Raw genomic sequence first — 72,089 nt, 5'->3', positions numbered from 1 at the left:
CCTTGGCCATCTTTTGTCGTTTCTGTTTCTTCTGCTGTGCCAACTCCTCATCCACACCCTCATCTATTCTTTTCGTTTTGAGGTTGGGTATAGGAAGAAGAGTGCTTAGAGGAGGAGGAGGGGGTGGGAGATTGGCAGGATGCTGAGATCCTGAAGCACCTTTCGTGGTGGTCTGCTTGCTTCTTTCAGCAAGTAAAGTCCTTAAACTTTTCCCTTTTTGAAGAGACATGTCTTCTTCCTCTTCCTCGGCACTGCTATCTATACGCGCAACTATGAAACCTCCGATGCCAGAGCTCTCGTCGGATTCGTTTTCTTCGTCTGAAAGGTTAACAATGTGGCCCTCTGCGGTTTTCCCTACTTCCTCAAGTCGAAATTGGTCTATTTCCTCCTCGAGGGAAAAACGGGAGGATGTGGACTCTTCTCAGAGGACTGTTGCTTCAGGTTGTATAGGTGGGGGGGACTGCTGTTATTAGGCGGACGAAGAGGATGACAGAAGCGTCATCCGGTAGATCACGTGTAGCAAGGAATCCCGTTTTTGAGACGTCTATCCTTTTACGTCTCCTGTCACTCGCGATGATTGCGTTGCCGATGTCTTGGAAGGTAGTTGATAGAGGTTCGTATCCCAAGATAAGATGGGCTGCCCTCACTTACCCGTCTTCACTCACAAATACCTCGGATCTTAAAACTCTGTTGAGATCATCAATGTTGGATAGGCTTAAACGAGGTGATACGTGATGTTTATATGCAAAGACATCCGAGGAGCCAAGCATGGTTAGACCAACAATAAACGTCAAACAACGAGAAAGTAAAATGCAATGTAAATCTAAATGATAAAATTAGAAGAACTAAACCCCATACCAAGGGACCTAAATTTTATGGAATCACACCTGGTGTTCCCTCTTTGACTGGACAATGAGGACCGTCGTACCACTTCCCGAAGGTGATTAAGTAGTCGTCCTTCATGCTTTTGTTAGATTTGGGAAGACACGATATGAGTCTAACGATGTTAGCCCTAGACTTGTGGTAATACCCCACGTCTTTAAGTGAGTGACACTTATACATATGGACAACGTCGTGCCATGTGAGTCTCAAACCCATTTGCTCGTTGAGAGCGTCAACACAACCTAAGATACTAAACATGTTAGGTGTACATTGGTTTGGGCATAATCTGTGATTATACAAGTAGTCACTGAAGGAAAAATTCTGGTTTTGCATCTCATGCAAAACCCACAGCGGAAGCAACGAACTAGGGTCTATTTCATTCATGATTGATAACGTGCACAATGTAAATTTCAGAATTTAAGAACAAGATAGCGTACCTTGGTGTGGAGAAATTCAAAACAAAGATTAGAAGCACTTGGGAACACTTTTAATCTTCACTCCAATTCCACTTTACGCCCAAAATATGTGGTCTCTCAATCAGTTTTTCAAAAGGGAGAATGAAAGTGTGTCTCACACTTTCTTACACACCGTTTCTTTTTCTTTTCTAATATCTTCTTATAAAAATTATGTATGTTTCTCCCTTTATAACTAACTGATTATCTAATTGGGCTGGCCTATTGGGCATTTCCAATTGAGCTTTAGTGTGTGGCTTGGAGTGGGACCAAAAGGGACCAATAAGACACTAGCTCCAATGGGCCTTGGGCTTTTCCATCAACTCTTGACAAGTCCAAAGTTACCATTAATTATATTTAATACCACTATATAAATATAATTGCACTCTAGGCCTTATTAATAAATTATATCCCAAGACTTTATTATACACGTAATCCCTTCATAAAATATTCGTAGTAACACAAAGTCATAAATGTAGACTGCCACTTTGTAAATTACTACATCTTATCCTTGAGTACCCGGTTTAATTCTTTAAAGTTATTCATTATATATTTATGAAATCCAATTTCATAAATATATACTAAAGTGATTAGGCCTAACTCTCTGAATAACTGAACCCATTAAACTTATCTCAAGGGAATATTTTATATCTCCATCAAGAGACTATGAATTCCATCTTGAGAATATATGTTCCATCAACACTAAATGTGGCTGCCCAACATACTGAGGTTTTGACCATCACTTCAAATCTCACTCCTGATATATCAAAGCAACCTACACTTCATGATCAGGTTCATTATTCTCTCAGGATTAAGAATTCATGCAAATAGAAGTCGTGAGATTTATTATTCATTTGACAGTCGTTAGAAGAATAATAAATCTTACAGCGGTCCTGTTCAATATGTCTTAACTCTTAAAACATATCAACATATCAACTAGAAGTCTTCACTTCCATGATCAAGACAAATCATCTTAGTTGACACGTTATAGTCTTCGCAGATGAAATGCCCAATTTCATCACCGACTATGAACTATAAATTCTGAGTTTACAAAGAACTTGTGATTTACATCTTCTGTGACTTTTCACATAAATCATATACAATGCATCTCATGGACTATATGATAATGTCCCATATTCATGTTACCATTATTTTAGATAATAATAAAATAACTTTATCAATCACAATATTAAGTCATACATCATGTCTTACATAATGTCATACATAATATCATACATAGCATCATACAATAGGATTTAAGGGTACAAATCCTAACAGTCACAAGTTACGTTCTTTATGAGAAGTGTCATTCCTCCCTCTAAAAATGCAATTATGGGATGACAACTTCTCCTTCTTTCCTATTGTCGACTAAGGCATCTGAGGCACAGTACCTCAAACCCACTTCCTGGGGAATGTGGTATTTGGCTCGAAAACTCTCTATACCGGCGTCAATATCTACTAAACATTTGAATCTACCCATTTGGTTGAAATAAAAGTGAAGATTTAGAAAGGAAAAAGGGGTACAATTAATGGCCGAGGACTATAGCCGAGGAGAAAAAGAATTTAGAAGCGTGACAACTTACGAGAGAAGGAGTAGACGACTCTTCAAAAACTTCTTGGGAGTTAAGAAGATGAGGAATTCTTTAGAGCTGGTCGATTTTCGGAGTAATAGAAAAATTGCAACTTCCCAGGCGTTTTATATAAGAGGCGGAACCGAATGGTAGTTATCCCGCTCAAAATTCAAGGAAATATCTAGAATGTTAGATGTACATCTCACCGTTGGATGTGGGAGACAATGAGTTGCTTGGAGCAATTAATAGGGGCGTTGTGGATTTCGAGGTGTCAGAAACAGTTTTAAAGGAGGGAAATGACATTTTTACGTGTAGCAATTTAAGAAGCGTGCGAAAGCTGGGGCATTGGGTCAAAATCTCAATTTTCTCCTCGGATGGAGAAGAAAGATGAAGTTTTGAAGGGCTATTGTGAAGACAAAAGGTCCAGGGCATGTTCTTGGGCCTTGGGCCTGATCCAAGGGTATTTACTTGTCTGAGGAGGGTTTAGTGGTAATAATGATATCAAACTTAAAAGCCCACGAGCAAACTGTTGCGAGAGGCTGGTGGAAATAGTCCGAGGAGGGGTATCTCCTCGACTAAGTGAAGTGAAGGTCAGATGGTACGCCATGGTGATTAGAATGAGATTCTAGAAGGTCTTGTGAATGAAAATATATTTCACAAGGGCACAAAAAGGAAGAACGGATGGGAAATATCTTAGAGAAAGTTGTTACCACCACATTGAATGCTCTATACCTAAATCTCTGACCGCATTAATGAGGAAGTGACATCTGAATAGTGGTGATCAGCCTTACAGCTATTGTCTGAAGACTTCAAGAAGGGGCTGATAGGACAAGTATCTTGATCGTTGATCTGATCCATATGTGGAAGATGGGGAGAAGGAGGAGGATGATATAAAATGAAAAGAAAGGCATTCAGGAAGGGGGATCGAAGAAAAAGAGAGAGAAAATACTGTACACATCACCATCCATAATTGTAATCTATCTTTGGAAGAGGGAAAGATAATAAAAATCATTCTCAGTTTGTGTCCGAGGAGAAATTCAGTTACATAAACAGTTTATTGTATGTGACGTGGTAATCTAGCCCATCATTTTTGTTATCCAACATCACTAGAACCTATATTTCAAGTCCACTCTCTACAAATTTTATTGTATTGGGCTTTTTGGCCTTATCCCCTTCTTACTGTTGGGTGTGAGTGCAAATTGTGACCTTACAGTAAATATGTCAGAAACATGAGTAGTTTAGGATTGATTCCAAGTGGGGTGTCCAAACCAACCCAGAGTTGACCAAAACCGATCGGACCGACTCGACTCGATCAAATATGGGTCAGCTCTAAATAAGTTTCAGTTAGATACGGGTATAAACATTTAAATCCGACGAAATTTGGTGTGGATGTCAAATTTGTATATTTGCAACCTATTGAACTGACCGAGGTCTGTCTTGATTGGGTTTTAAAATTCTAGCTCTTTGCATGGTTGACATGTTATGAAGCCTTATATCTTCCATTCCCTTTTTCTATACAAACTTGTCTCTTACTTTTTTAAACTTATATTTTATCCTTATCAAACATTACCTCTAATCTGAAGCTTTGACTTTTGGGATTTCTCTTTGAAATCAAAAGCTAAAAACGAAATTCTTCTAATCTGCAAGTGTGAGTTCCTTTATCATCATTCTCTTTGAAATAAAACACAACTCATCAGCTTCATCCCTTTCTACTATCACTTATTCTTGCTCTTCACTTATGCAATTTTCTAGCACTATGAGTGCAGTAGTTGGCCATGGGTAATATGAGTATGGTGAGGTGGCTATGGTGGTGGTTGTGGTGCGATTTGATGTTGTGCATTGTACTGTGATTAGGGTTTTTTGTGTGTGGTTGTAGATCTAAAGCCAACCACTAGCCTGACCGAACTTGTTTGTAAACTCAAAGGCAAACAGCAGTCGAAGACCCAATGATTGTCTGTCGACTGCAGGTGACATACACCAACACTCGATGAGATTTGGTCGAGTCATAGGTTGACCCTCAACCTGAGTCTAACCGATCCGTGGACACCCCTAATTTTAGGGCTATCAAAAGATCTTGAAAAATGTAAAACTTGAGGTTAAAATAAGATTACAAAAAGGCCTCATTAAAGTGTTGTTATCACTTTGATCTATGTGAATTTAAGGGAATTTTAACTCGTGGAAGAAATAGATATATTATCACTTTTATTGATGAAAAATAAAAGTAATACATTTGAAAAATTTCAAGATTTTTAAAAGCAGTTGAAAATCAATTCGGTACAAATATAAAAATACTCCCTCTGTCCCAAATTCTTTGGCCTGTATTCCATTTTGGGATGTCCCAAAATAATGTCTTATTTGAAAAGTCAAACACCATTAATATATTAACATTCCCTTTATGCCCTTAATTTATTTGTGGGAGCATTTTTTTTAATAAAAAAAATTATAAACCTAAATTTTAAAATCCACTATACACGCCATCTTAATTCAAATTAAAAAAAAAAAAAAAAACTTCAACAAAGAAAAACAAAAGCTAAACGTCTTAATCCATATACACACCATTCTTATTCATATTTTTTTCCCCTAAAAAAAAAAACCTTCAACAAAGAGCCATCTATAGAGGATACAAGAAATACATAAAAGAAATTGGGAAAAATAGAGTAAAGTAGAAGTTGTTAACAGGTCATTCATTTTTTATTGGAAAGATAAGAATTGAAGAGAGGATAAGTGGATAACAACTAAGAAGATGAGGCAATGCAGGGATCGAATTTTATGTTGGCAAAGAAACCCCAGAAGTAGCAAGATGGTAGAAGTACTAAAGCTATTGTTTTGCCACCAGTAGAGTTTCTAATCTACCATATTAAAATTTGATTTAAAGATAAAGATTGAATCTGGATTAGGCTTGTGGCTACAGAATTTGGATTTGAATATAGGTTTGCAAATTGTAAGAGTAGTACATTAATAGAATTTGAAATATGCAGTAACTTTGAAAATTGCTTGGTAGTTGGCGCCAATAAACTAGAAATGTTTTTTTTTTCCTTAAATAAATTTTTGATAAATTTGTTTAAAGGGTAATTTAGGAATTTTCTAACTTTTTTTTTAAAGAGATAAGGCAGTTAATGACATTCCCTAAATAATTGAGTTTTTCTAACAAGGCCAAACAATTTGGGATGGAAGGAGAAATAAGAAGTGATAGAGGCTGTGAGTATGAATCAAGTGCATTCAACCCATTTGTTCAGTCTTTGGGAATTATCCAGGAAACTATTGCACCATATTCACATGCTTCTAATAGTGCGTGGCTGAAAGAAAAAATAGAACTTTAATTGAGTTAACAAATACCATGTTAATTGAATATGGTGTACTTTTACATTTTTGAGGTGAAGCTATTTTAATTGCATGTCATGTTTTGAATAGGGTGCCACCTAAAAAGTCACATACCATACCTTCTGAGATGTAGAAAGGACATAAGCCAAATTTGAGATATTTGAGAGTATGGAGTTGTCTTGCTTATGTAAGACTTACTGACCCTAAAATACCTAAGTTAGGTATAAGAGTTACTACACATGATTTTCTTGGTTATGCAATTAATAGTACAGCTTATAGATTTTTTGATCTTGAAAACAAATTTTTTTTTTGAATATGGTGATGCAATTTTTCATGAAAAAAAAATCGTTTTAAATTGAAAAATAGTGGGGGTGAAGAAAATATTTTGTCATAACGTAGTTCTTCTACTTCTTATTTACAAATCAAGACAAATTTGAAAAGGAACCTAGAGGAAGTAAAAGAGCTAGAGTTGAAAAGGATTTTGATCATGATTATTATGTTTTTAACATTGAGGAAAAATCCCCAAAATTTAAAAGAAGCTTTAACACTACTTGATGCTATATTTTTGGAAAGAGGTTGTAAATGATAAAATGGAATCTCTAATTTCTAATAGAACTTGAAAATTAGTAGATCTTCCACCGAGTTCTAAGACCATAGGTTGTAAATGGGTCCTTAGTGTGGGCACAAATGCCCGCGATGGGTTTTGGGTTTCTCCAAATCCATGGGAAGTATACCTTGGCCTAAGGTGGATCATGGTGGAGGGTGTAAATAGAGTCGCCACTTAGATTAGGTCTGGAGTTTAGATATGAGAATGAGAAGGTGTTAGGCACCCAACCCCACCTGATCTGTAGGTGGCCTCCACTCATTGTATTCCAAATCTTAATCCCATCAAGGGTCTTCTAATAGGTTATTCTATACTCACACACACTAACATGCATCTAACATCCAAACATGGCATAGTTTCACACTCATCCATAGCATAAAACTCTACCATTCATTTAGCAATACATATCCAAGAGTAGCAAGCACATCACAAATCAGTATCATCAATCAAGGAAATTAATCAAGCATAATAATTGTTTTCATCAATCAAGAAAGTTCACCATGTTCATCAACCAAATCAAATGCATGTTCATGTAATTATGCATGACTAACCTCACCTCACTTACCTTGCTGCACCATAACACCTCAGCACCTATGCATCAATGCATGTTCAAGTTCTCATGAATGTTCATGTGGTTCATCAAAGCATAAACCCTAATTATCAATCTATCAATCCAAGCATGTAAAACAAGTTATTCTACTAACCCTAATGCTAAACATGTGAAAACTAGACTCAACAAGACTTAAATAAGCGAGTAAAACTAATCAAACAAACAAAATAGTAAGAACCTTAAATCTGCATTTCTAGGCATGAGTATGCGTGCACATACATGAAGTATACATACGCATGCCTCGAGTATGCGTACACATGCTTAAAGCATGTGCACGCATGCTTGAAGAATGTGCACGCATACATGCTCAAAAACACAATTTTAAAGCAGCAACAAAACAACAATTTAACAAAACCTAGCATGCTTCTAATATATTAATCCAACTCTTCATTCAAAACATAGCGAGACACAAAAAGGAAAAACCAAAGAAATCAAATCATATTTCTAAGCATGTATAACATATAAATCAAATAAGAACAACAAGAATACAAATGTCGAATACCACAACAAGTTAATAAGAACAACCAAACCATAATCAAAGAAATTTCGAATACCACAACAAGTTAATAACTTAAAAAACAAAAAGAAATTTCAAAATGTGAAATTCCCAGCAAACGCCAAAACCAAATCTCCAGCAAACCCTAAACCCCAAATGTCTAGAAACGATCACCGATCAGACTAACAACAACAACAAAAAACCCTGCAATCCTAACCAACAAACCCAGTCGAACCCAGCACCCACCAACATCTCTTTCTTTAAACCCAGTTAAACCCACCAATGATCACCGGTCAAAGCCGAAGAGAAAGGCTAGATCCCAGCAAATCCAATCAAACCCAGCACCTACCATCTCTTTCTCTAAACCTAGATCCGATCAAACCCAGTCAACCCCACCAATGATCACCGATCAAAGCCGAAGAGAAATCCCAAATCCCAGCAAACCCGGTCGAACCCAGCACCCACCATCTCTTTCTCTAAACCCAGATCCAAAGAGAAAGCCAAAAGAGAGATAGAAATAGAGATTTTGATCTGAGAGAGAGAGAGAGAGAGAGAGAGAGAGAGAGAGCTTTAGATGAAAGAGAGCTTCATTTTAGACGAGAGAGAGCTTTAGTAAGTTGAATCTAGTGGATGAGCAATGACCAAAATGTTTTTTATTTGGATTGCAAATAAAGGAAAATGCCATTGCTAGGTTTGCTCTTTGATTTTGGGTTTGATGTCGTTGCAGGCTTTGATGTCTGTAATATCAATCTGGGTTTGCTCTTTGATTCTGGGTTTGATGTTGTTGCTGGGTTTATTTCTTGATTTAAGAAAAACATTGAAGAACAAGTTCTTATGTTCTTAGATCTCAATTCATGTAATTTTTTGTTTTTAATTTTTTTATTTAATTAAAATTAATTTAGATGCAGATGTGGCATTTTTAATGCCAAAATAGATTTTTTAATAATTATTTTAATGTATCGTAGCCACGTTAGTTTTTTCTGTTAGTTGGGTGACGGTAAGGACTTAAATGTCACACATTAATTGGTTTAGGGACTAAAAGTGGTAAAATAAAAATGTAGGGACCAAAATGAAAAAAAGTCAAAATATAGGGACTAAAAGTGCATTTACGCCTTAAAATAATATAAATTTAAATATATTTAGACTGATTTTTTTAAGAAAGCTTTAAAACAATGTAATTCATTAGGAAAAAAAATTTTAACGCGACATTTTCACTTTCAAGGCAACAACCTCAATTTAACAAAATTACATGTAACGAAATTTGCACCACTATTACGAAAGTATTTAGGCAATTAGATGTGAGAATACCGCCACAATAAGTAATAAGTAAAAATTGTTACACATGCTTTGTTACGCCTCTATCTTTTGAACAAAATTAGGAATTCAAGCTAGATACAATTTTATTGTATAATAGTATGCATAACAAACACTACCCAAATAATAATGCCTATAAGCCGAGTGTTTTTATCTCATTTTTGGATTTACAATTTCTTTTTCTTTTCTTGGTACGAAGGTACACAATTTATGTCGTAAAAATCTTGCAATTAAGCATTAGTGACTACTCTACATAAAAATATTTCAAATGATTAATGGCACTAATCATCCAAACTTATTAGGTCACTCGTAATATTCACGTCCAACTATTCACATATGTGAACAACAATTGGTTTCTTTTTTCATCTCCTCATTAGAAAAGAGGGCAACCATCAACCACAACACCCTTGGCAGTTGGGTAAGTAGCCAAGGGACACCCGTCAAGATTATTTCCCCACCAATTGAGGCTAATTTCCTCCATACCCAAGCAAAAGTATATAAGCACTGCCATAAAGGCAAGACCAGCATCAAGTGCCCCTGAAAGAACATAATTGTGACGCCGCCACCAATCTAGCTTATACCTATAAACAACATGATAGGCCAAAAATGTATTGACTCCTTGTGATAGATTAAATTGATTAATTAGCCAAGTTTATTAATTAATCAAATTAACATGCAAACGCGTGGTAGCATAAACAAATCACCAATAAACTAAAGTGCAGCGAAAAATAAATTGACACGGTGATTTGTTTACGAATGGGGAAAACCTCTAAGGCAAAAACCCCACCGGATGATTTTAAGGTCACCACTCCCGAGAATCCACTATTATTACAACAAGCGGTTACAAGTAAAGGAATCCCAGTACCTTATACCAACTTACAGTTGAACCCTTACCCCAATACCCAATTGGACTTATTCTGTAGTGACAATCTCTCATTTTCAATGCACGGCTCTCAATACGTGACTAACCAATTGTACGGATCCCAGTACGCGACTTCAATCACCAACTTGAGAAAGATGTTGGCTGCAAAATTCTTCAATTCATCCTCACAATGAAGAACAAGAAGATGCTTGGTTACAAAATCCTATGGTGCAAAGACACAGCAGCTTCTTCACAAAGAGATGAATTAGGGCAAATTTTGTCTCCGGTCACAAATTGCTTGTACAGACTTTCCTCAATGCTTGTGCAACTTGTGTCTACTTTGACGGCCCCTTTAAAATAATCATTTTATACGTCTAGGGTTATGAGAAAAGAAAGCTCAACGACATATCCACGGATTGGAATCAAAACAGATTTGAAAAACTATTTTTCTTAAACGTCGACAGCTAGAGCTGTCGAGATGCTGTCGAGCAGCTGTCGAGTCTCGAGGCTGAAACAGCTTCTTAAACCTTGATAGATGTAGCTGTCGAGCTTTACTGACAGACACTTCTTCAACTTGTTCTTGGACAGACTTGCATAGCTTTAACACTTGATCTTGAAACTTTGTTTCTTGAAATATTAAAACATCCTAAATTTACCCAAATATAAGTAAAGTGCGTTTTATCAAAGGATTAGCTAATTACATAAAAGAACTACATATATTCTTAACAAGTGAACCACATATGTCCTAACACAACAAATCCAGAGAGAAAACCCAAAAGAATCCAACTAATGTAGTTGACTGCAGTAGCTGGTGGCATACTTCCTGTGGCACCTATCAAGACTGGCATGTTGATGAGTCTAATCCACTTTTGTTTAGGGAAGGCCTTAGTTGCCAACCAGACAAGAATAGGAGCAATTGCTCCACCTAGGAAGAGCCAATTGACTGCTTCGTATGTCCCTAAGTTTCCAAAGATTCTTCGAGGACTGACCAAACCCCATATAACAGATGCAGCATAAAACGTTCTATTACTTGGGCAACTCCACACGGAGGTTTCGTCCATACATATGTTAGGGATGTTTTCTATTAGCCACCATGCTGTGCTTAGGTACACCAACCCAGAAATAAGGGTTCCCACAACCTAAGAAAAGGTCAAAAACTATTAATAATAATGCCATGCAATAGAGGAAGCAACAAGTTTGAAGGGATATAAAAACAACTGACTTGTGCCATGAACATTGTTCTAGGAGAGATTTTCATGTAGCGGCCAAGTTTGAAGTCTTGCAAAATGGTTACAGCTTGTGCCATACTTATGTACCCATACGTCTTGAAGAGCACATTAGCAACTGGATATCCGGGGTACATATATCCAATTACATACTCAGTAATGATGTTTATTCCTGGTGTCTGTCATTAAAGTTTTTGTTATAAAATTAGAAATGTAAATAGATAGATTCAAAGTAATTTGATAATGACTATTATTATACCTTGCATGTAATAAATTATTGTGATTATTTTGGACCTAAGGCTTTGTTTTGTTGTATAGAAATGAAGTCCTCCTAGCTAAAGGCACAATAAGATAACATAATTTGAAAAAAAAATTAAAAAGAGAAAAAAGCATTAAGAGAGAACAAGCTGAAGTGCTTCAAGTTAGTTGTTATAGCTAAATAATTAGATGGCAACATTTTTGTCATCTCATGAACTATCTAGGTGAAATTTTGGATCCAAGAGGACTTCAGAAGATTAATGATCTATGAAAAGAAACTACCTGATTTGTAATAGCAGCGATGATTCCAATTGGAAGAGTGAAGAAAAAGGCGATGCCACATGCAAGTAAAACACCCCACCACGGCAATTGAAGCTGGTCTTTGTAATATTCACAGGCAAATAAGGACAAGCCCATGGTTGCTATTAGAATTATCAGAAACCACAACTCAGGGACTTGCTTGTACTTCCTCATGAGTTTGGTGTGTATATCCATTGTTTTCTCTTGAAAACTTGATTTGCTTTGCTCCCATATATCTCTGCATTCAACAGCCAATAATCAACTTCAACGCACTACCTCAGTTGGGATTTAAAAGAAGATTCACATGATAATATAATGTCCAAAATTCAACGTCCAATGTGCACGTCATTATGTACCTTCCATGGAACAGTGCAACATGTACAACTATAGCGGCAAGAGATGCGAAACCAACACCATAAGTCACTGAAAAAAATGTGCTGATGTATAGAGAGGCCCTTCACGGCAATAGGCGTCGGTGTCAAGGTGAAAATTATTATTAAATGATTAATGAAATATTGTACTCTTGGCCAGTCGAGCTGAAGAGATCCTGAGAAAATATTGGGAAGGTTTTGGCATTGAAGACATTGAGCCAATAACAAATGGGAGTCAAAATGTACACAACGAAAACATATCCTACAGCAACATTTGCTGTGGCAAACCATGGACTTGCAGGTGGGCTTCCAAGGTAAGAAGAAATGGTGGCCCAATCAAGCCCAAAAGCAAAAAGTCCAAGCCCTCTAAGACCAGTTGTTGGGCCAAAACAGATTTGGGGGATGTCCAGCATATCCAAGAAAGGGAAGTCAACATTTGAAAGAGATGGCCTGGGAAGATATAGTAAGCAAAGCTGCAGATGACTGCAATCAAAAAGAATTGGGTTCGCGTTACTGCACCTTTCTTACGTTTTTCTTTCTCGTGCAGAGCCCTGAAGCAGCAGGATTGCTTGATTAGTTTCAAAGCCAACTTAATAAGCTCAAAAATAACAGTAGTAAAGGAACCCAACTTTGCTTCACAGCTCGTTGAGGCGGTAACTCTGTGTTTTTTGTTTTTGTTTTTGTTTTTTTGTTTTGAACAAATTGAGGTTATAGCTTGTGAACCGTAGACAATCAGTTTTATTTTATATGAACTCATCACTAACATTATTTTTATTTTTCACTATTCATCAAATTTTGAAACAAGCTGTGTCCGTAAATTTATTCAAAGAATCCACAACAAAAATGGTATTCTATCTGAACTTGTAAAGCTAAAAAACTGAAAAGTGGTATGTCCACAACTTTTTTACAATAAATCATAATTGACAAAATGTTACTAACGGCAACTAGTGTTAAAAAAGTAATTTTAAAAGGGAAATTAGATTAAAATTGGTAATAACTTACTACCTAAAATTTTTTGTAAAAATGTTTAGACATAGCATTGCTGCAAAAAATATCGACGCTAAATTTTTTTTTTAGAAAAGGAAAGACATTTGTTTCTCTAGTCTTTTTTTTTTTTTGTAGAATTTTGGCTATTTTTCAAAAACTTTTGGATTCAGTCTATATTTATATATTATTCATCCCAAATCTATTATCGAATTTGGCAATTTCATCTATAAGAGCATTCACATCAGTCTCAAGGTAATTTTAGTCAAATTTGACCTCAAAATCACACTTTTACTATAGCTAAGGTACTATTTACAGACAATTACATCGACCTCAATCATAGTTGTCAAAATCCTAATCTAGATACTACGATCTTACGATTTTACGATTCCACCAGCCCAAAACTGTAAGGTTGAATTTATTCAACTATGTGTTAGCTTTATTCCATGCCAAATTTGCTTGTAAATCAGCAATTAGATACCTTGTATTTAGGTGGTAATCATGTAAGAGTTGTGTGTGAGAAAGTGTGAAGAATTCAAGCGTGTGTGTGCAATCAAGAGCATTCACGCGATTGGAACTCACGAGTGACTCGCGACTGATGACTCGCTAAAAGTGCCACACGTGTGAAGCATGCAGGAAGTTGAAGGGTTATGACAACTGGAGCACTACAGGATGAAAAGTACAGTCTAACCAGTCTGTTATTTGGTGACTGGAACTCGCGACTTGTCCCAGTCGCAAGTGAGTCGCCAAAGCCCCCTGTTTTGCAAAAAAATAACTTTGCACATTCCCTACTATAAATACCCTTATACCCACAAAATGTAGAGAGCTTCTAGAGAGAACTTTGAGAGATAAACCCTAGAGAACAACAAGATTGATTCATCCACAATATTATACCTTTGATTCTCAAATTTCTCGACTCTCACCCTCTCCATTGACATACCCTTGAAAGGATCTTTAGTCAAATCCTTATCTCACCATACCCATATCAGTGAGAATGTTATGTGGTGCTTAGAAAACAATTCAGAGAGGACCAATTCATTTGGTTGATGCAATAGGCTTATTGCAAGATTCAGAAAGCTAGAGAAAACATGGTTAGGCTTAACCTTGTTGGAGCAAGAAGCTTAGAGGGCTTAGGTGCATCAGGTAAATTAGGCTTGGAGGGTCTATTGCTATTCATATATCCCAACTGATTTTCTAGTGGATCATTTTACCGCTGGGAGGGAGGCGGAGAGGTTTTTCGCCGAGTTCTTTGGTTTCTTCTTTGATAATACATGCCGGTGTTATCTTGTATTTGCTTCTCTCTAACCCTTACTCTTTGCCTTTAATTACTACTGTGCTGTGTTTTAATTATGGCTTAGAGTAGTTTGTTTGGTTGGATATAGCTTGTACTTATCATTCCACACATATATTGTTTAAGTATAAGTTTGTGTTAGTTATTTTGAAATTGAGGGTCTAAACATTTACTAGTGTTTTACACACTAAGTACACTTTCAATTGGTATCAGAGCGGGTACACTTTGTCGGATTTCTATATCCTTAGTGTGATCCTAGACCCCTTGTAGCTATGGATAAAGCTATTGGAAAGGCTATGTTTAATTGTGGTTCAAATGTTTGTGATAACTCCTAGAGTTATTAAAAACAAAGAAACATGCTAGAATGTTTGTTCACATGCTAAAGTACCTTGAACACAAGAACCATGTCTTACACAATAGTCTATGTGAGTCAAATTCATTGATTGAGAAGTATAAAAGAAGAAATAGAATATTGTGTGACAAGGTTGATCACCTTAAAAAAAGAATTCAATCTAGTAAAAGAATAGAAAATGAAGATGATTTTCTTTTTAAAGGTCAAGAGTGTTTATCCCATGCTTGCTTGTTTGTGCACACCTTTTTGAAGGTATTCAACTCTTGTTTATGGTATCTTGATAGTGGATGTTCTTGACATATGATAGGAGATAAATCACTGTTTAATTCTCTCAAAGAGAAGGTTGGTGACAATGTGACATTTGGGGATGGAAGCCATGCTCAAGTTCTTGGCAAAGGGACTATTGAGATACCAAGGCTACCTCTATTGAAAAATGTTCTATATATCAAAGGGCTTAAGGAAAATCTCTTGAGCATCACTAAAATATGTGATGAGGACTTTCTTGTTCAATTCTCAAAAAAGGGGTGTATGATCATCAATGAAGTAGGAATTCAAATCTTGGAGGGATATAGTACTACCGACAATTGCTATGGAATAGTTCCTACACTAAATATCTCTTGTAGGAGTGCCCAAGTCGACGTGTTGGAACTTTGGCATCAAAGATTTGGTCATGCAAACTTCAAACAAGTGGCGAAAGCGTCCAAACTTGAAGCCGTTGTGGGGCTCCCAAAATTTGGAAAGGTGGAGAAGACCATTTGTGGCGCTTGTCAAATGGGGAAACAAACAAAGTCGAATCATCAAAAGGTGAATGTGATCTCTACATCACGTTGCTTAGAGCTTCTCCATGTTGATTTAATGGGGCCCACAAGAACCGAAAGCCTAGGAGGAAAACGGTATATTATGGTCATTGTCGATGATTTTTCAAGATACACTTGGGTGGAATTTCTTAGAGAAAAATCAGAAGCATGTGAGAAGATGGAGAATCTTTGCAAGAGGCTTCAAAACAAGAAAGGTTACCAATTGTCAAGATAAGAAGTGACCGTGGCAAGGAGTTTGAGAATGCTAGATTTGAGTCTTCTTGCAAGAAGAATGGGATCAAGAAAGAATTTTCAACTCCAAAAACTCCTTAACAAAATGGGGCGGTGAAAAGGAAGAACTGGGTGATTCAAGAAATGACGAGTTATGTTACAAAACAAGCAAATTCCTCAAAAATTTTAGGGAGAAGCCGTGAACACCTCGTGTCACATTGGCAATAGAATATTCTTCCGAGCGGGAACAAAGAAGACTGCATATGAAATTTGGAATGGGAAGAAGCCAAAGGTGAAATACTTCCAAGTCTTTGGGAGTAAGTGTTACATTCTAAATGATCAGGAGAACTTTGAAAAAATTGATGCAAAAAGTGATGAAGGTATCTTTCTTGGATACTCAACCACTAGCCAGGTATATAAAGTCTTTAACAAGAGAACAAAGACGGTGATAGAGTCTATTAATGTGGTGATTGATGATGCCATAACAAAAGTAGCTATTAATGATGGTGGAGAAGGACCAAGCTTCAAAGAAACCACCGTTGAGGTTGAAGCGCAAGATGTTGAAATGGAAGAACATTCACCAGAAAAAGAATCTACTCCCATGAATTCTATAATGGAGACAAGATTAATGTCTAGATCCTTAAGTCCTCTCACCCCTCCAAAAGTTCATCCTCCTATCTCCCGAAATGATGAAGTGTCCACCTCAAAGAAGCCATCTTCAAGAGTGGTTAAAAATCATCCAGAAAGTAACATTATCAGGTCTTTAGATAAAGGTCTTCGTCTTAGGAAGGGAAGCACACTTATTGCAAACCATGTAACTTTTCATTGCTACTTGCTCAATTTAAGCCAAAAAGGGTAGAAGAAGCCCTTCAAGATGAGAATTGGGTGGATTCAATGCATGAAGAGCTAAATCAATTTGTGAGGAATGATGTATGAGAACTTGTTTCAAGGCCCAAAGATGCTCATATCATTGGTACCAAATGGATTTTCAAAAATAAGACCGATAAGGACGATGAGATAATAAGGAATAAGTCTCAGTTGGTGGCTTAAGGCTACACTCAAGTAAAAGGAGTAGACTTTGATGAATCCTTTGCTCCAGTAGCTAGACTTGAGTCTATTCGCATCCTTTTGTCAATCCCATGTACTATGGATTTCAAACTCTACCAAATGGATGTGAAATGTGCCTTTCTCAATGGGTACCTTAATGAAGAAGTCTTTGTTAAACAACCCAAAGGCTTCCAAGATCCTCACTTCCCGGATCATGTCTTGAGATTGAAGAAGACACTCTATGGTTTGAAACAAGCACCTAGAGCATGGTATGATCGGCTCACAAATTATCTTTTGGATAGAGGATTTAAGAGAGGGTATGTCTACTGAACTTTATTTATAAAGAAGGATGAGAACTATTTTCTTGTAGCTTAAGTGTATATTGATGACATAGTATTTGGAGCCACCATAGATACCATTGCTATAGAGTTTTCTGAAAAAATGAAGAAAGAATTTGAAATGAATATGGTAGGGAACTTACATTTTTCTTGGGTCTTCAAGTTAAACAAAGGAAGGATGGTATATTCATTTCTCAAGAAAAATATGCTGGAAATCTTGTCAAGAAGTTTGGACTAGATTCCAAAAAGCATGCCTCTACTCTCATGAGTTCATCTACCAAGCTTAGTCTTGATTCTTCCAGGGTAGAAGTGAGTCCAACTTTGTATAGGAGCATCATTGGAAGTCTCATATATCTCACGGCAAGCAGGCCGGACATTGCATTTAGTGTGGGAATTTGTGCTCGCTATTAACCAGCCCTGAAGGAGTCTCACTTGACAGCTGTGAAGAGAATCATATGCTATATTAATGGCACTCCCGAGTATGGTCTGTGGTACTTAAAAGACTCTAATGACTGTCTAGGCAGTTACCCAGATGCAGATTGGGCAGGAAGTGTTGATAACCGAAAGAACACTTCAGGCGGTTGTTTCTATCTTGGAAACAATCTTGTGTCATGGATGAGTAAGAAACAGAACTCGGTATCTCTATCTACAGCTGAAGCCGAGTATATAGCTATTGGAAGTTGTTGTAAACAACTTCTTTGGATGAAGAAATTTCTTCATGACTATGGGATTCCTCAAGAAACGATGAGTGTGTTTTGTGACAACACTAGTGCCATAAATATTTTCGAGAATCCTGTTCAGCATTCAAAGTCCAAGCACATAGAGATTTGCTATCACTTCATCCGTGATTTGGTGGAAGATAAAATCGTATATCTTGAATTCATCCACACGGACAACCAAAAGACTGACATCTTCACCAAACCTCTCGATGGTCCACAGTTCGAATTGCTCCGTAAGACCATCGGTCTCGGTTCCATTCCTTGAATCTCATGTGTGTTGTGTGTTTTACATATCTATCTTGATTTGGTCTCACTTGAGTAAAGCACGCATTACTTTAATGGTAACATGTTTTCATGTTTTTACTGTTTTTGTTGTTTAAAAAGCTTTGAATGTTTGTTTCTTTTTTATCAATCTTTACTTGCTTTGTGTCAAAAATCCAAAAACACATAAAAGTAGTAGAAAATCCAAAAAGTTTGATCAACATTATTGTGTTTTGTCACACATGTTTAGCCTTATACCTCCGTACAAATGGCTTTGTGCATTTACGAGTTTAGCTTGTTCTCTATGCACTTATATCATTGTGGGAGAAATTTTGATATCAATGTGATTGTTGTAAATAGATCTTCAAACTTGTCATGAATGATTAGCCAATAGTTTTATTGATCTTGAGACATGCATAGACTTGTGCCTATATATCTTCCGACTCTTTTATGTTTTTGCTTTATAGTTTAACCAATGTCAAATCTCGAAAAGAGATAATGAGCTTCAAAAGCCATCGTACATACTAGTATTTGACTAGGAAAAATGGAAAGTGACTTGTTTTGATAATGTATGGTGCCCAAAAAGCCAAAAACTTACTCTCAAAATTGAAATATCATAAATTTCAGGCATTGACCTCAAAAAGAGATGTATTATTCTTAAATGATCAAAAATTATGAGTTGAAAGAAGCCAAAATGAAAAGTTTCAAAGTTATGTAATCAAGTTTTTTGTGGGAGGTCATATATGCTCATTTCTATAATTGAAATTTGTCACTTTACTTAGTGCCAATTGGTTAAATTGATCATTGAAGTTTTATGTTGGACTAAGGACTATCTCACATTTGATACTCACACACATCCAACATGTCTATGTTCAATGAATGCCTTATTCATTTGTGTGATTGTACTTGTTTAAATATGTTGCACATATTCAATCATATGTTGATCAAATACAATATTATTTGAAGTATTTTAGTTGTTTTTGGAAAGTGTTTTTGTTTTGAAAATTTTCAAAAAATCCCAAAATTTTCAACTCTGCTTTTTGGCAACTCACCCACGAGTCATGCCAGTCGCGAGCTTACTTAGAAGGTTTCACTACTCCCTGGCGAGTGAGACTTCCAGTTGCAAAAAACAATTAGAAAAGTTTCAAAAATTCTAGGTTTTTGTCATTTTCGCAACTCATTCTTGTGACTACTTTGCGAGTGGAAGTCTAGTCGCGAGGTTACTCAGAGAGGTTCGCGACTCCCTGGCGAGTGGAAGTCCTAGTTGCGAAAAAGACTTAGAGAAAATTTTCAAAATCTTGCATAAGGGATTTTGGCGACTCAGTCACGTGTCATATGAGTCGCGAAAAACATGTGTTTTTGCACAAATAGGGTTCAATTTCAAACAGTTTTCAAAAACTTTTCAGTTTCCCTCGCATCACGTGCAAGCCTCTTTGTCTTCTCCGCCTCTCCCTCTCCCAAAACCGCCATTTTCACTCACAAAACCTCTATTTTCTTCTTCGATCTTCACTCAATCTTCAAAAAAAGGTATGAGTTTTCTCTTATTTTCACTCTATTTCAAGTTTATAGCCCTAGTTTTCTTGGATTTGTTGTTTATATTGAGATGTTGAGATGTGATTGATGAATATGGGTTTTTGATTTTTTTTTTGAGTTTGATAAATAGGTTTTGTTGAGATTGTTGGTATAATGCTTGTTTTACATGTTTGTTCTTCATATTCATGCATTGTACTATGATTTATGTTGTGATGTGCATACTATGTTCATGATAAAATGTCTCTTAGATGTTTTTGTGTGTATCTTTGGACTCCATTGAGTACAAAGATTGTGGGGATAATCATGTTTCTTTGATTTCGAAACATCAAATGATTATGCGTTTTCACACATTGCCCCTTGCATGTTTTCATGCCCTAGATGCACACTTTTGCATTTGATGCACACACACACACCCTTTGACATGTTGAGTGTTTAATGCCATGATTGTTTCATGATTTGATGATTAGCACATTCACATGTCATTTTTTTTTTTTGAATTACTCTTTAAATTCCAATTTTTAGGGTTTTAATTCAAAATTTATTTTTTGGTACTAACTTGTTGCTAATCAAGTTTGTTGTCATTTATTTTTCATCTTGCTCTTTGTTATTACATGATCTTTGCTTGAAGATGTCTCCCTTTAAAAAGTCAGCTATTAAAGGAGGTAGTAGCAAGGTAAAAGAACAGGTAATTGATCTCAGTAGCTTCTCCCCTAAGTCAAAGAAGACTCGATCTTTGACTGGAGTTTATGACAACACTCATTTCAGATCGTATGTCGTATATCAAGTATATCTGAATCACTTCAAGGGTGCCCCAATATTGATTGAAAGGGTTGTTGAGCAAGCGTCTCTTCTCGATACGAACATTCCAAAATGGTTCGCCTCTAAAGATTGGAACTACCTTCTGTCCAATCTTGAAGATCCTTATAAAGAGCTGGTGAAGGAATTTTATGCAAATGACATCTTCGATAGGGATGAGCTAAGATGTTGGGTAAGAGGAAAGGACTTCACTGTCACACGTTCCTTTCTTGCTATCATTCTGAACATCAACCGACCAGTGTTTGTCAAACAATCTGTGTATGATGAGTTGGAACCAGATCTTGACATGCTTGGGGACGCTCTAGGAGAGAACTTGGAGATATCCTAAAATGGGAAAGCAACCGGTGTGTCATCTTTATCTCCTGAATTGAGGCTGCTCACTACTATAATGTTTCATAATCTCTAGCCTATCTCAAGCACTGAGTACATAAATCTTGGACGGGCTTTATTTCTTCATAACTCGATCACTGATGAAGAAATTGATATATGTTCACATATCTTCCATATTTTGATCAAGACTGCTGCGAGGACGGCCTCAAGGAACTGCCTTCCTTTTTGTTGCCTCATTTTGAAGATATTGAAGCTCAAAGGAATACACACATTGGAAGATGAGTACCCTCATCCTATGCAAAGCCCAATTAACATTCACACACTCAATGCTATCATAGGCCACAGCCGAAAGAATGTCAAATAAGAGAGTAATGCTCCTCATGGTAGTTCAAGCTCTAGCTCGCACCCCTATGATGAGAAGTTAGACAACATAATGGCATCCATGCAAGACATCAACACCAAGTTGTCCGACCTCACATCTATCATGAACTCTCAACACACCTGGTTTGACACAAAGTTCATCTCTTTCCAAACTCAATTGGATCAAATCCAAAGGAAGCTAGAAGAAGAAGATCACTAGCTATTCCATGACAAAAAGGGGGAAATGGTTCATGATAAGGGGAGAGCAATGATAGGAGGAGAAAGAGCTAGATCAAAGGGAGAGCAATGCAATGTAATGAAGATCAAGAAAGCAACCTACAACAAGCCTTTACATTGTGATGCTACTTCTAGTCTATGTTCATATTTCATGAACTTTTTGTGATATTGTTTTTAGGAAAACTTGTTTGTATGGTTCAAGAGCTTCTCAAATCTAGAGTTAGGTGTGAGTGAGTTTTGGCAACTATCCCCAACTCACATTTTAAGTCTAGAGTCTGTTTTAGGGTTTTGTCACGGAATAGCCAAAGGAAGAAATTGTAAGGTTGAATTTATTCAACCATGTATTGGTTTTATTCCATGCCAAATTTGCTTGTAATTCAGCAATTAGATACCCTGTATTTAGGTGGGAATCATGTAAGGGTTGTGTGTGAGAGTGTGAAGAATTTAACTCGTGACTAATGACTTGCCAGAACTGTCACACGTATGAAGCATGTAGGAAGTTGAAGGGTTATGACAGTTGGAGCACTACATGACAAAAAGTATAATCTGGCCAGTCAATTATTTGGTGACTGGAACTCGCGACTTGTCCTAGTCGCGAGTGAGCCGCCAAAGCCCCCTGTTTTGCAGAAAAATGACTTTTCACATTCCTTCACATATCCTACTATAAATACCCTTATACCCACGAAATGTAGAGAGCTTCTAAAGAGAACTTTGAGAGATAAACCCTAGAGAACAATAAGATTGATTCATCCACAATCTTATACCTTTGATTCTCAAATTCCTTTATTCTCACCCTTTCCATTGACATACCCTTGAGAGGATCTTTAGCCAAATCCTTGTCTCACTATACCCATATCAGTAAGAAGGTTATTTGGTGCTTGGAAAGCAGTTCAGAAAGGACCAATTCATTCGGTTGGGGGATTTGGAAAGCTAGAGAAGACACGCTTAGGCTTAACCTTGTTGGAACAAGAAGCTTGGAGGACTTAGGTTCAGGTAGATTAGGCTTGGAGGGTCTATTGCTATTCATGTATCCCAACTGATTTTCTATTGGATCATTTTACAACTTGGAGGGCGGCAGAGAGGTTTTTCGCTGAGTTCTTTAGTTTCTTCTTCGATAACATGTGCCAGTGTTATATTGTATTTACGTCTCTCTAACTCTTGCTCTTTGCCTTTAATTACTGCTGTGTTGTGTATTAATTATGGCTTAGAGTAGTTTGTTTGTTTGGGTATAGCTTGTACTTATCATTTCGCACATATATTGTTTGAGTATATGCTTGTGCTGGTTATTTTGAAATTAGGGGTCTAAACATTCACTAGTGTTTTACACACCAAGTGAACTTTCAAAAACAATCCGAATCTTTCAAGGATCTTTGCAATTGTTCAGGATCAGTAGGATCTTACAATTCTGACGATCCTAAACAACCTTAGTTTCTTGTAATCTTTTTTAACTTGATAGAAGACTCAATTGGACCCAAATGAAAAATAAAATCCCAATAGACCAAGTTTTTCCACTCTAATGTAGAGAGACTGTCAGTTGGACCCAAATAAAAAATATCCCAATAGAATGTCACGTTTTGAGATTTTTGGCCTCTTTAAATGATGCTTACAAATAGATGTAGTAATGTATGGTAATTATATCAATGAATGTATAATTTGTGTGATTATTTAATATACCAATGTGTATTTTTGGTTTTTTTTTTTCAAATAATGTAGATCTTACAATCCACAATCCGATTCTACAATCCACGATCCCACCTACCTCCCACGATCCTACGTAGGATCCTAATTTTGACAACCTTGACCTCAATACTCTATCGTTATTCTATTTAATTATTAATTTTTTCTCTGTCTAGTAATTTTTTAGGAGAAAGCTATGCAAGAATCGAAGAAAAAGAGAGTGGCAAAGGGAGAGAGAAATTAATTTACAAATTTTGATAGATGAACATTGGCTTAGTAGTTAGTATTTGTATTGAGAATTTGAGACTATTGTACATAAATTAGTTTGGTGGAGGGTTTATTGAGGCTGATGCAAGGGTGATTTTGTGAGTTTTTTATTTTTCTGGCTAAACATTTGGTCAATGTAAGTGCTCAAATTTATATTAATTCTTAGATGAGTAAACGAAAATTGTCCAATAAAAGAGTAACATGTTTAAATCTCAAACAAGGTTTAATGAAACTTTAATTATCTAGATAAATATTTGGCCAACCCAGTTAAAGTTAAAATTAAAATTAAAATTAAAAGACAATAAATATTTGACACTTTGATGCATGGATGGTGGATACCATCAACATGTGCCCAAAGGATTTTAAATTACTTGAATATATATATAGCTCAAATATATTTGATTTGTGTGTTTTGGATACCTTACTTTAATTGGTTTATTTCTGTTAAAACGTTTTATTAGGGGGGTGGTTGGAAAGAAAGTTAAAAAAACCTTCATTTCTTTCATGTTAGTCATCTTCAATTTTAAGATGTTTCAACGCATGATTTCATTGGAAAATAGATGTTAATATACCACTACAAAATTGGCACACATTTATACACGCCCAAACTAAAATAAATAAATAAATAAAAAGAAGAAGAAGATATAATTGTTAGAATTATGTGGTTAAATGATTAAATTTACTATATTTCAATAGCTTAACCTTTTTTAGTTTAAGTTTTTGGGAGATTTGATAATTTAATATGGTATCAGAGCAGGAGGTCTTGAGTTCGATCATTGTCTTCTCTACTCTACCTCTCATTTGAATTCCCACATGTTGGGTCTCATCTATTAAAAAGTAATTTCGGCCGAGAAATGCTACGTCGACAAAATTTTTACAACATTTTCACAACAAATCATAAGTGGTTAGTTGTTATTGGTTCAAATTTGAACCTAACACTAAGATTACTTTGTTGTCTTAATAATAACAATTAGTAACAACCTGCCACTTAAGATTTGTTTGAAAATCTTGTGAAAATCTTGTGGACATATCATTTCTCATTTTGGCCATCACTTGAGGGGGAGTATTAATGATTAAATTTACTATATCTCAATAGCTTAAAATTTTTTAGCTTAAGGTTTTGGGAGAATTAGTAATCTATATATACATTAAAAGCCAAAGCTGAGAGAAAATTTAATTAGATTTCTAATTGAATTTCAATTAGAGTCCAACTTTGCGCCACGCATCCCATCTAATCTAAATTTTAAATTTTTTTGTGCCAAGTGAGTTAATGCAATGTAAAAATTAGATTTCAATTAAATTTTAATTTTATGCCACATGTCCCATCTAATCTTAATTTTTTAATTTTTTTTGCCAAATAAGTTAATTCAATATATAAAATGAGGAATTCAATATAAATAAATCATAAAAAACCTAATAATATATCTAAATCTATATATAAAATTAGAGGAAAAGAGCATTTGAATGATTTTATATTTATGAGCAATTTTTTTGGATAACTAAAAATAACTCAAAATTATAAATTATTTATGTAATATACTATGACTATATACAGTCCATTACTAACTAGGTAACACACACACACACACACACACACATAAAACCAAAGCTTAAATAAAATTCAATTAGAATCAAAATTGGGTTTTTCTTTTATTAGCTTTTTATACAAATTAAATTTTTAAGATTTTTACTGTTGTTTTTTCTCTGAGCTAATAAGCATATTTTTTTATATATATATTATTGTTATTCAGATACAAAGATCTTGGACAAAATAAACTGTAATTAAGTTGAACAATCCCATCCACCTATCCCCATTCAGTTTAGAAGATATTATTAAACCAATTTATTCTTTTATTTTGTGTTGTATTTAATAAAATTTCACGGATAGTGATTGTGAATTGATATTGTATATGTAGTATCCAATAATAATTTTCAAAATTATATACGTAATAATAGTGTAATAAGAAAATTGGCATAACCAATATCATAAAAATTGCAAGAAAAAATCATTTTAGTTCCTCCAAATTTCCTAATCGAATTAATCTCCTATATGTTTAATGACCCAAGTTAACATCAATAACACCACTACAATTCACAATTTCCGTGCGTAGACTAGAGTTACATACTAGTTTAATAATAATATGCACATTTACTATCAAAATTAGTGAAATTACCCGAACAGTGAAACTTGAACCAAATTCGCTGGCCACCACATTGCCGCTGGTTCCACCAGGTACCTCCTATATATCCCAGCCCATCCAAACCCCAATACTCAATATTCCAAAATCAAAATCCATCAAACCTCAAATAACCAAACATAAGAAAATTGAACTTTCAACTTAAAAGGTTCCCAAAGTAAATTAATAAAAGAGGAAAAAGTCTTCAAAATTTTTAAAATTATCCTACTCTTAACTTATTATATGGCGGTTGTATGTAGTTTTAGTCATAAGAATTTTTTAATGAAATTATATTGAAAGATAAAACTTTAAACATGTTTGGAACCATGCTCTACCAAATGACAGAATAATAAGAAAAACTAATTAACCTATGTTGTTGTGACAACTAGGGAGGACACAAAGAACGTGATGTGCTTCTGACAGAAAACCTTGACTGAAGTAACAATTAAAATGGCATAGACAGTCCCAGCTCCTGCGTTTGCAAAGATAGTAATAAGAATGTTAAATATATTATTATTAGCAACGCGATGTGTTATACCATGTTGTATATGCTAGAGTGGATGCGGAAGGGGAAGTATAAAATAGGAACATTGAGAACACGAAGGTTACGTGGTTCAGCCTTGTCGGCCTACATCCACGGAGGAATCCCTTAAGGCTACATCTTTATTGTATAAGAGTGTAGTACAATAATTTGTGTTACAATGAACCCTAACATGAGTATATATAGGCGACTAAACCCTAGACTACTAGTACAAGCAAGACTGGGCTTGGGCCTATTACATTGGGCTAATATGTCTAATATATCTCTAACACCCTCCCTCAAACTCAAGGTGGAAGCTCGATAAAGGCTTGAGGTTGGATAAGCGTGAGAAGATGCCTTGGAGATGCCTTGAAGAATGCCTTTGAAGAAACCACAATGTATAATATGCCAATTGACCAATTTTGGAGTTTCAAATGAAGAAACAGAGTCCAACATTGGAATCTACGCGAAAAGCTGAGCAAGATAGGCCATTTCGGAAATTTTGACTTTTGGTCAATGGTCAACGCAAAAGTCAAACCCAAAAGGTCAAAGTCAATGGTCAGCTGCACATGGGTCAGATCCGGATGGTCCAGGTCGGGTCGGTTTGAGTCAACGATCAGCTAAGTGACGTGGTGTTGACATGGCAAGCTGCGTGGCTGATAACGTAGCTAGGGCTAACGTGGACGTACTTGCGTGGCTGCTAACGTGTAAGGATGACGTCATAGGGTGACGTCAGCAGGGGTTCTTTAGCGCGTGATGGCAAGTGACGGCGTTCACCGGCGCGTGGGTCTAACGGCGAGAATCCAAGATGCGCGTGAGATCGCGTGTTGGCTCGAATGAGAATCGGTTGCTTTGTGCTTCATAGATCAGTGGACAACAAGGCCGATAGGTCAACGAGTGTGGCCGATGGATAAGGTACACATAAGGAAATCATGGCGACGCGTGGGAGAATGAGCTGGAGACTCTGCTAGAGAGTGGCGGCACGTGCGACTTCCAATGGTTGCCGGACTTCTGGGTTTTTCATGTAAGAGGCCGAGGAGAACGTCTGTCTGGTTGGTTTCGTCGGGCGAAGGCTTGATGTGCACAGATCTGATAGGGAGAGGCACGGATTGCTTGGGCTCAAGGATTTGGACACAGTAGTGAGCCATGGTGGCTGCGAGATGCCGTGGAGTCTAGATTCAGCAGACAAGCATGTGTGACTTCTGATGGTGGTGTGCACATAAGAATCTTCTTTGCGTGCTAGAGCTGTTTGTTTAATGCCAAGAACGAAATTTGGCTCTGATACCATGTTAAATATATTATTATTAGCAACGCGATGTGTTATACCATGTTGTATATGCTAGAGTGGATGCGGAAGTGGAAGCATAGAATAGGAGCATTGAGAACACGAAGATTATGTGGTTCAGCCTTGTCGGCTTACATCCACGAAGGAACCCCTTAAGGCTACATCTTTATTGTACAAGAATGTAGTACAATAACCTGTGTTACAATGAACTTTAACATAAGTATATATAGGTGACTAAACCCTAGACTATTAGTACAAGCAGGACTGGGCTTGGGCCTATTACATTGGGCTAATATGTCTAATATATCTCTAACAAAGAACATGTTCTTTGACATTGAAAGGACTTGGGTTCAACGTGAATTCCAAGCGAGTCCCCTTGAAGAACTCACGGTTTGTGATTGTTGCAACCATAAGTTTACCAAGAGGGACCATGGCTATTTGAGCTGAAATGGCTGAGACTGTGAAAGGCTCTTTGCGGAGCCCAAAGAACTGGTTTAGAAAAGATAGGACACATGAGAGGGATCCTAAGACCTACATTCAGAAAGTGAGAACTGGGAGTGACTCGTCGTTTGTGGTAGATACTGTTAGAGCAACTTGTTTCACAGGCGAGTTCTTTTCTGGTTCATGTTCTACATTAGCCATGTATGTGGAATTGTTGGGTCTATTTCCATGGCTTGTGATGAATTTCCGTTTATGGAGCTGTGTTCCGCTACCATGGCTAGCTTGTTATGAAGATGTTACTGGTGCTATCTGGGCCATCTTATTCATCTTACATAGTGAACCCAGTAAAGAAAAGGCCAAAAAATACACAACATTGATAACAAGGAAATATACAACAACGTTGATAACAAGGAACTTCAACAATAATATACTTACTCCCCCTTCTCAGCCAAAAAAAAATAGAAGAAAAATAATGAGTGCACATATTGGGTGTACTTATTATAGACAAAAGCAAGATTCCCTAAAAGGAATCAGCTGCTTACTAATTAATTAAGGATGCAAAAGAATTCAACCATATGAATCTGCTCAATGCAAAAGAATTTTATTAGTTATACATACTAGTTGTCGCCACTGGCCAAAGTCAGCCCAAGGCCTAGGCAAGTTAGGCCTAAGCCTAAGGCCCACCAAAAACAAAATTTTCTTCAGGAAAAAGGACTCCACTTTTCATAGTTAAAGCGCCAAATTGTTATAAAATTATATATATTTTTTAAAGATTGTACATTTTTTTTACTAGGGATGTTAAAGATGCTATAAATTTTACTATTGACTTACATATTGCCATATTATTAATCACAAAAAAGTGATATAAACATTTGTGGGGTGTCTGAGGACCGAGAAGATTAAAGAGTGGGATGTCCTTCACCAACTCATTTGTAAAGCACCTTTGACCTGAGAAGTTGGTCTACCCAAGAAGAGGATGGGGAAGGTGCATAATGTCTTATGGGCTCCCGAGTGGGAGAAATGGCATTCTAGGAGAGGAACAGTGTAGTAGGAGGAAGCTTCCTGAAAGGGTATACCTACCACCCCCGCATTGAATGTTCTGTAACAACCTTATCAGCTGCATCAATGAAGAAGTTGTGTGGGCCTTTTTTGCAAATGTTAGGCTGGGCCGCCTCCTGCTGCACTAGGCCCAAAATTTTCTGGATCAGGGAGTTGGGACTGGCCCAATAGCAACCCTCCTTAGTCCAGCTTGTGCGCAAACGATGCCCTGCTTGCTGAGTCTTTTATCACATGCCCATGGCGGGCAGACCTGTCATAATAGCTACGACAGGCAGATACAATAAAGATAATAATGTAAATTCTTTTGCTATTCAGACCAAGGTAAGTAATGGGCTTTGATAATGAATACTCGTTTTATGAAATAGCCACGAAGAGTAAGTGCAGAACAAATAGCGATAAGCTTATTAAAAGAAAACAAGGGTCAGTTTGCCGTATCAAGTTACGATGCTGAGTTAAGTCAAGAAAGGGGAACCATCTCTTCAACGCGACTAATCTCTCTGAAAGAGAAATGTACTGCTCTGAAGGGGCGGGCCTGAATGACTTGTGTTTAGAGAGGTCCTTTGCTGTGATTAGAGAGCACAGATTAGAGAGGGAGGGGGGAATTAACCTATTTGGTGCATGCCTGCCACTCTATTCTCTTCGTTTTATCTTTTCTTTTTATTCCCTCTAATTCTTTCCTTTCTTCCTTTTATCTTTCGATGTTTTTCTCTTAGTTCTCGCGATTCTCTCCCCAGAGGTGGTTCTTGGCCCTCGCCGTGCACAACAAGGGCTCCTTATATAATGCCTGTCGTGACTGGATTTTACCATTTTAGCCATTAACTGTTTTTGTCTGGTGTGGGTGTCCTTGCCGCCCATTACTGATTGTTCAGTCGCCCAACCAGTGCCACTCACCTGCGCAGGCCGCGCCACTCCACCTCTCCAGACAAAGAAGACTATTTTGTTTGCTTGCTTGTCGTGACAATCTTACCTGTCACAGTGTAAATACTCTTTTTCTCTCTGTCCCTCATGGCATGCATCTAGTGGTTCCAGCTCAGCTTTTCCTCTTTTGGGTAGTATGTCATCCCGGTAGGACACTGCCTATAAAAGAGCCTAAGCAGGAAACACGAAAATAGATTTTTCCCCTCCCCACCGCCAGACCATGCCCTCTTACCTCTAACCATGACCCACCACTTCCTGTATTGGTTGGGTACAGATTGGTGGTGTCTGGGCCTTGCGCGTGCCTTACTTCCATGCTCGTCCAAAATATGCCCGTTGCTCACGTGTTTACCGCGGTCTGAAGGTTCATCTGCCTATTCTATCGTTCGTCTTTGACTTCTTATGGTATGTGCTGCTTTCCCTGACTTCTCATTTATGGCTTGCTTCGTTAGGGGCTGGGCTTTCCCCGACTGTGGGCTGTTTCGTGCTTTATTCTCAGTCTTGCTATTTGTTTCCTGCCACATCATTCTATTATGCCTGCCATGATGTTTGCTTGACCCAGGACTGCTGGGCCTCTTTGGGCTTACTACTCATTCCTTCTCTGATGGCCCAATAGACTTATTGGGCCTTTTACTACGTCACTTGCGGGCCCACTTACTTCCTTTTGGGTATCCTTGGCCCGTTTACTCTCTCGGGGCATCCTTGACCCTCTTCCAATTCTGTGCTTTTCCATGGACTTTTACTATCTCCTTGGGCTTCCTTGGCCCAAATACTTTATACTTCATCTTTGGAATTTATGGGTTTTCCATTGCCACTTACTTTCTTTACTTATATTACTTTGGGTCTACTATAGCAGCTGTGGCCCGTTTTCACTTTTCTACATTCATACTGCCCATAGGTTTGCTATTTCTCTCTTTTCGGGCCCTTTTAGGCCCAATTACTTCTTCAGGATCAATTTGTTTGCTTTATGAACCTGCGATCCACTATTCCTGCCACTTGGGCTTAATGGTGCTTCCACTTTCTTCTGTCCACGTTGTTGGGCTTCCTCCCCTTCCTGGGCTTCTAAAAAACGAGCATCTACAGAAGTGACCCCTGAACAATGTGTTCACAACTAGCAACCCCTTCTACCACCTTCAGCAGGGCTTTGATGGGACAAGTATTAAAGGAAGAGTTTTGGAGCGTACAAGTGGAGGGCCAGGATGCCAAGAAAGAGGATATATAAGAAGAAAGAAGCTCTACAATGAAAGAATTTTTTTGGGGAGATAAAAAAGAAAAGAACAGAAAAAAGAATAGTGTATTGATTGATATAAACCCGAGAAAGACTTATATAAGAACACCTCCTCGAAAGGGATCGAGGAGAGTTTTTTTTTTTTTCAACAGTTGCTTAACTCATTCTTCCTTAACTATGAACTACTTCACTAGCCTAAAGCTTAATGAGCAACTATATTGTGATTGTCCTCCCAACTCTACATACAAACAACTTTATTGTTTAGGCTTGGGTTGAAGCACAAGGCACTACTATTCTAAGTGGGCTTGGGCTTTTAATTTCAGTTCTTGCAACATTCATTAGTTAAATTGATGAAGTTCATCAATGATCATCAATGAGAGTCAATGCCACTTATATTTTGAACATTTATAGTGCTTTTAATTAGCGTATTTTTCTTTTTCATTTCTATTAAAACTCTCAAAGTATGAGACCAATATAACCTTAACTCAATTGAAACCCTAAAATGTTTCAAAAAGATGTTACAAATGTGTTAAATCATCAATTGTAGATTAATCTCTCTTAATAGTTTGAGACTTTAATTTTTGTAAATTGGTATCCTACAAAGCCACACACAATGTAATCTCTCTCTCTCTCTCTCTCTCTCTCTCTCTCTCTCTTAAAAACAAGAAATAAAAATAAAAATTAGATTACAATTTTATTTAACTATGCATCGTCATATATCCAAAATAAAGTATCTTTTTTAATTGTAATATATGTTTATTTCTTTCTATTAATATTTATAGTTCAACTATAATATTCAATTCTCTATATAAAATTAACATATTAGTTTAGTTGATATTATTCATCAAATTATGTATTTAATGTATCAAATTAACTTTGATTTGATTAGTATTAAATAATTTTGTTTAATTAATATTTACATATTAAAGGCTCCGCATAAATTTTTTTGCTTAAGCCTCAAATTATATTGGGCTGCCCTGGTTGTCACAAGTTGTTTTTGTGCAGTAGTCTTGTAAAGATATTGAGGCATGCCTCTCTTTTCTTGGTCTGTTTTGATGGGTTGGTTTTATATTTTTACAGGTATTTGTCGGCTTAAAATGTAACAGCTGCAATTTACCACATCTATTTGGGAATTCGTTTTATTTTAATACTAAAGTTGTCTAGAATCAAATTACAACCAGGAGAAAATTTCAGATTAAATCTAAACTCTTGCGGGAATAAATAGGACAAATTTTGGAACTTGATTCTAGAATTTGGAGGGGATACATCTATGAAAGAATCATAGTTAAACTAGTTTTTTAAGGGAATCTATTTTGTTCTATTTTGAACGGTTTTGTAGACAAAAAAACAAATGATCAAACAAAAAACAATTGAAGTCGTGACTTGGTTCTATGTTATACTATAATTTATTTAATTAATTTCATGTAACTTTCAAGTTCTACTGGATGGCAAATATTATTGAAAGTGATTTCTTAGCTCTGTTATATTCACAGCTAGTTGGATTATGAGACAATAACTAAATATGCCAGGTGTATAAACAAAAAGAGAGAAATTGTGAGTTCTAATTAGTTCAACTGATAAAGTTTTTTATCTTTAAATAAGAAATCTGATATTCAAACTCCGCTTATGCCAAAAAATCAATTAGTGTTTGGGTCTGATGATAAAGAACAATTATCATAGAAAAAAATTACTAATTGAAATTTTATTGTATTTATCTAAAATAATAATAATAATAATTTTGGTGGTTGACTCACCTTCATTTAATGAAAAAGAGAGGAAAGAAAGTGCCAGTAGTACATGAATTTCAATGTGTATAGGTGCCAAAATGCTTATGGTTATTGTTAAAATAATAGAAATTAAAATATTTTTAGACTGATCTTTTCAGAAGGCTTTAAAACGACATAATCTTGTAGGAAAAAAAAAATATATTTAAAGGTGACATTTTCTCTCTCATGGCAATAACCTCAATTTAACAGAAGTACATAAAATTTACACCGCTGTTGTGAAAGTTTTTTTTTTTTTTTTCTCTTTTTTTCTTTGCTTGCTTTTCTTTATAGGCAACTAGTATATAATCCGTGCTACCGCACGGGAATGGATATAATTTAATAAAAAAATGAAAAACAAATTCCATTTTATTATTTAAGTGATACTATTGGTTTTGTTTTTTTCTTTATTTATTAATCATGAGTTTATTCATATTTAAAAGGCTTAGTTAAGTCTAAATTCATGTTTAAATATTAAACGAGAATGGATGTAGTTAAGTCTTTTTGGGTTTATCACAAAGAGGATAGAATTAGATAAAACATTAAAAATATATATTGCATTTAACTACAAATTTTTGATAATCACAACGATAAGGTTGATTACACCTTGAATTTTCCATAATCTATAATCATTGATTTTGGCAAACCATTAAGGAAATCATAATTGTAAAACTCTTGCATAGCTTAATAAACAATTAACAATGGAATAGAATATTGCATCTTATTATTTAAGTGATGCTATAATTAGAGTAAAAAAATACAATAAAAGAGACTTAAAGAAGCCTATGCACCAACTTAAACATTTCAAGGTCGATTGAACATCTTTTGCACGTCACTACAAATTCTTCATAACCGTAAGGATAAGGTTCATCTCGGTTCCAATGTCCCATTCCAATTTTGTGGCATGCTTGAAAGTTTGGAATTTTACACATGTCAGTACCTGTAGTAAGTAGTTGAAGCATTTTTCGGCATTTGACAAGTCAATGCTTCCCATGTTCATCATTTAAAATTTCTAAAAGGTTATCAATGCCTTCATTATTTGACTCACAAAATAGCATGATTCCATAAATATAAGGTGCAATAAAATTGCCACATGGAAGAGTTTTTTCAATTTTTTTTTCCAATTTTTTTTTCCTACAACGACTTCTTCATTCAAAAAATGTTGGTAGCTTCCCACTATCAGTAGCACATAAGGATTTTCTGCTTCATAACATGAAAATATTAAGTTTTTTTCTTTGTCATGTAGTAGAGCGGGATGATTGAAATACAGAGTCAGCTCAATTTGTTGGAGGACTAATTTATTTTCTATTAATTTCTTGAAGTGTTTGCAACTAATTAAGACAAAGGAAAAAATTAAATTAATAGACTAAATTATTTATATACAGAGAAATGAATAAGTAGATACAAATTGAAGAAATATTTTTTTTACCTTAACTTAATGTTTCCTAAAAGTGTTGCCGAGTCTTTGCCCACTTTCGAAAAGATTTCAACCCATATGTCATTAGGAAGGTTTTTTTAAGTTTTCATATAGTTGTTCTGTTTGAAATAGTATTATAACATTTCATCTACTATTTATAATAAAATCATTTTTTAAGGTTCATAGTATGATATTAAATAACAATACATAATAATCACATGTTTAAGAATTTTGAAATGATTATACATGAATTTGATGGTGAAATGGTTCAATTCATATAGAATTTTGTATTGCAATTGGTTCTTAATGAATTTCATTGTTTCTATCCGTTAATATTAATACTTTATAGTTAATGTTAGTGGTTAATTAGGTTCATTGAATTGCTGTTTTAGTCCCCTAATGATTCACAGTATTAGAAAGTGGGCAATGATTTGGATCCCAGGAATATAACACAAACCAGTTCAATGAATCAACAAAAACGAAAATCAATGTAAAACATAAAGGAATTGAATTTTCTTAGAAGGAAGTTTAAAAAGTCATAACATAGAGAAGAAAATTGATCAAACTTATTAATTATTACTTATTGAACCGTACAATGAGAAGAATCCAGAAACAACTATAAAGATAGATTTAGAATTGGGTCACTGCTTTCTTCAAATTTATATTCAAATACATAATATTAATGAATAAACGAATAAACCCTCAAATTATGATGAATAGAAAATTATGACATTAAACCCCAAAAAAAAGAGTTTTAATTAGTAAAATCAAATTCATGAGATTCCTAATAAGATGGCAATCCTCCCACCAATTTTTACATATTTATAACAAACTGTTTGACAATTTGTGCTCATTAAAAAAAAAAAAAAAAAATTTGTTAGTCTTTTTGTAATAAATCATTCACATAATTTTCAAGATAAATCCTCTAGTTGACACGGTATATAGTGGGCTTTTTTATTAATTCTAAATGGTGGTGTCTATAGTTATCAAAAACAATTGTTGTGCATCTTTAAATAAATAAATAATTGTTGTTACTCGCTGTATGAGATACTAAAGTGAGAAAATTTTTTCTTTTTACATTGGTATGTGAAACTTTATAATGCAGTTTAATGAGGCTAGTTTCTATTATTTCACCACAAAATAAAAAATGATAACAAAGAATCAAACCACCACCAGTGTTATTGTCAAAGTACTTCTTTCTTTGGCCTTCAAAAAAATTTAAAAAATAAAGATAAAAAAAAGAATCACATACCCAAAAGAAATGAATCATGAAGGGGGTGTGCATCGGTGAATGATATGAGATCTCAAACTTTTGATTCCCACACGACTTTAAATTGTATGTTTTTTTTTCTTTTTCTTTTTTAAATTTTATAAATGAATAGTTGAGAGGGTTACTTAAATCATTTGAGGTACAAAGTGACTTACTCTTTTGATGCTCATTGAAAGATTAAACCACTACTCACCTCTTCAGCTAATTTCATTTCTCATAATTGATCAGTAGCCAATCTCCACTCTCAAAACGTTGATCATGTAAGTTATTAAATACACACACACACACACACACACAAAAAAACTCACACCCACAAACACATATATAAATCTCATCACATCCTAGGTTTTTCACTTATCAGAAAATAAAGTAACCTCAAATGAATGAAAATTATTAACTTTTAGAAAAAAAGAAGAAGAGATTTTTTTGAGAAATATATATATATATATATAAAAGAGTCTTTGCGCACACTCAAAGGATAGTATCACATTGAACCAATAAACAATACTCTTTGAGTGCAGGGATATCACTTTTGAAGGTAGCCAATTGAATCATAACATCTAACATATACAAAAAAAAAATCATACAAATCTTTCGCATTTAATCTAATAAATTCTTTACACATGGGAAAGCCTTGCTATCAATGTTCTCAACAATACTACAAATATAACAACATCAACCCATAATTTGATGAAACAAAACCAAAATTGCTCTTCTCAATCTATTTGGTTAACCTGCAAATAAGTTAAATAGTGGGTCATTATTTGAAGGGGAAAAACAACAGTTTACATAAGGTAAAAGATTTAAAACAGAAATATGGGAAGGCAAAACTAACCCACAGTTGGTACAAAATTAAATTCACACAAATTAATTCAAAAAAATGATGAAAAATAAAAACTTATCTCGCATTTCACCTGAAATTTGACATACACCACCCAATGCAATGGACTAAAGCATCAATTAGAACCAATAAATCATACATCCAAGTAAGTTAATTTTTGCTAACTATAAATATCAATTGGAATGATGTTACCAATATTCTACCATAATGCACATTGAAAAACATAAAAGTAAAAGGTTGGGTTGATTTTCAACTAAATACAGTGAGCAATTAGATATGTAAAACACTATCTTTCAAACACTCAGATTTATTACAAAAATCAAGTGAAATTGTAATGACCAAATGGATCAATAGGAAGCAACAACCGAAGTTAGTTTTTTTCATATGTTTAGACAATCAACATCAATGATAGGAAAAAAAAATTATAATTAAACAATAACAATTATTCACAAAAACAAACGAAAACATAGGCAGATAAAAGAAAGAAGTAATCAAATTTTAGGAAGCATAAATCAGGACCATTAAAATTGTGAGTACAATTTAAATCTATGGAAAACCTCTTCTAATATAAGATATAGAAATACTCAAATACATGCATCATTGATACCGATGGATTCTTATCAAATTCCATAGCATTCATTGAACAATAGGGGAGTTGTATATGAAGGTTATTATCGGAGAAGGGGAGACGAGCCTTGAAATACGCAGGTGTGGGGAGATGAACCTTGAAATACGCAGGTGTGAAAAAAAAAAAGAAAAAAGAAGCACACCTAAATTACAACTAATCCACTTAAATTTAGACAAATGGAACCACATGAATCTTGACACATGACACAAAATTAGGATTCTAATTTAGAATTACAATTGGGGATTCTCTCTACTTCACCTATTATATATATATTAGATGTCACAATACCACTTCAATAAATATTAAGGATAAAAAAATGTTATGCATGCTCTATTACACATCCATTTTTTGAACTAAAATTGTGAGTTTAAAATATGATTTTATTGTGTAATAACTGTGGGGAGTAAAATGACCCAAGTGGGCATATGGGCCTTTGGGCTGTAGCAAGGAGGGCCGACCTGCTCTTGAGCTAAGAATTTGTTAGTACTGCGAATCGGCCTATACGCCGAGGATCCGAGGACACATCCGAGGGTAAGTTTCTCCTCAGATAGACCCAGGAGAACTCGAAACTTCACTATGAAGGTCAAGGCAATATTCCGGAAAGACTGTTAGTTAAAAGGGGGAAACTCTGAACCTTCGAAGTACACCAGTGTTAGAGAAATACCAAAAGCAAAGGCTGCCACCTCCACATTAAAGACTCTGCACCTACCTTCCTGGCCGCATTAATGGAGAAGTGACCCTTGAACAGTAGAACTGAAACTTCTGGTCACTATTCAAAGGCACTAAAAAAAGAAATATCTAGGAGTGAGGGGGTTGGAGCAACACGTGGATAAAACATCAGGAAAAGAAGTATTTAAGGGGGATGAACGCCAAAGAAAGGGAGGTCGGTAACTAAGAAAGAAATTAAGAATTGTAATCTTTAAGAAAGAAAGAGAAATAATACAGAAGTAGTCCTCGGCTCACGTCCGAGGAGGTCTATTTGCAATTATCATTTATTATTTACAAGTGTTTGTAACTCTTAGCCTGTTATCAAATTCTCATTACCTCTAACCTAGATTTCAAGCCCACACTCTACAAATTTTATTGTTTAAAGCTCATTGGGCCTGAGCCTGTAATTGTCTTTGGGTCCAGGTGCAATTGTGCACTTATAATAACACTACCCAAATAATAATGCCTCAAGATAGGTAGTGTTTTTATTAAATTTTTAATATGAAAATGTTAACAAATGTCCTAAGGGTAAAAGGCTCAAGAACTCTTTTTAAAAAAAACATTTTATGAAAAAAAGATAAAGCAATTAGTTTTTTTAACAGCTTTTCAAATTTCTTACAAAAATAGTGTTAAAACTTATCTAATATGGTTTATTAACAATTGCCTTAAAAGGAGTCATTAACATAACCCTTTTTTAAATTTCCAATTATTTCTTTTCTTTTCTTGGTAAGAAGGTACACAGTTTTTGTAGTATACGAATTTGCAATTAAGAAGGTACACGGGATCCTAACTTCTGAGGTCACTTATAAATTTTTACGATGATATCCTAATCACGATTAATTTTCCTTTTTGTCTCTCCTGAGTTAAGACACGGATAAACCCCAACATGCACAACATACTAAAAAGTCATCCGAATCTAAGGATTTCTTGATGCAAAGGTATAGATCTTTAACCTTTGTATAGCATTTGAATTTCAATTACCAACTCCCTCCCAGTTTAATAAGAATTCTTCAAGAGGGAGAAGGGTTATATACAAAGTGAATTTGAAGAAAAGTGAGTTTCTTGCCCCCAAGAGATCCACAGGGAACTTTGATTACATATGTAAACCAATTTGGTTTCTTTTTCATCTCTTTTAGTAGACAACTGGACAACCATCAACTACAACACCTACGGCAGTTGGGCAAGTAGCCAAGGGACATCCATCAAGGTCATTTCCCCACCAACTAAGGCTAACATCCTCCAAACCCAAGCAAAAATATAAAAGCACCCCCATAAAGGCAAGGCCAGCATCAAGTGCCCCAGAAAGAACATAATTGTTACGTTGCCACCAATTGGGCATATACCTATATGCAACAAATCCAGAGAGAAAACCTGCAATAATCCAAGTAGTGTAGTTGACTGCAGTAGCTGGTGGCATGTATCCTGTGGCACCTATCAAGACTGGCATGTTAATGAGTCTAATCCACTCTTGTTGAGGAAAGGCTTTAGCTGCCAACCACACAAGAATAGGAGCAATTGCTCCGCCTAGGAAGAACCAATTTATTGCCTCGTATGTTCCCAAGTCTCCAAAAATTCTACGAGGACCGATCAAACCCCATATAACAGATGCATCATAAAACACAGTATCACTTGGGCAGGTCCATACAGAGGATGCGTCCTCACATATGTCAGGGATGGTTTCCATTAGCCACCATGCTGTGCCCAAGTACACGAAGCATGCTATAAGGGTTCCAACAACCTAATTAATTAGGCAGAGATAAAAAGAAATTATTAATGACAATGCATCCAAATAGATTTATAGGAAACAGGTTTAAGGGATTTCAGTATAACAGATCACCTGTGCCATGAACATTGTTCTAGGAGGGATTTTCATGTAGTGACCTAGCTTGAAGTCTTGTAAAAAGGTTACAGCTTGTGTCATACTTATGTACCCATAAACCTTGAAACACATGTTAGCAACTGGATATCCTGGGTAGATATACCCAATTATATACTCAGTGATGATGTTCAAGCCTGGTGTCTGCCATTAGAAAAAGATTAGGAACATAAACTAATTGATGCAAATATATTTAAAATTGACTATTTGACCTTGTATGTAATAAACAAATTGTATTTGTTAAGATGAGTGAACAAATAACAAGCTGAATTGCTTAGAGATATCATATCATAAATTGTTGGTGGACAATACAACAACATAAAAAGTGGTCAATATCTTTGTAAAATAGATTCAAAAAAGACGTAAAAGATTATTTCAAGTTTGAAACAAATTACCTGGTTTGTAATAGCAGTGATGATTCCAATTGGAAGAGTGAATAAAATGGCAATTACACATGCAAGTAAAACACCCCACCAAGGCAGTTGAAGCTGTTCATTATAATATTCACAGGCAAATATGGTCAAGGCAATGTTACCAATAAGAATGATCACAAACCACCACTCAGGAACTTGCTTGTACTTCCTCATTAGTTTGGTGTGTATATCCATTGTTTTCTCTTGAAAACTTGATTTGCTTTGCTCCCATATTTCTCTACATTTCACCACACAAAACTGAGCATTAAAGCATTATATAACACACGCTAGCTGCCTGAGCCAATTCCTTGTCACATTATAATATATTGTACATTATATGTCAAATTTGAATGTCATAATGTTCTTGGTAGAATTAAGTACCTTCCATGGAATAGTGCAACATGTACAATTGTAGCAGTAAGTGCAGCAAAACCAACACCATAAGTCATTGCAAAAAATGTGCTGAGATAAAGTGGCCCTTCACGTTCATATGCAGCGAGGTCAAGGTGGAAACTAGAATCAATGATGGATGAAATATTGTACTCTTGGCCAGTTGAGGTGAAAAGATCATCAGAAAATATAGGGAAGGTTTTGGCCTTGTAGACATTGAGCCAATAACATATGGGAGTCAAAATGTACATTACAAAAACAAATCCTGCAGCAACATTGGCTGTGGCAAACCATGGACTTGCAAGAGGGCTCCCAAGGTAGGCAGAGATAGTGGACCAGTCAAGCCCAACAGCGGCAATTCCAAGCCCATAAAGACCAGAACCAAGCTGTTGGGCTAGGACAGAAGTCGGGAATATCCAGCAAATCCAAGAGAGGGAAGTTAACATTTCAAAGAGGTAGCCTGGGAATACATAGTAAGCAAAGCTGCAGATGAAGGCAATCAAAAAGAATTGGGTTCTTGTTAATCCACCTTTGGGCCTTTTTTCTTTCTCGTGGAGAGCCCTGAAACAACAAATAATATGTTTAATTACTTTCAAAGCCCAGAAATAAGGAAATTTATGTATCTATATTCTGGGCTAACTTGGAGCCCAAATTGGTTTTGTAAGGGCTCCTATATGATTGGGCAAGATTTGCAATGAAAATTGTATTAGTGTTTGCAATGTATCTTACACAGAGTATGTTTAATTAATGCTATTATATGGTTCTTTTCCACTAAATTATTTTTTTCTTTTTTTCATCTTTTTCTAGGAGGAAATTTTGGCTTTTTTCCAAAGCTTCACTTATACAATCTTTGTTTATAAAAACAAAGTAATAGCATCTAATATTTGGAAATTGGAAATTTCATCCAATGTTTTGTAGATGAAGAAAAGAAAATTGTCCAATTGAGTAGTCTGGGACAAGGTTGAAAACACTTGAGCTCTCTCAGTAAAGTGAATACACTAATGTCTTAGTGGGTACTGGATAGCTTTAATAAGCCAGTTGAGTTTCTGAAAATACGTGGCCAACTCATTGGAAATATTTGACATTTTGACTGATGGATATCGTCATCATGGACCCGAAACGAATTTTCAAACAGCTTTAATTTAGCTGATGTAGAGGATTGGGATTTAGTGGTAAATGTCAACTTGGGCCAAAAAAAAAATCAACCTTAACTTAATGTGAATTAAAGCGATAACTTCGACCAAATTCATTTGCTCCAAACACATAAGATGCCCAATCCAAAAGTGCCAGGCTCTCGGGTCGGGGGGGTGTGAGCACCTTTGACCTTCAGGTAGTTAGGTATGTGTGTGGGTGGAGGGTTCAAATCTCAACTTGTCTTCTTAGCTATATACTAATCTCAAAAAATAAATAAAATAAACAGTACTAAAATGTAAGTAACAAACTAATCACAATTGTCAAATAAATCTCATAGCAACACATGCCTATAAAGGCCTTCATCTACGCTGTCCTTATTTTATTGTCAATTATGAAAAATATCATCTAATAAGCTCGTTTTTATTTATACATTGTTCATTTTGAATTAAAATTTGAAAAACATAATAATTTTTTTTCTTTTGAGAAGAATAAACATAATAATTAAATACATAATAACGCATGACGTGCATGCACATGCATCAAAAATTATCGTAACAGCCTTCTTACTTTCTTGGCCCCCACCAGAATATATATATTATTGCCACTCGTCCAATCGAAAAAGACACCAAATTTGTTGGACTTACTGCGAGAAGTGTTTGTAATTTTTGACTCTGAATAACCAACATAGTGAGCTTGGGGGAAGTGAAAAAATAATAATAATAAATCTGAGACACCAACCGGTCATGATCATCACTCACCACCAGAATAGCCACCCAGCATGGCCACCCCACCGAAACCATAACCATCGGAAAAGTGACACATATTTATTTACACCAAAAATTAAGTAATATTCACATAAATGTTTTGATACTCAGATTATGTGAATTAAATTATACAGATATGAGTTAGTTACGGGTGTTTGTTAAAGGATTGAGCTGGATTGTGAAAATAATAGGTAGTGTTTATTACACACACTTTTACATGTAGGATCCGTTTGGATACAGCTGAAAACTGAAAACACTGTAGAAAAATAATTTTTAAATGTGTAAATAGTACCGTGAGACTCACTTTTAATTAAAAAATTGCTGAAAAATACTTGAACAGTGTGTACACAGTACATGAACAGTTCACGCACAGTACATGAACAGTGCATACATTGTGCAAGCACAATAATTTGTCTCCTAAAAGCAAAAAATGGCAGCAGAAAAAAAGAAAAAAAAAAAAGAAAAATGCTGAACGCTGAACGCGTTCAGCGCTACCCAAACCAAGCTATAGTATGCAAAATCTCTATAAAAAAAAAAATTTAAATTAAGTTACAGTTTGAAGTTCAAAACTCAGACTTGAAGTCACAATTTTTCTTTTTCTTTTTTTATTTTTTATTTTTTGGAGGAATGTATACTATGTGTGAATTAAGCAATATGTACTAAATATTTCCCAAAAATAATTAAGAAAAATATTAATTATAACTTGGATTAGTCGTTTTGATATAGCTAATTACTCTTCCTTTGTCACATTTTAAGTTGTCAAAATTACCTGAACAATGAAACCTGAACCAAATTCGCAGGCCACCACATAGCTGCTGGCTCAACAAGGTGCCTCCTGAATATCCCAGCCCATCCGAACCCCAACACCTACCATTCAAAACCCATCAAACCTAATAAAAAAACATAAGAAAAATATCCCTAAACAAACTCTACCAAAGTAACAAAACAAATTAACTAACCTGAGTTGTAATAATAACGAGCAGGGACACAAAGAAGGTGATGTGCTGTTTATAAAAAACCTTAACCACAGTAACAACATGAATGGCATACACAGTCCCAGCTCCAGAGTTAGCAAAGATTGTAATAAGAACATGTTCTTTGACATTGAAAGGACCAGGATTCAACGTGAATTCCCAACGTTTTCCTTTGAAGAACACACGGTCAGTGATTTTTGCAGCCATTAATTGGCCAAGAGGGACCACGGCAATCTGAGCTGAAATGGCTGTGATTGTTAATGGCTCAGTGCGGTACCAAAAGAACTGGTTGAGAAAAGATAGGAGGATACATGAGAGAGCTCCTAAGACCCACATTCGAAATGTGAGAACTGGAAGTGATGGGTCGTCTGTGATTGGTACTGTTAGAGCAACTTGTTTGATTGGTGAATTCTCCTCCGGTTCTTGCTCTTCATTAGCCTCGGATATAGAATTGGGTTCCATAGCTTGTGATGAAGATGCAACTGGGTCATCTTTCTCATCCTTAGATACTAGAACCCAATAAACCAAAAGTTCAATTTCAATAACAAAGGAATTAGAGTACAATATTTAGTAGTACTAAAAAAATAATGAGAAAGCTAGCTAGAGAGACTTACTGAGAGGGGTTCTGATCTCATCTGAGGATTCTTCCATGGTTTTTCTGTGTCTCCCTTTCTGGGACTAGCTCCCAAAGATTCTATAACATACGTTTGTTTTCAAAAGATGCAGTGAATTTAACGGTACAAGGGATAAGAATCTAGAAGGGCCTTTTTGAATGGCAAAAATTAAAATGAGTTGGAAATGTTTTCTTGGGAGGTCATAAACTTAGTTGGGCTTATGCTAAAAACTGCTAATAATAATTAGGTGCGTAAGTTGTTGCAGGCGCCGACCCACGTGATTTGACCTTCTTCTTTCCCCCCCTTTTGGTTGGCTTAAGATAAGGTGCAAGGGTTGCAACTTTCCTCTGTAAAGGCTCCTGCAATCAGATAATAGAGACTCTATTAATAGATTTAGAGTATCACTATTAATCATTTGTACTACACTTAATGTATCTAGTTCAACAATCAGGTTGTTAAGTCTCAGTTCCTTAGCAATGATTAAACCATCTCTAAGCACCCATAATTCAGCAATAAAACTGTTAGTAGTTCCCAAGGCACGACTGTAGCCTTTAATCCAGTGGCCTGAGTGGTCCCGAATCACCCCTCCTCCACCTGCCTGAGTAATTCCTAATAGACGGATACAACACGTGTACCGGGAAGCTAATCGTTGTGCTGATGCTTTAGCTAAGTTGGGTTCAAGTGTAGTCTCTTCTTTTGCTATTTTTGTTGTACCGCCGCCTGTGGTGGTCAATTTGCTAGCCTCTGATGCGGCTGGATTTTGTTGTAACAGATTAATCAATATCTAATCTAAGTATCATTCATTTTTCACCAAAAAAAAAAAAAAAAGGGGGTTGCAACTGATGCATATACACCATTTCTTTCATAATTTTTTTTTTTTAACTTTAAAATTTAACTTTTTACATCTTTTAAATATTTTTGCATTTAATTAATGGTTGAAATTGAAAGTAATTTTTGTAATTTTTAATCTCTACCTTTCAATGCTATTGCATTAGGTGTGCAATACTGATCTGAATCCCCTTTGGTTTAAGTCTACAATCACTCAATTAGTTGATCACAACAACTTTTACAACATAATTGACAATTGTTAAAGCATCTTCAACAGCTTATTTAAATTTTTGTATTGTTTGGACAGTGAACAGTGTATTTAACTTTTATCTACCTACTTTTTCAAATACAATTTCCAACAAATTCTTTATCATTTTTTCCATCTCATTTAAATATTATTTTTTCATTCATTCTTTATTCATTTTTTAACAACTACACTTTTTCCAACATTTTTTTATTCAATAACTTATTATTATAATAGAAAAAAAAAAACATTTGAAGTGTGAACAATAAACGCTAGTTCTCTACTTGTAGAAAAGCACTGTAACAATTCTAATATAAAAAATGGAGATGGAGAAGCTGTTGGAGTGAGTTTTTGGGGGTGTTTCCTCTCTAAAATTAGCTTTAAAAAAGCCATTGGATATGCTCTCAGAATGGTAAGTTTACTATTGTCAAATATGGTAAGTTATGAATATCGATTTATAAATGATAAATAATAAAATAATAACTATAATGTGCCTAAATAAGAATTAATAAAAACTTACCATGCAACTCAAACTTTATGAAAATTGTTGACACATTACTCGCTCAAATTTTATAAAAATTGTTGTCACATTACTCTTATGTCTTCTATTCAGCAGTAGAGAAATTGGAAGACAGTTGGAGCTTTATAATCATCAAATAAGAAATCCCACTGCTAGGACCTCTTAGGAAGTCCTCATGTTGCACTTGCAGCCCCCTAAAAATTTCTAGTAAAAAAAAAAGTGAGAAATCCTAGCAATTGTTACCAATTATACTACATAAAATTTATAATTAATTTATTAGTTTTATAAATATTAAACCATAAATTAATATTTATATTATATTATTGTTGTGGAGCCGATCATATTAATTATTAAAAAAAATTTGTAAGTCTTTAATAATAAAATTGATTATAATTTTAGTATTATCCTTGTCAAGATCTACAAGCTAGAGCTACAGCTCTATGGTAAATTGGTAATGGTTATGATAAGTAGTAATGAAAAAAAAAAAAATTAAACATCTCTGCGACTGGTTATGGTGGTTAGGTAGGTGTATAAATCTTGTGGTAGGTCTTTTCTCATTGTAGGAGAAGCCTTATTTTTAGTTTTTTCCTTTTTATTTTTTTTAATAAATATGACAATGTTTAAAATTTTTAACGTCCATACTCTATTCTATGATGATGCTTTTTATTATTAATTAGGCCAATACACCAATATATTTTGAACTCAAGATTTTTATTCAATACAACCAATATTTGAGTTTATTACTTTCTCAAAAAAAAATTTATTTGAGTTAATTGGAACTTGCGTTTTTTAAAGGGAAAGATTGATTATTATAATTCCAATTTACTTATTATTGTGAGGAGAGGCATGAATTTGAGAAAAATATAAGTACACCAACATATAATAAAGAGAGTTTGATACAACAGAAGTCCCCATCTCCCCAAAAAAAAGGAAAAGAGAGAGCTATATATCCTCACTTTTCTGCTTCATTTTAGTTAATTAAGCTAATTAATCCAAAAGAGTCTAACCTTCTTCTTCTTTTTTTCTGTTGTTGAAATTGACCCTATTGAAGCCATAATTAACAAGGTCTGCATAATCTCCCTCATTGTGTAGTACGTGCCTCATTATCCTCCATATCCTCCATAACTCACTAAAAACATTAAGGAAATAAATACATGATGCTGTATATCTTTTTTATGCCTCTATATCTATATCCTCCCTAACTCACCAAAAATATAAGGGAGAAAAAATGAAGAGACTATCCAGTGAGGGGAGGCTAAGCTAATTATCACAAACTCGAGCCCTCAATTTGAAAATCTTGCTCCACCAAAAATGAAAGGTACAACAGTGCCCCCATTGAATCTAAACTAACTAATTTGTTACAACTTACAATTGTAACTAGAAGTCAATAGAGAAACAAAGACTCGGATACCAAAGTGCAAATTAAGTGAATGTACCATCATGCCCATATTATTAACGTCTTAGATAACAAGTCTTTGGCTGCTTAAATGTCTCTTTACGTGCTAGTGTAGTAGCCGCGTAGCTAATTAGGTAAATAAATCTTACTGTTAAGCAATGATAATTTTGTGTTAGAGGGTAGGTGGCACGAAAAAAATTGGCTATAATTAGGTGTGAATGTGATGCCTTTCGACGATGATACATCCAATTAAAAATCTGTCAAACTAGACTGGTCCACTATTGGACCAAAAATGGTTGCTTATAGCATTAAAATTTGTAAAATTCATGTAATTATACGCATGAGACAAAATTATTTTGTATTCTGGTCCCTCTCTATTTCTCTTTCCAATATGGATATGACAAAAAAGAAAAGAAAGATATCTTACGTGCACTAGCACGGCAAGCCTGAGAATTATCTCACGTGAATTGGATTTGACAAAGGAAAAATAAAAATCTGTTTGAGAATTTGGAAGTGAAAGACCTCTTTTCCAAGAATTTTGTGATCACACATTCTTAATTTTTTTGCTCCCTGGACTCTTCAGTTTTAACCCAGGCTCAGAACTTTTCTTGAAAGCTTAGACCCAAGCCCATGCAAACAAAATTGTGAAGAAGCCCATACTGAATGAGATGGGTAGTGGCTTAAGTTTCAGATAATAGAAATCACCTATTGCTACCCCAATGTGGACCTTAACTTGTCTTGTAAAGGCTCGGACCAGAGCTAGTCTATTAATTGTACTTGTACAACATTAGAATCATTAGAAATTCACACATGCTTTTTTATATCATCGAGCCCATGTACAATAATTATTAGAAATTGGCCTATACAAGTTTTATTGTAAGAATTCGAAAAATCATTAAAAATTGCTATTAAGAATGTAATCAAATTGGACTGAAGTGGACTAAAATGAATCAAAACAAACAATTTTTATTTTAAGGAAAAAAATCCACCACATACACTATTCGCTCTACTCTATATATATGATACAAAGAATGAGGTTAAGAACAAGATAAATTATATTTCATGTGATTAAGAAAATAGTTGTAGTGATCATGAAATTGTTAACTCTCTAATACAAAGGATTAATAAAAGCAATTTTTTGATTTACATTTTTAGAATGACCAAGGACCATTTTATAAAATCTAATATAACAAATGTGAGATTGTGTTATATCAATCGTGTCATTCTTCATATCAATCCCTCTGTAGAATGTAACAATGCACTTCTTTTTTCTTTTTTTTGAAATAAATGTAACAATACACTTGCCACCACCACATACACAAATGAAATAAATGCAAGAAAAAATATATATAAAAGACATAAAAACATTATCATCAACTAAATCTATGGGTTCATTCCATATTTCCATCAATAGTGTAAAAGACATTCATCGAATGAAGCTTCCTCCATGTGAAATTTCCAGCCGCACGCGTGTATCCCACACGTTGATCCTATGGGTAGCTGTTGATGAAGCTATTTACATTTTTTTTTTTCTAGATTATTAAGTTAATGTAGGCAAATGCTTGCCAGTTTCCAGTTCACTTGTAATGAAAGAATGGGGCAATCAAAATGAAGGAATGTTTTTTTCTATTTCAATTTCTCTAATGATATGGCTCTGTAATTGTTGAACCCATGTTATGCTTCATTATTTCTAAATGAAGAATTTTATGTTGTTTAATTTGTTTGACCAGTATAATAAATAACTAAGAGTTCTTCTATAGATGTACAAATTAGACCAAGCTAAAAGATTGTTCACTGTAGTGATAGACAAATGACATTACTTGCTGTCTGGTTACTGTGATATGGTGGGCAATAGGGCTGAAACTTAACTTAGGAACTAGTCATTTAGTTGTGTTGTGCTCAATTAAGTGGAGTGGTTTGGTTTTGTTACTAATCTGATTAATGTGTGTATTAGATCAATTTATATTGGGTGTGACTAGGCTGAAAGCGTTATGCAGAAACTTGATCCAAAATTTTCTTCTCAACATGTCGTTGGAGAGAAAGGGTCGAGCTTTTTATGTTTTTCCATGTAATGAACAATTATGGTTGGACCCCAAAAGGATAGGCAGCTCATGACTGGTCTCCAAATTGATTTTTGTTCAATCAATTTGCCTGTCTATGCTGCTAAGAGTTGGGTCTTGGTTTTGCCTTTTGAGTTCATGATGTGAGAAAATGGGGTAGTAAAGATATTCAGAAGCTGAGATTTTCTTTTTCGTTTTTGGCTAGGAATTGAGGGATGATTTCAATAAATTGATGCAGAGAAAGCTCATAATCGGAGGGTCAATATTTGAGAAAGAACAACCAATAGTATTTAGTTGGTACAAATGCTGGGTTATGACTTATGATGCTGATAATGAGTAAAAATAAATTCCTCTGTTCGAAGTGGTTGGGATACACCATTGAAGCTGTAATACTGTCTCTTTGACAGCTTTGCCTTTAGCAACATAATCAAACATAGTTTGATAATGTTTAGGGATCATCATGACTGGTATTATTTTATTGGTAAGGTACAGTAGGTATCCTCTTTAATTCTTTAGAGTTTGTTAATCCCATTTATGTGAAGCTCAGTTTAGTTTTCAATTTGATTTTAAGGATTTATATCAACTGAAATGAATACAGCTAGTTTTATGGCTTTAGTTCTCTTAGCAAGGAACTTGATTTGATTCCTTTTCATTTTGGTAGTGCATTGGAACGTCAAAACAAAGATTAATCTGAAGAAAAAGAAAAGGCATTAAAATTCTTTAAACTGCTAACGGTATCTTTTGATATGATTAATTGTTCTATGATATGGTATTGCTTTTCTAACATGGTTGATTGTTCGTGTAATATTAGTATTGCTCACAGCCCTGCATAAAAATGAGTAAGAAAAAATTCCTCTTTGATGGGTTTGCCTTTAACAACATAATCAAACTCAGTTTTTTAAATGTTTAGGGATAATAATGACTAGTATATATTTTAGGCGTAAATGTACTTTTAGTCCTTACATTTTAACCCGATTTTCATTTTGGTCCTTACATTTTATTTTTACCACTTTTAGTCCTTAAACCAATTAACGCGTGACGTTTAAGTCCTTACCGTCACCCAACTAACAAAAAATGCTAACGTGGCTAACGGTACAGTAAAATAATAATTAGAAAATCTATTTTGGCATTAAAAAATTACCACGTCAGCGTCTAAATTAAAAATAATTAATTAATTAATTTTAACTAAATGAGAAAAATTTAAAACAAAAAATCACATGAATTGAGATCTAAGAGTGCCTTGAACAAGAACAACAAGAACACAATCCCAGACCTAAGAACACAAACCCAAAAATTAAAAAAAAAAAAAAAAAAACAACAACAAAACAACATCAACAACAACAAAAAAACAACCATTCAAGACTGACTTCTCCAGCAAATCACTAATCCACATGATCAAGAATGTAATGACATTCACATTCTCATTCTCATTATTTGATTCTGAGATCCCAATCAAATACAAGTAAAAAAAAATGTCAGCTTTCCAAACCCTATGCGGTCCATCCAAGAGCGGGCGTGTGATAGGGCCGTCGTTAGACAAGATCATCAAAAACGTGGCATGGCGCAAGTACTCTCAACTCGTCTCCGTCTGCAAATCCGTCTTGGGTTTTTCTTTCCGATCTGGGTAGTCTCGGATCAAGCGATTACTTCAGCAAAACCAGCAACAACCTAATTCGCTTACCCAACAGCTCAAAGATTCAAGATTGTTATTAATTACCCAACAACCACCTCTTGCATTTACCTCCAGATCCGCTCCGCATCGACTTGAAGAAGCTCCAACTCCTACAAGTTTTTGTATCAAATTTTCTCACACAACAAAACAAAAGCAGAGAGAGAGACAGAGAAAACCAAAACCTTTTGGAGATGATCGATTTTGAAGAAGAGGAGCTCGGAGAAGTAAGGTTATTGAGCGGAGGAGGAGGAGGCAACAGCGAAGGCGAGAGAGATAAGGCTTGACAGCGACGACATCGTTTCCTCTGCTACATTTTCCAAGTCCATTTCCAAAGAAGATCTGCTTCGATCGATGAGCTCTAAGAATTGGATCTACCTTTTATTCTTGAGAATCAGATCTGCTCCAATCGGCGTCATGGACCTCTTTGGATTTGTGTTTGTGTTTTTTGGGTTGTTGCTAGTTTTGCTGAAGATGGATTCATGGGTTTGTGTTTGTATTCTTGCTGGATTTGTCAGCATTTGTGTTTATGTTTGTGTTTGTGTTTGTGTTGGTGTTCTTACTGGATTTGTGTTTGTGTTCTTACCTAATCTTTTGTTTGTTTTCTAAGAAAAAAAAAAGAGAAAATGTCAAATAAAGGAAAATGTTCTTATTGGTTTTTGTTCAAGGCATTTTGTTCGTGTTCTTAATGGATTTGTGTTTGTGTTTCTTATTGTTTTTGTTGAAGGCATTTTTAGATCTTAATTCATGTGATTTTTTTGTTTTTAATTTTTTTATTTAGTTAAAATTAATTAATTAATTTTTTTTAATTTAGATGCTGACGTGGCAATTTTTTAATGCCAAAATATATTGTTTTTAATTAATATTTTACTGTACCGTTAACCACGTCAGCATTTTCTGTTAGTTAGGTGACGGTAAAGACTTAAACGTCACACGTTAATTGGTTTAGGGACTAAAATGTAGGGACCAAAATAGAAATCGGGTCAAAATGTAGGGACTAAAAGTGCATTTACGCCTATATTTTATGGGCTTGGATTACAAATTGTGAAGATGCCTATGCTGAGTTGGGTATAGCAAATCATTACATATAGGCACGATGAAATCAATTATTACTGCCCTATTGTGGACCTTAGGTTGTCTTGGGGCTTGTGGAACGACATGAATGTAATTAGGCACGGCAGAAAGGGTAAACAGGGAAGAGAGATAGCATTGGATGCATGGGAGTATGTAGAGGAATTCCGAGCTTTTCTGCCAAGTGCCCTCCCAAGCGTCAAGCACCCCCCCAAGTTATGGTCCCCGCCCCCTCCCAATTGATATAAAGTAAATGTGGATGGGGCGGTATTTAAGGAACAAGGTAGTATAGGTGTGGGGGTGGTTGTTAGAAATGCGAAGGGGGAGGTAATGGGAGCGATAAGTAAGAAACTACACTTTCCTTTGGGTGCAATTGAGGCCGAAGCTAAGGTTGTAGAAGAAGCTGTTCTGCTGGCATGGGATTTGGGCTTAAAGAATGTTATCTTAGAGGGTGATTCGTTAGTAATGGTCCAAGCTCTTAACGGCTTAACTATCCCTGCCATATCAGTTCAAAAGATAGTTGAAGGCGTCTCCTGGTGGCTCAAGAAGTTTGACAACTGGAAGATTTCCCATACGAGGAGAAGCAGCAATATAGCTGCGCATGTAATGGCTAAAGAAGCCAAACTAAGAGCATCCACAGCAATGGAGCTAAAAATTTAGCTATTTGGCACCACAAAAAGTTATTTTATCTATTTTACTTACACACATGTTGTAGCAGTGAATCTATTTTAACTTTCAACACAATAAAAAAATATAAACATCACAATAAAATAAAATATCTACTACAATAAAATAATATATCCACTACACACAACCATCACAATCACACACACAATCGAGCAGAGAATAAAAAATTATTTTTTAGCTCTAAGCTACCATGCACATCTATAGATAGATGTGCACTGTAACAATGAAACTAAAAAAATAACTATAACTCCACTGTTAAATGGTAATTTTTTGTGTTTTTATAAAACTAAAATAGTTATATAACTTTTTAACTCTACTGCTACCAATGCTCTAATATTGGAAAGTGTACTTTGGGTGGAGGGCTCCCCCAGTTATTGCTGACCAACTGATGCATGATGTACTGTCGATGGACTCTTGTCCTAATTGCTGAATGAATTAAACATGTTTTCATCAACAAAAAAAAAAAAATACAAATTTACTACGCTTAGTTTTTTTCTTTTCTTTTCTTTTTTTTAATAAAAAAAGTTTTTTGATGTGAACATATCAATCCCACATCACCGTAAGAGTAATGCTATGTATAACACTGAGGCCTTAATGAATTTGTACTTATTCTGTTAGGCTATATCATCAAGCCCATGTAACGAAAATAGAGTCAATACTATAGGCACTTGTTTTACATCTAATAAAAGTGCTTCTCAAAAAAAAAAAAAGTGCTTCATAAATTCAGCAAAATAAAAATAAAAATAAAAGTGCTTCCTAAAAGACTTAAGCTAGGATTCACTTCAGTCACACTAAGGTTGTATTTTGTATTTGCTTTAAAAGTCAGTCTATTTTACTATTTAGTTTATTTTTACTACTATTCATAAATCTCATTACACTTTTTAATATTATTTATAAATCTTATTAAACTATTTCAACAAACTTTTAAATTTATTTATAATACTTTCAATAAAATATTTTTAATTTTAACTAAATAAATTGTTTAAAAAACTCTAAAATTGGCAGTGTGCTACAAGCATTGCTCATTTTGGTAATGTCAATGCCATAGGTCCTAGTGGCAGTAGTTTTACAGGTGTTGTTATGTGCTACAAGTCATTTAAGCTTGGTTTGGATACAGCTTATAACGTCCACGTCTTGAGTTTTTTGCGTTTTTTTTTTTTTTTTTTTCTTCTGCTGCTGCACGGGTCAAGAGGGACAAAGGCTACTGTTCATGTTACTGTACATGAACAGTAGCCGCATTTTCCTGACTTTTCAGCACGTCTGTGAGTTCCATGTACTATTCACGGGACCCACAAACTTTACTTTACAGAATTTTTTAATTAAAAGTGGGTCCCACGGTACTATTTACATATTTAAAAATTATTTTTCTACAGTGTTTTCAGCTTTCAGTTTTCAGTTTTCAGCTGTATCCAAACGGATCTAAGGGAATCTGTGCAGTACGTTCTTACAAATTCAGAGGCAACAGTATAGGAATAAATAAGGTGAGCGGTGATGGTCAGTGACTCAGACGGCGTTTGGATTGAATGGAAAGTAATTTATATAACTCAGTTTTTATCGCCATAATTCAAAACACGTGGAATATGAGAATTGATTTGAGTAATTAGTTTGAATGATAAGATTTTAGTGTTTAGATATGAAAATTGAGTTAGTACCAAACTAAACAGGCTCTCAGTGGCCTCGGCACTTCACTCACGCCAAGTTGAAGTTTAAGTGCTTGAGAGCATTTCTTTTTTGTTAAGTGGTTTGGCAATTGGCTGTCTTGAATATATATATATATATATATATATATATATATATATATATGTGTGTGTGTACGCGCGCGTGTGTGTATGTGTGTGTGTGTGGAGAAGATGTTATTAATGCGACAATCGGTTAACTAATTTGAGCATATCTAAAAATTTTTTTTTTAAGTACACAATCATTCCTTTAGAACATGTGTAACATGTTATATTAAGTGTAATTATTATATAATTTTTAGCATTTTGGCAATTTATTTTCTTTCCAAATATAAGTATAATATATATTGTGGGCTCTTGTTTTGGACGATACCCAAACCCAAGTGGTAACAAGAATCTTGGGCATCCAAAGAATTTTATACTTATTTGGTGGACTAGAGTTAGTTCACCGCAACTATATTGGGCTGATTATGAACCAAGTTGTGCACAAAAACATAGGCCCTACAATACGTACATATTCATACATGCAAATATATACATATTGTAAAATAAATGGTTAAGGAACAGTAAAGAAATAAAAAACAATAAAAAAGCAAGTAATGACGTCAGGGATCCTCAGAAAATAAAGTGATGTGTCATTATATTGAGTTTTTAGTACATTGGACCCTATTTCTCACTAGAATATGTCATAAGATTCAAATAAGTTCAAAAATCACAAACTTAGATAGCTCTTTGTAGACTTTCAAAACTTATGAGGTTTAAATCCCCTTGAATCCAAGTGTATCCTCAAGCACTTATCACAAGATCCCTCATAGTGTTTCCCTCTTTTCTCCATTTTCCGAGGTTTAGTGACTCCCTTTAATGCTCCTTTTTGCTCTAATTAATTGTTGCTAAGTTCGTTTTGCTAATGACTTGATCCCCCTTTTATAGTACCTTCATAGGGTTTTTAGTGTGCAATTGATTCCCTCCATTTGCTGCCTTGGATACTATAACCAATGTTGTGTCAACAACATTGGTGGCTGGTCCTTTCCTCATTTCCTTGTTATATTCTTCTTTTGAGGTTTCCCTTCAAAAAGTCCTCAACTGACCTTCCTTTTTTAGGGGATCTTGGGCTAACTTTTAATTTCTTTTTCTAAGGCTTCTAGAGAGACTTTTCAGAATCTCTTTTTTGTTGCCTCACCCTTTGTCTTTTTTCTTCAAATAGGTAGATTACTTCTTGCCAGGCTGAAAGATCCACAGCCACTTTTCTTCATGGTTCATACTTTTATTCTTCCCAAGGTACCAGGCTCCCCTTCATCATGTGCTAATTTCCAAGTCATCATCTTTTTTCCAAAGCTTTTCTTCTGAGTAATGGGCGACTGATGGGACATATCCTTCTTCGTTCCTTATGTCCATGAGCATACCTCCTTGAGCTGTCCAAATCCCAGCTAATTTTTCCCGCACTTTCTAAGGATCTCCTCCCTAGTTCTGGCAGTTCCAAGGTATTCTGGTCCAGCCTCTTCTTGGGCTCCTTAGGGAGCTTTTCTTACAAAAGCTGGACCGATATGCCTTTACTTTTCCTTTCTTTTTTGAGGCTTGGGACTTATTCATTTATGAGCTTGGGCTTCCTTTTACCCATTTAAATGAGGCCCACAAATTTGGTCTTTCTTATCTTTGAGGGCCCATTTACTTCAAGTTTCAATACTTATAATATTTTGGACCTCAACATTAGGGTTGTTCACGGGTCGATCCGGGTCAAGTTTGTGCCCAACCCAGAACCGACCCGTCGGAATCGGGTGGCAAAACATTGAACCTGCCGTCGACCACCGAAGTAATTGGATCAAGCGGATCACACCATCAACAGGTAGCGGGCGGGTCGGTCGGAGTCACAAATCTGAGAAGACGGCGAGAAAAAACTCAAAAACAGCAAGAAAAACTCAAATCTGGCGAAATTCTCAATGGATTCTATGAGATTTTGCCAGATCTGACGAAAATCTCACCAAATTCAATGCGATTTCACCAGATCCAATCAAACTCTTACCAGATCTAAGTGAAGTATTGCCGAAATCTGGGTTTTTCGCCGGGATCTGGAAAAATTTGGCAAGAATTTGGGTTTTTTTTCGCCGGAATCTGGAATTTTTCGCCAGACTCTATGTTTCTTCGGTTGGTCCGGATTTTTCGAGTTTTAGGGGAGGAAAACCGAGACTGGCCAGCCGGAATCGGTTTCTAGGGTTGAAGATCCACCGCCGACCACCGGAGTAGTTGAGTCGCTTGGAGTCGGATCAGATCTGGTAGGTTTCCTCGGGTGGATCGGGTCTCGGATCATTTTGGACAGCCCTACTTAACATACATATATTATTGAAACTTGAATTTTAAGGTAACCTTTTAAATATTTATTATTTTTATTACTTTTTTTAGGAACCATATCTTTAATTTCTAATGCCAATTTTGTTTGTATTTTTTTAGCCTAAAACTATAGAGTTCGGCCCAAATAAAATAAAATTTCATACTTTTCAACCCAAAAATTAAGAAAAATAAATGAAATTTTGAGCCAAAAACTAAAAATGCAACTTACAAAAAGAATCAATTTAAGATTCAATTAATCCAAATGGACCGAATGAATCGAAGTAGACCAAAATAAACCGAAGGAGACCGAAATGGACAAAAGTGGAGGGGATTGGACCAAAAGGACAGAACACAAAAGTGGACTAAACTAGATTGAAATGGTCCGAATTGGATTGAAATGGACAAATTGGACTAAAATGCTACTAATGACAGTATCACTAAAAAATAATTAGAATTTTTATATTATATTATTGATGTGAAACTAACCAATCATGTCACTCTGTAAACTTCTTAGTTAGTAAACGATATCGTTTAAACGTCCTTTTTACTATTAAAAATTTAAATGAAATCATTCATAAGAAGCATTATTTAAAATATTTTATTGTGTGACTAATATTTTTTTTTAAGCTTAAATGACTTCATGTACTAAGAGATTTTATAATTGAAATGGACCAATGAACTGAAATGTTACGTTAATGTGGCCCAATAAGATTGTATCAATAATAAATGTTACGCTTAAACTTTTAAATATTATATAGATATAGATAAGATCCTCTTCAAGAAATATATTAATTTTGTAATTTAGATTAAATTTTTTTTTTTTTTTGAATGACATAACACTCTATATACTATCAATACTAAAATAAAGCTTTTAAGGTAAAATTGGCTCATTTCATTTAACTGAAATGAAGAGCAACAGTGGGAGTTTTATGTTGATGTCAAGGTGTTCATATGAACACCCTAACTATCCTAAAAAAAAATATAAAACACTCTGACTTAAGAATTCCAAGAATTTTGATTTAGCAAAAATAATCTTGGTAAGCATAATCCTTAACTCATTGAAAAAAAAAAAGGTCCAAATAAATAATTTGTTTTCGACAAAAATAATTTTAGCCCCCCCAAAAATCCTTAACCCCATAAATAAAACAAAAAAAGGGGTCAAATAACAATAATAAAAATTAGCCCAAGTAACAATAAAAATAGATGAAACAACAACAAAATCATGATAAATAACAACAAATGAACAAAACATTCAGTAAAAACTAAAAACTCCCAATAATTCAAATTTGTAACTTATTTATCCCATTACATAAAAATAATATATAATTTCATTTTACCTATTAAAGAAAAAGTACCAAAAGAGATATTGTGGCTGTGAGTTTTCTTCGATGGTGTCGTAACTTTGCTTGCCTCGGTTTTGCAGTCGTAGCAACTCTATTCTCCTTAGCAGCTTGGCTCGTAGTTGCAAAATGTATTGTCCATTGCTATCTACCTCTTTCTCTCCCTTTCTCCATTCTTCTACTATCTATCATCATTTCAGACTTAATCATTTTATTACTTTTATATCAACATTCTCAATCCTCACTTTATTTCGCATTAGTCCTTTTTTTGCCTTTTCATTTTGTTAGTTTTTAATTTTAACCTCTTTTACCTTTTGGGTTTTGCCTAACCCCTGAGTTTTTATTAGCTTATTTTTTAAATAAAATATATACTAGAATATTAGTTTATTAAAATAAAATAAAATGACTATTACTATATTAACTATTACGAGAATATTATTTAGTATATTTTAACATGCAGATATAATAGACTATTAGAGCATTATATTTTGTATAATTTAAATTTTTCAATGGTTACTTTAAATAAGATTCCTAATACTGCCACAAAAGCAATTAGCAATATACTCTTATTTGCTAAGAGCATTCACAATAAGCATGTTAAAATCTAAAAAATCTATTTTTTAGTATCTCATTCCAAAAACACATACCAAAACAATGGTGCTATTGCTAAAAAATTTGACATCTGAGCTACAGTAGATTGTCAAATATGACAGTCTACTATAGCTAAGTGTTAAAAAAAATATTTTTTTTATTTGTTCAACCACGCGCCACTCTTTCTTTTTCTCACTTCAACCTTCTCTTCATTCTCTCATCAGCCTCTTCTCCTCTACTCCATATCTATCTTACCCTTTATTCCATCTCTTTGTTTCTTCTCTCTCTCTCTCTCTCTCTCTCTCTCTCTCTCTCTGTTCCACCTCTCACCACCGCCTTGCCACCAAAGGGATCATTTTTTCTGCTCTAGACCAACACTGATGTTAGAGATTGGCAACAGCTTGGGCATGCAGTGGTGGTAGAGATCATCTTTGGTGTTCTGGGTTTGTGGGTTTTGAGTTGTCTTAATCAAGTTGTAGTTTGTTGAGATTGGTGGGTTTTGTGGGTTGTGGGACTGGGTGGCAGTGGTGGTGGGTTACGTTTGTAGCTGGTTGTGGTCTTTTTGTTGGGTGGTTGTGGTTAACGATGGTGTTGCTAGGTTGATCGTCATCGTGGGTTGTTGAGTTCAATGGTGGGTTTGGGTGTTTTTTTTTTTTTTTTTATGGGTTTAAATGTTTGTGAAATGGGTTTTACTTGTAGGTATGGATGTTTTGTGGTTATGGGTTTGTGCTACGACTTAAATAATGCTCCCAAGTGCAGGATTGTTGCGAAGTAATAACTCAGAAAGTCCGAGATCGAATCCATAGGTAAAAGGGAATTGATTAGCAAACCACAATAGAATAAAACTAAAATAATAAAGTTCAACTGAAGAGATTTTTGATAGTTTAGTAAAGATAATTTAAATTGAGAAAAAACAACAATATATTAAAGCGCTAAGATTTAGGGATCCACACACAATTCATCTATTGGTAGCCTTAACAATATTTATTTTATAACTCAACTAAAATTCATACGAAGGATGATCGTAGTCGGATGATTTAACAATAAAAAATCAAGAATTAATTGTCTAAGGTAGTTTCATGCAATTGATTGATTTTAGGCAAAACAAAACTAGTGAATTAGTTTGCAGGGAATACTAAGCATTTAACGTGCTTGGAGTCTACGATAAATCCAAGGATTATATAGAATTAAACACTTTTCTAGATGAATAAATTAGTCAAAAACATAAAAACATAAGCATTAAAACCAATAAATAATTGTTAAGAACATATTAATAAACGATTGGGTTTCACCTCTTGCCTTAGCAAGGCTTCTAGCAAGCCATTGTTCGAGGGTCTTTTTCGGTTGCTCGGCCACGTGTTATCCACTAGATTAGTGACCTTGCTAGGCCCGGGTTCTTTTTGGGGAGTTGCGTCCCGGAACTCAATATTGGGCCACGTGGTCCAACAGCTACCGGTGTACCTTTTAAGCCTACCAAACCATTAAAGCCAAAGTCTAAGAATCACGATAATGATTGAATAAATATGTAATATGTGCTTGATATAATAGGTTTGATTAGTAGTTGAAATAAAGTAGTATTCATTTAGAAGTAAAGTAATCTGTACTCAATGATGTAAATTTAAAGATAAGGAGGCAAAATCACTTATTTTTGTATGGTTTGTAGCCCAACTGTGTAGCATTAGTGAGCTGATAAGATTCCAGCAGAATGCCAGCGATAGAGATTAGTTAAGCTTACTCTTCTTGTCACGCATTTAAATGAGTTTAAGTCTTGGTTAATAGTTGGAATAAAGTAATATGTATTTAAATGTGAAGTAATCACGTATTCAATGATGTAAATTTTAAAGACAAGGAAGCAAAGTCATTTATCTTTGTATGGTTTGTAACCCAGCTGTACAGCTTCTATGAGCTGATAATATCCCAGCAGAGTGACCCCAGCGGTAGAGAGGCAGTTTGCCATGATAACTTCAAGATTGAGAGGAAAAAATGGGTGCAACTAGAGGGAGAGAGAATGTGCTCAGCTGTGTGTAGGGGCTGGTTAAGCTTGCCCCTCTTATCATGCACTTAAATGAGTTTTTCCCTTGACAATGCTCTTTTAGTTGTTGTAAAGTTATGAATAGTGTTGCCTTCCATGAGAAGGGATTTTGTATGGAGTATTTGTGCCTTCTAAGAGAAGGGCTTTATGTAAGATAGATTTGTGCCTTCCATGAGAAGGGCTTTAATGTGAGATCTTGGTGCCTTCTAGGAGAAGGGCTTTAATAATAAAAGTTTATGCCTTCCATGAGAAGATGTTTTATAAGAGAGATAGAGAAGAGTATTGGTATGTGTTTATGAGCAGCAAAATAGTAGAATTTCAGAGTGAGAGAGTATGAGAGTGGAGTTTAGATGAGTGTAGTGAGTCATATGTAATGGTGTAGTAAATGTGTATGAGATTGTGTAAGAGAAGTGGAGAAAGAGATGTTTAGAGATATAAGTGTTTGTAACATATATGATGTATGGAAGTATGAGAGATATGGTGGTTAAAGATAGTAAAAATATAAGATTATAACCATTGGAGAAATTGTAGAGATTGTTTTCCAAGAGGAAAGATTTTATAAGAGAAGAGTATGGAGATATGTTTAGGTATTTGGAGGTAAGAGCAGTAAGATAAGTGTATTTTTTGAATATAGAAAGTGAGATAATAAGTATATGAGGGGCAATAGTGCTGCAGTGTGTTTAGCAAAGCTGCTGAAATTTGCTGCTGAAATTTACTGCTGGGTTTTTCTGCTGGTATGTACTGCTGGGATTTTCTGTTGGAGGATGGATGAGGGCTTATGAAGGCATTTATGAGCTAAGGGCTGAAGAGTTTAGTTCTTGATTTTGAAACTAAAAACTCAGAATTTCATTCAGAGCTTAGGGAAAGAGAATAGAGAGGTTTGTGAAAGAGTTCTTCTCCCTTGGTGTCCTCCCTTGAGGTGTTGATGAGAGGTCCTATTTAAAGCTGAGTTTGAGGGGGTATTTTAGCAAATAATATCAACCAAAATCTGTCCCAACTTGCAATGAATCTTCAGAAAATCCATCTTAAGATTTGGGCAAAATGGTAAGTTTAGCTTCAAAGTGTTCTTGTTGTTTTGGGTGAGAATTGCTGGGGAAAGAGCAGCAGAAAAGGAAGGTATTTCAGCAAAAGAAAAGATAGTTACATAGTTGGTTTTGGTTTTAGCCAAATGTGGAAAAAAATAGTAATGCTAAGGCTGCTGGGTCAGCTGTTACATCTGTCCTGAAAAAGTTGTCACAACTATTAGGAAAAGTTGTCCCAACTATCAGGAAAAGTTGTCCTAGCTGTCAGGAGCAGCTGTCACTTTGGGCAGAAGCAAAAGAGGCCAGCATGGTGATTGAAGAGTATTGGAGAGGTCATTCAGCATTTACTTTATGGTTTTAGCTGAAAATGGTAAGATCTCTTTCAAGGGCATCTTGCTATTTTAGGCATAGCAGCTGGCAGTTGGGATTTCAACATTAAATGGGTGCTAATATCACTCCCAGCCAGGTGTCAAGTGCTGAATACACTGCTGGGGGTCTGCTGAAAATGTTTCCCCTTTTAGGTGTTTGTGTTTTTGGTGCAAGGTTCCATTACAACACATTTCTAGCAAGTAATAGAAGCATTGGTTGAAAGGTAATGAAGGTTTATAGATTTAGTTGAGGTCCCATTGTGCTGTGACATAATCTTGGTGGGCAAGAAGAGTATTTAATATTCTGCTCTAGCAGCTGGCAGAGAAATATATGGTCTGATTATGGCAGACAGCAGCTGGGTATGAGAGATATAATGAATATTTTGCATATAGTTAGAGATAAAAGGTAGCCAATCAGATTAGGCCATGTGTTTGAGTTAAATTTTAGCTGAAAGCAGTAATGAGATTTATGTAAAATAATATAATAAAGTTTCTAAAATTGTATAACAACAACTGGGGATTGAATGAACAGTTATGTTCCCAGCAGTTAGATGGCTGGAGATATTGAGTATGTGTCATGTGATGAATATTAAGCTTTTAGGAAAAGAGTAATGGGAAATTTTATCATTTTAAGTGCTATGTGATAAGAGATGCTTATCATATGTTATCCGATACACGCGGACTCGTCAGAGTTTAGAGAGTTGAAGAGACACGCCAAGCAACATGTTTCTTTTATCAACTTTAAACCGCTGGAGTTTTACTGAACATACCTCTTGGCCCTCCAAACCATGACTTCCAAATTTTTCCCAAAGAGATTTATGAGCTTAAATCATAAGTCAAAAATGAGATGACATATCTCGGGTTTTGTTGTCATTTTGTGTGAATATGGCTCTTGTTTAAGAAGCCGCTTGCCATGAGTGTGAGAGAGGTAATATGGATCGTGAGTTTTGATTCATTACTTAAGCCCGATCCATATGTTGATGTTGATGATGTTATGAGTTATGATCCCAATTGATGAAATTGAAATGTGGACCATGAATTTGCCTCTTGAAGTAAGGATCTTGTGGGCCATGTGAGTCCAATCCATGAGATATAAGCTTATTTTAGGCTTCATAGAGATTTACCCAAAAAATTAATAATGCGTTGATGTGGCATGAGTTGCCAATGAAGTGATGCCATATGGGCCGAAAAAAGAGTCCTCAACAGCCATAACACAAATAAAATTCTAAAAACTGTATAGAAACTTTAAGAAAACCTAAATTATGTTCTACAGCAGCTCCCCTCTGAATTTTCCCTAAAGAGCCTTTAAATAGGTCAAGGAATCCTATTACAAGTTGAATTCCCGTTTGAAGATCCTAGGTTTTTAGGCTTCACTTAACCGAAGTTTTTGGCCTATTTAACTTCAGAATTCAGATTTTTTGTAAACTACAAAGTTGTGCCCCTTTAAGTTAACGTTCCAGCCCAACTTGAATCATTTCAATTGAACATCTGAGCCGAAAGTTATGCTCCAAATACTAACTGGTGTGCAAGCTGGAATCCTAATCCAAATTGGGCTTGGATTAGATGCAAATTTCCTTTGATTCCTTGCATCAATTGGACTTGAATTTAATTGAGTTGGCCTTCTTTGACTTTATCATGGCCCTTGTAAAATTAAAGTCCATTACCTTTCTTCTTTGCACAAATCCACTTATTTAATTTCATTATCCTACAAAATACAAATTCACGCATTAAAATTCAATTAAGCACAAAATTGATTATTTAGCATTATTTCAAAATCAACTATAAAATGCACAAATTAACTCAAAATAAGTATGATACTTCTTTTCTAATAATGATATAAATATGCAAAATTAAGCTATTATCAGTTTGGGTGTTTTTTTGTGAGTTTAACTGTTTGTGAAATGGGTTTTACTTGTGGCTATGGGTGTGACTGTTTGTGGTTGTTTTATGGTTGTGGAATGGCTTTGGTGGCTGTATGTGGCTGTGGGTTTGGGTGTTTGGTCGTGGGTGTGACTATTTGCGGTTGTGTAATGGCTTTGGTGGGTGTACGTGGGTAGAAATTGTTTGTATTATTTTAATATGTTGTATGCTAAAAATAGAACATTTGATTTTTGGTATATTGTAAAGTGATGTATTAAAATAGATAAAATAGTATTTTGAGATGTTAAATGCTAAAAATTTTGACTCCGTTGATGCGAATGCTCTAATAAGACTTTCTAATAAGACACAAATCTTTCAACATATTTTATTAATAAAAATTTGTAATTAGAGTTTACATAAATATTTGTCTTAAATGTCCTTAGCCTCTCTCTCTCTCTCTCTCTCTCTCTCTCTCTAAAAGGTGGAGTCAAGAGTCTAAGTGTGTATTTAACTTTGGATGTTAGTAGAGTTGCTACATCTTTGTGTGTCTTTGATTTGGGATCGTGGTGGATTTAGGAAGGACCTTTGGGTTAAAAAAAAGACTAATGTTTTGTCTTTGTGTGGTGGATAGAAGGGTATTTTTGGATAATGGGTAATAATTGGAAAAAAAAAAATTGTATGTCTTGTATTTTTTAAATCTAATTTTCAATAAAGTGAATTGAATAAATCTTACTTAACAAACTTTATAATAAAGTGATTTTTTGTTTAAGGAATAATAAAAATGATAATCAATAGTAACACCATATAACTTAAATTAAAAAAGAGTTGTATTTTAGTTAGTTCAACTAATAAAATCTCTCGTAGTTGGAAGTTCTCGGGCTAGGACTAAGAGTCTATTGACTTTAAAACCCTAGATTGTAGTATCTTTGTTCCCTTTCTCCTTGAGAAAGAAGATCTTCCCTTTTGCGACTCTGGTTGCTAGAAGGGCCCCAATTTTGTCTTAGTGGTGTTGGTTTTGGTACTCTATTGACAGCATGGATGAGATAATTCGAAAGTGCGATGGGTTATCTTTGTTGGTAAAGGAGGATAAAAGGGTGTTCCTTATGAGGAAGTTCTCAGCGTCAGAAAATGTTTTAGCTACAAAGTTTTTTACGAAGAGAAGTTTGAGTATGGATGCAATGGCCCATACTTTTCGTCCACTTTGGCATACTAAGGAGAGTTTCCAAATGACTAATGTAATGAATAACATTATGCTCTTTTAGTTTGGGTCAGAAGTTGACGCTGAAAAGGTTATCCAGGGGGAACCATGGACGTTTGATTGACATTTGGTAGTCCTTCAACGCTTCGATGGCATTTGATAAAGGAGCTAGAATTCAAGTACTGTGCCTTTTGGATCCAAATTCATGAACTCCCCTTTAAGTTCATGACTTTGGAAAGAACAATGCTTATTGGAGAAACCATTGGTCCTGTGATACCATCAAACGACCTTGCAAAGATGAAAAGAGGGACTTTTATGCGTGTTAGGGTTATGATGGATGTCTCCCAACCTCTCTATCGTGGGAGGAAAATTGCCTTTGATGAGGGTTCAGAAGGATGGGTTACTTTCTGATATGAATGCCTTCCTAATCTATGTTTCTGGTGTGGTATATTAGCCCATGACGACAAAGATTGTGAAGTTTGGTTTAAAAGTAAAGGTAGTCTTTTGGTGGAAGATCAGCAATTTGGACATTGGTTAAGAGCTTCTCATTTCAGCCCGGCAAGGAAATAGTCTATGGAGGTGAAGGGATATGATGTAGGGGCTCCCAAACCACGAGCGAGGTAAGGCAGGCCACGGTAGAAAACTCACAGCTGGCTTGCTATTGTAATATTCCAAAGCAGTCCAAGGTTGGTACTACGGGGATTGTAGCTCCGGCAAACAAGGAAATGGTGGTGATGAGGGGAAAGCAATCTCAAGATCCTCGGAATCCGAATATTGTAAATTTCATTATTGTAGGAAATTTGAACTCAAAACAAAAGGCTTCAGATTTTGACGCAATGTTAGAGGGTATTGATAAGGCTATTTCCACGGAAAAGCATATCCATGATCCTATAGTTTTGGAAATTATCCAAGATATTTCGGGGGAAAATTCAAATACAATTAGGAATCAAAAGGAGCCAGTTTTTTTGGATTCAGAGGGAATCAAAGCAAATTTTAAGGCTACGTAGGATTTTGATCCAGTTGATGTTAGGATGAATACAAGGAATTTTGCACTAGGCTGGTCAGATCCAAAGGACACAAGTAAAGGCTGGAAAAAATCAAGAGCTAAAGGGTTGGAGGTCAAAATGGGAGGAAGGGAATCTGAGGTGGGACCCAAGAATTTTAGTGAGCCAAAAAAAGGTTGCTGGACCAGATTGACAAACTGAGCTAATGGGGAGGGAGATAATGGGATGCATGTGGTAGAATTGGGCTCAAAGAGAAAAAAATAACGTGGGAAATATGGGTGAGGCAAATGAAGGTGATAAGGACAAGAAATTGAAAGTGGATGAGGAAGCTAGGAGTTTGGGTATTCTCTTTGCTACACATTTAGGAGCAGCTAAGGTTGCTAAGCTACCTCGCCAAGCCCAATGAGTTTTTTAAGCTGGAACTGTTGAGGGCTTAGGAACCCTCAGACAGTTAATGCCTTAAAAAATGTTATTAGGTTAGAGAAGCCTAAATTTGTTTTTCTGATGGAAACAAAACCTAACATTGATTGGATGAAGGTAATAGGAGACCGATGTGGTTTCAACGAAGGTTTTATTGTTCCTAGTGAAGGATCCAGTGGAGGTTTGGCCCTTTTTTGGGATTCAGAGATAGCAATTCAAGTGTTGAGCTTTTCATCATCCCATATTGATGTTTTTATTGAGGGTAGTAGTAACTTCAATCGTTGGCGCTTAACTGGGTTCTATGGAAACCCAGACACATCAAAAAGAGTTGAATCATGGCAACTTCTTAATTCTCTTTCTATTGTCTCCCATCTACCATGGCTTGTAATTGGATATTTTAATGAGATCAGACATGCTAAAGAAAAAGAAGGTGGTGCCGCTAGGTCGTATCAACTAATGGCTTGTTTTAATAATTTGATTGATTTTTGTGGGTTGGAGGAATTGGAGTTTGTTGAACCGAATTTTACTTGGATATACCAAAGAGGTGATGGTTATCAAATAAGAGAAAGACTTGACCGAGCACTAGTGTCGTCGGATTGGACTCTCTTATTTCCTATGGCACGTTTGTTCCACAAGTCTTCCCCTATTTCGGATCATAGTCCATTGCTACTAAAATTCTTTGAGGATTAGAATCATGGTAGACATAAAAGAGTCTTTAGATTTGAGTCCATGTGATTGAAGGACCCTAGATGCGATAGTATTGTTACAACAACATGGAACGAGGGCTTGAGTGGTACTTATCCTCACCCAATTTTGTCATGCTTGAACTTGTGCAGAGCCAAATTAGAAGCATGGAACGAGTTTGGTCATGTGGGAAGAGAGATTGCTTGACTACAAAAGCACTTGGAGTGGTTAGAAATGCAGCCAACAAATTCGGGTATAATTCAGAATATTAGAGAGACTAGAATAAGGCTCAATTGCTGGCTTGACTAAAAGAACACAATGTGGAAGCAAAGATGTCGGTTGGACTGGTTTCAAGAGGGGGATCGTAACACTAAATTTTTCCATGCAGAGGCTTCCTCACGGTTCCAAAAAAACACCATTGAGGGCATTCTTGACTCATAGGAGGTTTGACAAGAAGATGAAATAGCCACTAAAAAGGTTTTTGTAGATTATTACTCAGAGCTTTTCTCCTCCTCGTCACCCACAGATTTTATTGAAATTTTGGATGCGGTTCAACCAAAAGTCAACCCGGAGATGAATGGTCGGCTGGTAAAGGAGTTTCATTTAGGTGAGGTCCATCAAGCTCTTAAACAGATGCACCCACTAAAAGCTTCAGGTCCTGATGGTATGCCTCCTTAATTTTTTCAACACTTTTGGCCTACAGTTGGTAATTTAGTTACTAAAATAATGCTTGATTTTCTTAATTTTGGTATTACACCACCAAAATTTAATAAAACTCATATTGTTTTAGTTCCTAAAATAAATCAGCCAAAAAAAGTAACAGAGTATAGACCTATTAGCCTATTTAATTGTGATTTACAAGTTGGTTGCAAAAACACTTGCTAATAGGTTAAAGAAAACTCTCCCATTTATTATCAGTGACACACAAAGTGCTTTTATCAATGGTAGACTTATTACTGATAATGTATTAGTAGCATTTGAAACTATGCATCATATTAGCCAAAGAAAAACAGGTAAGAAAGGCTAGCATTGAAATTGGATATGAGTAGGGCATATGACAGGGTGGAATGGGCTTGTCTGGATAAAATAATGGAGAAATTGGGTTTTCACCGTAGATGGAGAAGCTTGATGAGGCAATGCATTTCATCAGTTTCCTACTCTATCAGAATCAATGGTAAGCCTAAAGGCCATATCACTCCTATTAGGGGTCTTCACCAAGGTGACCCTCTCTCCCCTTACCTATTTTTACTTTGTGTTGAAGGCCTTTCGACCTTAATCAAAAAAACAGTTGTTGATGTTTCTATGGAGGGTGCTTCTATGTGTAGGGGTGGACCTCTTTTATCTCACTTATTTTTTGCAAATGACAGTATTATTTTCTGCAAAGCATCCATTAAGGAATGTGACTCTTTACAACGTGTCTTGAAGGTTTATGAATTGGCTTCACGGCAACAGCTGAATAGAGCAAAGACATCCCTTTATTTTAGCAGCAATATTGCCAGAGAAGTCCAAGAAGAAATTAAATCTAGGTTTGGTGCTCAAGTTATCAAGCAGCATGAGAAATACCTAGGCTTACCTTTGTTGGTGGGGAAAAACAAGAAAAATACTTTCAGGGAGATAAAAGAAAAACTGGCTAGGAAATTGGTGGGATGGAAGGAAAAACTACTTTCAAAGGCTGGAAAAGAAATTCTGATAAAGGCAGTGGCTTAGGCAATACCAACTTACTTAATGAGTTGCTTCAAGATTTCAGATTCTCTTTGTGATGAGATGACAAGCCGAATAAGGAATTTCTGGTGGGGCCAGAAAAAAGAGGAACGTAAAATGGCTTGGATTAGTTAAGAGAAACGTTGTGCTCCTAAATCTCAGGGGGGTATGGGTTTTAAGCAGCTAAAACAATTCAATTTAGCTATTTTGGCCAAGCAAGGGTGGAGGTTGCAATTAGGTGGGGAGTCTTTGATGTATCGAGTCTTCATAGCTAAATATTTTCCTAGTTGCGATTTTGTTCAAGCCAAGGTGGGTTGTAATCCTTCATTTGCATGGCATAGCGTTATGACAACCTAAAGCATAGTAGGTAAGGGGGTTCAGTGGTAGGTTGACAATGGAAGGAGTATTCGGATTTGGCATGACAAGTGGCTTCCTACACCTTCAACTTATAAGGTGATCTCTCCACCTTCTCTGATCCAGGATGATTCTCGGTTTTGTGACCTCATTGATTCTAACACGGGGTCTTGGAAACCGGAGTTGATTCGAAGCATTTTCCTACCACATGAAGCCGATGTGATTACTCGTATTGCATTGAGCTCACGCTTACTTGATGATAGGCTAGTCTAGGCTCTAACAGCAAATGGTAGGTTCTTAGTTTGAAGTGCTTACAAAGTTGCAATGGAGATGGTGGATGGGGAATTGAAGGGAGCTATTTCTAATGACAGTCAATCGAGGAAATTCTTGAAGTCGCTCTGGCAGCTCAATATTCCTCACAAGATTCGCCATTTTGCATGGAGAGATTGCAAAGACATTATCCCTACCAAGGAGAATCTGGTGAAGAGGAAGGTGTTGCTTGAAAGGTGCTACGAAGCATGCCAATCGGAGTTGGAATCTTCAAGTCATCTATTTTGGGAATGCGAATCGATTCAAGAAGTCTAGGCTATTTCGAATCTTTTCCCAACTAGCTTAAAGGTTCATTTCTAATCCTTCATGGATATGATTTGGTACAGGGTAATGGAAGCTAAGCGGGAGCAAGATAGAATTTAGAAGATAATTATGGTGGCATGGGCAGTGTGGACGAACTGAAATTTAGTTAGAAATGGTGCAGCAAAGAAGTCAAGCTAGTAAATGGTATATGGAGTGCTGGAATACCTGATTGAATATCAAGAGGGAACTAGGGAGGTTTCGGAGCCTAACCCGAGGTTACCGATCCACTGGAGTCCCCCTTTGTTGGATAAGTTCAAAATCAACGTCGACGGTGAAGTATTTGCTTCACAAAAGTCTGCGGAAATTAGAGTTCTAATCAGAGACTCAGAAGGCAGGGTAGTTGGAGCTTGCAGCAAGAAAATTCAATTCCTTCTTAGTGTAGTGGAAGTTTAGGCTAAGGCTATTGAATTTGGACTGCAATTTGCGAAGGATATGATGATTCAAGATTTTATTCTTGAGGGTGACTCATTGGTTCTTATGAATGCTTTGAAAGAGATTCCTTCCCCCCCCCCCCCCGATTACTGCTGTTGTGTATGGTTCCCTGTTTGCTTCCCATGATTTTCGTCAAGTGGAGTTTTCCCATGTTCGTTGGCAAAGCAATAGCCCAACCCATCTCTTAGCTAAACATGCTCTAGGCATTGATGACTTTTTTGTTTGGATGGAAAAGAGCTCTTGTTTTCTTAACAAGCTCTTCTAAATGATGTACTGTTGTTATCCTACTTTCAATGAAATCTTGAAGTATTTTAGAATATAAAAAAAAATAGTAACAACATATAAAAGAAGTGTTATGCATCTCATATATATTTTTAAAGTTTTCCTTTATAATTCAATAATTTTAAGTTTTTTTTTTTATAAGAATAATTTTAACTTTTAACTTATAAGAGCATCAGCATTAAATGGGCTAAACCTCTTCTCCATGCCAAATTCCAAAGTAGTATACCATTGAGGCCCAAAAGAGAGCTCCATTGAATGTTGGGTTCTGGAACAATTGCAACAGTGCGATTCTAAACATAGAATCGCACTGTAGCTCAATGGTAAATTTTATATTAATATTTTATTGTAAATATCAGTCCTTTCTCTCTTTCCACGGTCTCTTATCTCTATCTCTCCATCGCTATACTTGATCTCTGTCTCTCCATCGCTGAGCTCGTTCATCACACCAAGCATCTTGCTTCTCTGTCATCCCCTCTTTCTCGCCATGCTGATTCACCTCACCCATCTTCGCAGCTCTTTCACATCAAGCCTCTCTCTTCTCTCTCATCCCCTCTCTCTCTCTCCATCACTGCGGATTCACCCTTATAGGATCAGCGTGACGACTTCGATGGGTTTGAATCAAAGCTCCGATGGTTTTTTGGTATGGATTTTTTGTTGTGGGTTGCAATCAGCATGGTATGGATTTTTTGTTATGGATTTTTTGTTGTGGGTTTCTGGTATGGATTTTTTGTTATGGGTTGCAATTAGCGTGAGTTTCTTTGGAGGTGTGGGTTGCGATCGACGTGTGGGTTGATATGGATGATGGAGGAGGAGTCTGGGTGTGCGATTGGCGTGTGCGATCGGCATGGGTTTCTTTGGAGGTGGTGGGTTTTTTTTTTTTTTTTTTCAGTTTTGCCGATCTGGGTTGATATGGATGATAAAGGAGTTGGGTTGATATAGATGACGGAGGAGAAGTCTGGAAGATCGGCGTTGTGGTGGCTATGGCGTTGATTGGCGTGATGTTTTTTTTTTTTTTTCCAGTTTCGCCGATCTGGGTTGATATGGATGATGGAGGAGTTGGTTTGATATGAATGATGGAGGAGGAGTCTGGAAGATCGGCGTTGTGGTGGCTGTGCCGTTAATTGGCGTGATGATTTTTTTTTTCAGTTTCGCCGATCTGGAGTTGTGTGGAGATGGAGGAAGAGTCTGGAAGAGAAGAAGGTGAAAAGTAAAGTAATGGAGATTCAGTGAGAATAAAATTGGGAAAAAAAAGAGAAAAATATATTTTATTATAAAGATATATTATTTTAATGAATAGAATAGAAAAATAAAAATTTTGATGTTGAAGTATTGTAAAATGGTATAGTATAATTGATAAAATAATTTTTTAAATGATAAAATAGAATAAAATTAAAAAAAAATGAATGGGGACATTCTAAGAAGGAGTCTTTTGGGTAAATATTGCTAAAAGTGAAGTTTTTTGGGGCTATAATCACTGTTCGAAGTTATTTGGGGAAATGAGGAGAGAGAGTGAATTTCGGCAACAGTGTTGCCGAAATTCGAAGAAAAGTATGAGAGAGAAAATTAAAAGTGAGGAGAGAGAAATTTTGGAATTTCGGCAACAGTGTTGCCGAAATTCCTTCTGCCCAAACCCTGCCCGCTTCACTGAGTGCCCATGCGCGTGAGTGCCCAAAAGGAAAAAATAAAAAAAAGGTTTGTGGCAATCCCATTGCCGAAAATGGAGGGAAAAGAAGAAAAAAAAATTATGGCAATGGGATTGCCGAAATAG

At 35.5% G+C, this 72,089-nt stretch overlaps 3 protein-coding genes and 1 pseudogene across 3 annotated transcripts; 2 read left to right on the top strand and 2 right to left on the bottom strand.

Moving 5' to 3' along the window:
• Window positions 1–9,623: 9,623 nt before the first annotated feature.
• On the bottom strand, window positions 9,624–28,131 carry LOC142624253 (oligopeptide transporter 7-like; annotated as a pseudogene).
• Window positions 28,132–38,682: 10,551 nt separating this feature from the next.
• LOC142622583 (oligopeptide transporter 7) lies at window positions 38,683–44,108 on the bottom strand. Its single transcript, XM_075796098.1, has 7 exons — window positions 43,925–44,108; window positions 43,296–43,819; window positions 43,106–43,203; window positions 40,430–40,999; window positions 40,031–40,286; window positions 39,597–39,779; window positions 38,683–39,497 (listed from the first exon to the last, which is right to left on the bottom strand). Exons 1-7 carry the CDS (start codon window positions 43,959–43,961, stop codon window positions 38,892–38,894), a joined length of 2,274 nt encoding a protein of 757 aa, XP_075652213.1. The 5' UTR covers window positions 43,962–44,108; the 3' UTR covers window positions 38,683–38,891.
• Window positions 44,109–66,089: 21,981 nt separating this feature from the next.
• Window positions 66,090–66,925, top strand: LOC142624243 (uncharacterized). Its single transcript, XM_075797779.1, has 2 exons — window positions 66,090–66,191; window positions 66,353–66,925. The coding sequence occupies exons 1-2, from the start codon at window positions 66,090–66,092 to the stop codon at window positions 66,923–66,925; spliced, it is 675 nt and encodes a 224-aa protein (XP_075653894.1).
• A 1,109-nt stretch (window positions 66,926–68,034) lies between these two features.
• On the top strand, window positions 68,035–68,626 carry LOC142624235 (uncharacterized). The gene is made up of 2 exons (XM_075797770.1): window positions 68,035–68,093; window positions 68,245–68,626. The coding sequence occupies exons 1-2, from the start codon at window positions 68,035–68,037 to the stop codon at window positions 68,624–68,626; spliced, it is 441 nt and encodes a 146-aa protein (XP_075653885.1).
• The last annotated feature ends 3,463 nt before the right edge of the window (window positions 68,627–72,089 follow it).

The sequence above is a fragment of the Castanea sativa genome, chromosome 1, assembly GCF_040712315.1.
Source record: "Castanea sativa cultivar Marrone di Chiusa Pesio chromosome 1, ASM4071231v1".
Taxonomy (NCBI): Eukaryota; Viridiplantae; Streptophyta; class Magnoliopsida; order Fagales; family Fagaceae; genus Castanea; species Castanea sativa.
Note: the sequence above shows the minus strand (reverse complement) of the source record. Positions and strands in the feature narration are given on the sequence as shown.

Coding starts and splice junctions, on each gene's coding strand:
- LOC142622583 (XM_075796098.1), bottom strand. CDS start 43,961: ATGGAAGAATCCTCAGATGAGATCAGAACCCCTCTCA. Junction 41,000..43,105: donor GTTCAGGTTTCATTGTTCAG/GTAATTTTGACA, acceptor TTGTTGTTTCAG/GGCTCTCCACGAGAAAGAAA. Junction 39,498..39,596: donor GAACAATGTTCATGGCACAG/GTGATCTGTTAT, acceptor CTAATTAATTAG/GTTGTTGGAACCCTTATAGC.
- LOC142624243 (XM_075797779.1), top strand. CDS start 66,090: ATGGGTGAGGCAAATGAAGGTGATAAGGACAAGAAATTGAAAGTGGAT. Junction 66,192..66,352: donor CACATTTAGGAGCAGCTAAG/GTTGCTAAGCTA, acceptor GATTGGATGAAG/GTAATAGGAGACCGATGTGG.
- LOC142624235 (XM_075797770.1), top strand. CDS start 68,035: ATGGAGAAGCTTGATGAGGCAATGCATTTCATCAGTTTCCTACTCTAT. Junction 68,094..68,244: donor CTACTCTATCAGAATCAATG/GTAAGCCTAAAG, acceptor TTCTATGTGTAG/GGGTGGACCTCTTTTATCTC.